The sequence below is a fragment of the Vigna umbellata genome, chromosome 6 (genome assembly GCF_029865625.1).
Source record: "Vigna umbellata cultivar VRB3 chromosome 6, Vumbellata_1.0, whole genome shotgun sequence".
NCBI lineage: Eukaryota > Viridiplantae > Streptophyta > Magnoliopsida > Fabales > Fabaceae > Vigna > Vigna umbellata.
In genome coordinates this window covers 38,335,515-38,398,850 of record NC_142170.1, presented here as the reverse complement: position 1 = coordinate 38,398,850, position 63,336 = coordinate 38,335,515, and the positions used below count along the sequence as shown (strand labels likewise).

The following is a 63,336-nucleotide window of genomic DNA, read 5'->3' as shown; positions in this document are numbered from 1 at the left end:
CATCAGCTCTACTCTACCAATTAAAATTGGTTATGTCATCTAACACTAATTAGAAACTGTTGTTTGTGGCTATCAAAACGTTGAACATACCAAACCACTAGCAGCTAGCAGCAGAATGACATATCTAACTTGACTATTATAAATCTTTTCAAATCAAGACATGAAAGAACAATATTTAGTGGACGTGTGTTGTATGGCTAACAGTCTTGCCAATTTCTCTATATTTCAAAATTTTTAGAGGTTGAAAAACAATTATTTGACCCCTATACAATACCAAAACTGTATGGCTCCTTATCAAAATTAATCTTACTTAACTGGGACATGAGACCCACGCAAGAAAAGGAAACAACGCGAAAAGCTAGAGCCCCACCTAACGACCCTAAAGCCCAGGTTATGCCAGCCACCACCCACCAAACAGGTTACAACTGTCACAGCAAGGCTCGGGCTACTTCTTTATGGCTTAGAGCAACTTGAGCTAATGGGTCCTGCGAACCCGATTGCTAACTAGAGTTGCACACTTGCAAAACAAGCACACGCAAATGAAAACAACAACCACAAACTACTCCATTCGTTGCAGCTACCTCCAGGTAATGACAGAGACAAGCAATGCTTTACTTCTTTTGAAAGGAAAATAATTAGCAACTAACAAGCACGTCAAGTACGGTAAATAACGATAAACGCAATAATCACATATCAAGACAAATAATAATAATAATAACTAAAACATAAAAAGCCCAAGCATATATAGATAGTTAGCACGTGTGTCCTTACAACGGCTTCAGGTGGAGTTGCGGTGGCGCGTGGGCGAGTGGCACCTTTATTGCGAGTTACATTATTATTGGTGGCAAGAGCAGCAGACTGAGCCATCTTCAAGTAGCCATTGGACCTCACAGATATGCTCTTAGGGAGCGAGAATCTCTCAACCTCCACCACGTTATTCTCCATCACGCTCGTTGGACTCTCGTCTGACGCTTCCTGCAGGTCCTTGTTATTATTATTATTCAAAATATTGTTGTGATTATGATTATTGTTGTTATTCCAATCGGCATAATTCTCTTTGCCTTCCCCAATGTGGAGGCTGCGGAAGCCATGCAAGACGTCGAACAGCGTCGGTTGAGTCTGGCCGGAGGATCCACTGCCGGCGGCGGCGTACTGACTCTCCAGCGAAGCCTGGATGACGAGGTGCAGCTGCTTCTGCAGCTCCTTGTTTGCTGCCCGGAGCTGACCGTTCTCCTGCCTCAGAGCATCCACCTCTTTGGAAGTCTCCACCAGGCGATTCAGGCACATGCTTTGACGGTTCACCATGTCCTGGTGCTTCTGAATCACGCACGAGTCATACTGAGTTGTTGAGTCCGAGTATGGGTACAGCGAAACGCCGCCTCCGTTGCTGCAGTTCGCGGAGAGCGAAGGAAGGTTATCGTTCGACAGAGCTGAGTACAGCGAACCGTAGCCTCCGTTTGACGGCAATTGACCAGAGACGGCAGCGGGGCCGAATCCGCCATTGGAGGAGGGAGAGCAAGCGTCCTTATTAAGCATTTTTCTTGATTCTGCAAAATCAGACAAAGATAGTTATAAATGAAAAGAATTGCGGAATCGCAACGCGATGAACGATCATTAACTGAAATGTTTCATCGGCCATCACTTAATTCATATTTATACTCAGATAATAATAATTTGATAACCGATTTGTTAAAGAATCACAGTGCGCGATCGAAGAAAACGTCGAACTAAGTTGTATTCAAGAAATGTCGATGAAATGATCGATAAGTCGACCATGCAAATTACTTAATGTATAATGAAGTTAATACATAGAGGAATTAAAATTGAATTAAAGAAGATACTGTTCATTGAATAAACAGAGAATTTCTTGAAAATCACTGACCTCGCTGTTTGCTTGAGCTTCTGTCGAGGACTGAGGAGATTTTAGAAAGAGAAAGCGATTTGAGAGAGAGAGAGAGAAGTGGAAGAAGAGATTATATAGTAGTAATGGTTGAGGCGAGTGTGTTTGGTGCCATGGAAAGAAAGAAAGAAACCGTCTCTGACACACTTCCTAACAGAACGCTCTTTCGGAGCTTATTCAACTTTTTTCTTTTCCCTAATTACCCCTACTCAATTCGTTAGATCTGCTGCATCCTTTTAGGATTTTTTTGGTATTTTAAATTGGTGTGTTTCTTAAAACTAAATTTCGTGCTTAAGCATTGGCCATTGATATACTTTCTCTTTTGCTCTTATGTAATAGTAATGGCGTGATTTTTTAGTCTTATTGGTAAATTCATTTTTAATTATAAACAATTTAAAAATTAAAATTCAGAGGAGTTATATAAAAAAAAAATTCTAAAGAAGGTTCATTTTAATTTTAATTTTTTTTTCTTACAAAATAGTTATGGAGAAATGCAGTTTCTCGCTGCCGTAACTAATTTTTGCAACCTGGTTAATTTCATCTAATCTCAATTCAGCAATATTTTGTAAAGGATGGTCATAATTTGACATCGATTATATTTTATACTACCATTAATAACTATAAATATTATTATTTTATTTAAATTTTTTGTTTTATATTAGTTAAATATGATATTTTTATTATTAACAGAGATTTTAGAGATTTTGAAGTAGAAATAAGAGAAAAGAAAGGGGTATCAAGGTAATATTTTCCTTTTATAAACTACAATTTTACTCTCAATTATTGCTATATATTAACTAATATCTGCATTTAATGTCAAATCCATATATGCGCTCACATCAATAATTATTACTTAATGCAGAAACTATTGTGCGGAGGTTACTAAACCATTGTATATGTCAAATAGCGTAATAAACATTCTCATTAAAAGTTATACACTGTTAATATGAAATTTTATATTTTAATAAAAAATGTTTTAATTTTTTGTATTATCAACAATAACAGCTAACAAATTCAAAATAATATTAATGATCACCATAGAAATTATTCATATATTTAAAAAACCCTTTGGAGAAGAAAATAAAAAATTACATCCATATAAAGTTGGGAAAATAAAACGTTATAGGTTTTATTTGTGGTAAAAAGTGAATGACATAAAATTGGTAGATGGGGGTCCACGTTGTATGATTTATTGTTGGTTTTGAAGATAGACATAAATAGAAAAAATAAACTTTGGTTCTAACAGAAAGATAATATAAGAGGCGAAGACAGTTTAGAGGGCGTATTCAAGGTGCAGTTGCGGTTAGGGCAGCATTTGATTATATAATGCTTGAATTTGAAGTTAGTTTGAAGGAGGGTACTGGCTGGTGGTCTAGGCTTTGGTTTCCCATTTTCAAGTCATGAAGTGGATTAAGACAGGTTGACATTCATTTAGAAAAGAAAAGAAAAGAAATCATGGTCTTTCTATTTGGTTAGAGGGATTGCTTCTTTATCACATTTACAACAACCTCTTCCTCTAATCGCTACTCCATCAAAATCTGGTATCAAAATGTTTGTTGAATAAAATAACACTTATTCAAAATCCTCACGTTGATTTCTTTCTCAATGGCCAATACATAAACTCTTTCCCACGTGTCATGGTTGTTAAGTTAGCCACACAATTCTTCTCAGATATTGTTTTTTCATAAAACAAACAATGTTCAGATTATCTTTCCCTTTCATTACAGCTTTCGTCACACTGCTAAAAGCTGAATTAGTTGTTCTTAAGTTTTATCAAGGTCCAAAGACCAAATCATAAATGTCCCTTTCTCTACTACTCTCAATGCATAGAGCTGCCACTGAAAATGGCTGCTTCTAGTTGTACAGCATAATCCTTAACTTTGATTGAATTGAAACATAACTGTTGAGTATAGGTACATTATTCTGTAATAGGGCTTAAGAGTTCAAACGTCAAGAAAAAAATGCAATGGGGTTGACTAAACTTAGCTATCAAGAGAAACCAAAACAAGTCCCTAGATCTGCAGGTACAGCAACAAACATATCATTTATCAAGAACCAAAAAGACCTTGCAAACCGGCAGTATTGTGCATGTAGATTACACACTCTCGAAACAGGTCCCCAGGCTCTTTTATTTTATCAATATAATCAAGAGAAATAATAACAATAAACTTGGTCAGACACTCTTTTATACAGTTTTCTTTTTTTCATTAGATGAAATTTATTGATAATCACATATTTAGACATGTCTAACACGAAATTTAGTAAATCTGTCTTAGTTTTATATTTTTCGATAAGTTTTAACTAATAAAGGACTGTATATTGCAAAGAATGAATTCTTAGTAGTTGTTTGTATTATTACTTGTAGATTTGCAATACCTGTTTGTAGAGTTTTTTTCCGCTGTATATAATGTCCATGGTATTGAGTTGTCAAGATTATTAGACTTCTAAGAGGAAGAAAACTCAAATTTGAGAAGAATTTGTTCGTATTTACATACACAGATTAACTATATATTTCTGAATAAGCAGTACATATTATGATGCTATACTTTTACAATATATTATCAACAGAAAAAATGTGAGTGAATCAATTTATCAAGTGAACAAATGCTTCATGATTAGGAACAATCTGGAAGAGAGAGAGATATCTACAGCATGAATATGCAAAAGTCAAATGATTTCTGTCATAGGAATGCCTTTCACTCTCTTTCTTACATTAGCTCCAGGTTTCCTGGATAGAAGTCGAAATTGCTTCTCATGCCTGGAAGCAGAAAGAATATAAATATAATAAAAATTGATAAAATACAAATATCAACTTAATATTTCCAGGGATAAAATGCATTATTGCTGGTAATAGATCAACGTGGTACCAAAAACAAACTCGAATGTTAAAATTGACAATACTGAGATAAAGAACTAACAGGTATGCGATAACTGAATGGCATGCTAAAATGACTCAACTAAACATAGGCTAAAGTGGGACACTTAGCACTCAGAACTCACAATTGAGACCTTTTCTCTTTATATGACATTTCCTTTAGGCTCCACATGTGCAATCTTCAATTCAATTTAACTACCTGAATAAGCCTTCCCTTCACTGTAGGGAGAAAGGATACCGTCCTCATGTGTGAAACTGCTTTCCAGACTGATTCCCAAAACAGATAAGGGTATAGCTGAATCAAATGGTTGAGTTGCATGAGTAGGATCCATGCTTTCTGGACAGTACTGGCCGAGAGGGTTCATATCCTTGTTCTCATGATCAGATTGGGAGAGATTAATGGATGCAGAAGCCGAAGAATCCTTTCATGACAGAAAAAAAAAATAGTACAATTAATAGGTATATTATTTTGGAGACCGGGTATCTCGTTGATGTTACCTTGACTTCGTATACCTTAGCTTGATCCACTATTCATGAATACATTATCAGGTGATTTTGATGAAGATAAACTGGAATTAACCTTAAACTACAAAATGACTTTTTTATTCTAAAGCTTACTATAAAAACATGGGGGCTTCAAAACATGTGCACCATATATAACAAAATTATGGACCTAACTCATTGCATCACATGGGTGGATACAGCAGTCCTCCAATTCTTCTTCTATGGCTTTTCTTTGAACTGTTATGGTTATAAATAGCTTCAGAAATACAATGGTTGCGGAAACTTATATTAACAGTTTTACTGTATCTATGGTACCGTTGCAACTGTATTTGTGTTTGAATGCTTTCCAAAAAAAAAAAAATGTGTGGTATAACCAAAACCATGAATCAGAAAAAAATTAAACTTTGAAAGTTTCACATTTTCCGCTTTTGATGCAAGAAGTGATAAGCCACTGAAAGAAAACAGCTGAAGTGCACTGTTCTGCATAAAATTATTACTCTGCATTAATATTGCCCTTTGTCCTTTAAAATTAGCCTTAAAAAAATAAATGACTGTTCACATTCTGCTCATGTTGATAAATATTATGATGCTCTTCTCTAATCGTTATAGTCTGATGTAGCCCTACGACTATCAACACACTAAGAAGGAATGAAAATATGTTGACTTATAAAGAAGAAATTCAGACCTCCATTGCACTTAGATTGTCAATATCTGACTTGTCGATTGACTTATCCTTCTCTAAAGAAGAGCAGGAGACATCTTGATCATCAAACAATATTCTAATTGGATCCTGATCTCCTCCAAATAATTCATCGAAGTTTTGGAAAGTTAAGTCAACATCAGGGATGTTAAAATCATCTAGACGAACAAGTTCTTCACATATACCGAGGTCTTGAATATTTTGGGACCACAGCTGCAACATTGACAAAAAGAAATTTCCATTTTGACAAGTATAAAGTTGACCAAATGTTTGATACTGAACAATCAATATAATGTCAACCAAATTTAAATGAATCAAATGCGAGAGCAGTCACAAACACACAGCAAAACAAGTGTCTGCCTATGCTACTATATGTCTGACATTCAACTCCTTTTTCTTGTCACTGACAGATTGGGAGGAAGGTCTAAGATTAAAAAGCCAGCATGCTATGTTTGAAACAAAATTTCCAAACTTTCTATGATACCGATTTAAGTTTAGAAACCCTATCAAGAGCATGTTTAATTTGGCATTTTTCCAACCAAACTCCTGTTCAAGACATTCAAAAGCTGGCTGAAATTTGTTTGTATGATTTTCTATTTTTTTCAGCTTGAACCCAATTTTTCTTTAAACTAGGATAGGCCTGGAAGACACAAGTTAAAGCCTTTGCATAGGAGGACCTTCACTGTTAGGAAAATCTTGGAATGATATTAATCTTATATTATGAAACCAATACCGGTTTCAGTAATTATATATGAAAATCACTTCTTTTCTTAGCATAATATATCCTGTTTTATTTCTAGCATAATATGCTTTTCTTATGTACGGTTTTTGTTGGTCCGGTTTGTCCTTTCAGCTTTTCATCAATGTGTAATTCTGTTTGTCCTTGCTGGCTACACAGACATCATCATAAAGCTTTTTATTAATATCTTGTAATAAAGGAAAAGGAGAAATGTATTACAATTATAACTGGTGGAAGCTTATTGCAGTATGGGGAAATTGTATTAGATTAAATTATGATTTGTAATGTAGCAGAAAATGTGAATTGCGGTTTATAATCAGGATTGAGGGAATATCCGTAATATCAGAAGTTAGGATTTAGTTGAATGAGAATTGGGATATCTTATCCCTAGCTAGATTGTGGTTTTCTTTCCCAGTGTAGACAAGATATACTTGAGTTTTAAGCTCGCGTTGCTTGTCTGGTGAGATTTAGTGCCCTTTTGAGTTACCTATACAAGGCATAATATCTGCCTCCTTGATGATAGCTTATCTTTAATAATTTAACATCAAATATGGAATTTTTCGATTGTTTTTATTTTTATTGCTCGGTTCTATGTTCCCAATTATTCATCATATACTAAATATATTATCCAATGATGTACAAAACCTAGTGTTCTCTTTCAAACTGCAAGCGAAAAAAGTTGTGATTTGTCTGAAACATTTTTTGCATATTTGTGTGTACTTGTTCATATTTTCATGTAACCAAAGGGATGCATCTCACCAAAGCAAGGTGCAAAATAGGAGAAGTTAACACTTCATATTTTCATATCAAGAACAGCGGTTAAAACCAGTGGTCTTCAAACAGATAATTCTCTGACCTGATTACTTCGAAGTGGACTTCTGCACGTCCAGAACAATTCTCCATGCAAGGGAAGATCGATAATTGAAGATGAAGATAAATTATCAAGTTGAGAAAAAGTGGAAGGCAAAGTTTCTGTACTCGGCTCCACAATAGGACAGTCTTTTTCCAGAACATCAGTAGCCAAATCCTGGGAATTTTTTGCTTGACCATTGAATTTTTCGTCCAATTTCTTAAGAGTGTGATATAATGAAGGTGATGATTTTTTTTCTTTTAGCCTACTGATCTTCGCAGAATAATCAATCTCCTCATTTTGTTGGAGCCATTTTAGATCAATAATCTGCTGCACAATAGTTTGACGCTCTTGATGATTGTGCAATATCTGCAAAACAATATCAAAAATTGAGATACATCACATTTTAACTTGTATCAAAAGCGGAAAAGATATGGGTTGCATTTATACATATGATAGAAGCTGTTCCTTTTGCTAATTAATTAGACATGTACATCCAAATTATGTTATTTGTTATCTTGATTTGTTGAATTGGGACTAGAAAAAAAAATTACAATTTAAGTAAATACTTAAGGGTAGATTTTAAATTACACCTTCCAGTAATTGTTGTGCTCTGAACAAGTGGTTGTCATAGAAAGAGAAAGGAAGGAAGATTAGCAACTACAAGAGATTTACAAAGTGAGGAACACCAATTTGGCCAAAAACATGTTGCAAATTCCTAAATTTGAGAATGCACAAACCATTCCTTGTATTTGCTCAAGATTTAATAAACCGGTAGTTTCTATCATTTATCCAATACAAGAGGATCCATCAAATCAATTTCCAAAATAAAAATTATTAATTATTTTACTCTCTGGAATTGTTAAAAGAAATTTTAATCCCTGGACTTGTTTTAGTTTCAATGTAAGTCATTTTGGTTTCTGATTGTAAGTGTGTATCAGTCAATTCAGCCTCTCACTTTATTGGTAATAAGTGGTTTCATATGCAGTTTTTGGATTTGAAGATGGATTTAAAGGAAAAATATGGTAAAAGTGGGGTTATTTGGATCAAACGAAAGATGAACAAATCTCCTAAATTTGTTATTTATATATATATTTTAATGAATAAAAATAAAAGATTATCATTTTATCCTTAGATATAAAAGTAATTTAAAATAAATAATTAGTGTTAATTATATTAAAATGAATGTGAGTTATTATTGTTATTATTATTAAATTTAAGTTCTTAATAAAAACTAAATCAAAAGTGGACCCATTTCTCAGAAAATAAAAAACTGTCAATTCTCTAATCGATTCTCATTATAGAGAATCTGTTCTCACCACCAACACCTCACACAGAGAACAACTCCAACACCACAAAACCACCAACGACAGCCTTATAAAACCACCAGGACAACTACACCATCAGTTCCATGCATAACCTTAATTCAAAAATACACAAAGGACACTTCAGTAAAACCACCATGAATCTCTTCAAATCTCTTCACCTATGCAAGAATTCATTCTCTCTCCTAACCTGCAATTCCACTCCCTCTAATCACTGCAAATCTCCTAAAGCACGATACTCATTCGCATCCGTAAACCGTAGATCTACCAAAGCAAACACACCATAAATTTCAAGAACCAAATTGATGGATAGTTGTTAAATTAAATAGCTTACTTGACAGTGGTTGTTAAATTCAGGGATTAAATTATTGATTTTACAATCTAAAAGATCAAATTAACTGTGGGAACCAATTTGAGAGACTAAATTAACTGACATTTTTTTATAAAACCAGTACTAGATTATCAGTTACTTTATAACTTTCGGAACTAAAGTATCAAGTAGTCTATTATTGCATCCATTTAAAGTAAATTGAAAGCAATAACAGTGTACATCCTGTTCTACTCTTAACTCGTTATAATGACTCCTCTAATTCTCTCAAAGTATGGAAAACAAACTCGTAAACTTTAATATACATGTATGTACGTGCTTTTAAAGTCAATCACTTCAGAAGTACCAGATGGTTTGCAATAAAGCCATCTTATATTTATTATAATGGAAAACTAACTTCGGTGACATAAAACTAAATTTTATATCATGAGGGCTTTAGCTATTAAAGTAATGCTCAAATGAGTAAAATCTGAAACTTTCATCAGTACAATAAATGAGATATTAAAACTCTATCTTGCATACCTGACCTTGTTGACCGGTCGATTCCTCATCAAGTTTGGCCCCAGCTAGCAGTGAAGGGACCTCATTTTGAATATCAGGCTTTCCTGAGACTTGTGCTACATTCAATTCCGCAGAAACACAGGAAACTGAATCAAACTGATCCTGACTGGCACAGTTTTCAATCTCATTCAATTCAAACCCCCAGAGTGCTGCAAAGTCTTTAGCAGAAGGGCAACCTATGAAACTCCTGATAGCTCGTTTCTGGTGTGATAAAGAAACATTGTGCAATTTTTTATCACAGTCTCGACAGATTAACATTTTGTGGTTCAAACATACAACATAAGCAACATGATGTCCACATGAGTTACACACAAGGTTCCGGAGGTGCCGGCCGGACAAAGCATTTGCCAAATGCACCTTCGCATCACAGGATAGACAAAGATATGCCGAATCAGCTTTACAGTAAACAAGTGGCCTCAGGGCCGTGCAGAACTCACAAACCTTGTCCATTTCCTTAATCTTCAATTCCAATAATGAAAAAGGTTCTGAGATTACAAAACCTCATACTGCATAGACAGCAATTTAAATAAAGAAGATCCAGATATCAGCTCAGGTGGTCCATGTAGGGTTGCAGAGTCCTTTTATGCAAAAGGCAATATCTCGCCTTACATCAGTTGTTGCCCTGTGAAGGTTTACAAGCTGTAAAAAAATCGCACAGGGTCAATAGAATTTAAAGCTTAAGAAGAAAAAAAGGAAATTGCAGAATAGCTTCACATGAAATGCAGTTATACCTGTGAAACCATGAGAAGACTATTAAGAATGATAAAACAGTCCTTTGACAAGATACAAATGGAAAATAGTTTATCTTCAATAAACCAGAAAATATAAAAAAAAAAATTGTCAGCTATTCAGAAATCATGATGATACAAATAATCCGAAATCATAATAAATATAACATTTAAAGTGATTACTATAAAAAAACAAAATGACAAATGCACTGTATGTAACAATTCATAACAGAATAAAGGTGAACACTGACAGTGGATATACTATTTACTCAATATACTATTATGGAAAGAAAAAAGCGATTCAAATGTCCATGTCTTACCTGTTGGTCCAAATAGATTAGAAATCCAAAAGAATTATTTCAAAAATCCAGAATTTACCCACACGACTAATAAAACTCAAGAACTTGTAATGGTATGATAGTTGAATCATAAAAACACCCAGATCAGAGGACACTGAGTAATCATAGTTCACCACTCTGTCCTCCCAAAAGAGTAGCAAAAACTATAGCAGAAATGAATGAAGATGAGAAAACCACCACAAACAAACAAAAACAAGGCGAATTAAATTAAATATAATTTTCGTGATGAAAAGCAGGGAGGAAAAAAGCAAAGAAAGTAAAAAGCAGGGAAAAGAGTGTTTAGAAACCAGTGAGTGGAAGCAACGATGAACAAGAAATCCGAGAGAAGCATGGAGGGTTGACTTTTGAGAAGGAGGAAAAGTGAAAAGGAAGTAAGAGATTCTACCTACGACTGTTTCCCAATAAAATAAAGTAGAAGAGAGCAAAGAGAAAGCAGCGAAAAGTGCTATTCTCGCTGTGCAGTGAAGAAGAAGAAAGGGAAGGAAGCATGAGTCATGCGTTCTTGCAGGCTTTACCCAATTGGGGGAGGTGACGTGTACAATGGAGAGATGGAACTTTCCAGCATGGAAGAGCGATGTGGTGAAGTGGGGTCCACCAGGACGTTATCCAATGTATAGTGCATGTGAATGTGGTGGTTACGTAATCCCAATGGTTAGCCGCGTTGGGCCAATCCGAACTCGCGTAATGGGATGAGCCGGACCGGATCAGCCACCCCGGGCCCACACCCCTCGTGTCTCACGTTGGGTCACGAGCTTTTCACTCCATTTACATTACAACAAACAAGTACTCTGTAACTCTTTTCAATCTATTTAATCATACTTTTTTTTATATTACATCATTTTTTTTAAGTTAAATTATATTATTCTTTGTAATGATTATTACAAGTGGATGAAGCTATTTATTAGACACAAATGAGAAGATAATGTAGAAAGATAAATAAAAAATAGCATTGAATTGCGTTGTAGGTGATTGACAGTGCATACAATAAATGTTGTTTGGATTGACGTGAAAAGTGTAGGAGGTGTTATATCAGTGTAATATGATTTCAGATAGGAAAATGATACTTGAACAACCATTTTTGACAACATTTAGACACGCGCACACGTGTCAAAATCTGAGTGGTCCAGTTGGAAAAATTAAATGAAAATGGACCACTCAGATTTTGACACGTGTGCGCGTGTCTAAATGTTGTCAAAAATGGTTGTTCAAGTGTCATTTTCCTTTCAGATAACACTGTTAATAATAAAAGCCTCCATCCACTTTTTACTCTGTAACACAAAAAAAAGAAAAGGAAAAGGTTAATTACCGTGAGATATATATATTGTTAATCAAATACTAAGGTTTAAATAATCTTTTTAGCTTTTGTCTTCGTTTTGCATTTGGTTTTGGTAAAAAAGAAATTGTTTGATGTTGGCTTCTTTCTTTGGATGACTTTTTTTTAGTTATGAGGAGAAAATTACAGCAATTAAACTAAAAGATCCTTTGAAAAATTTTAATGTAATATTTTTTATTTTTCATTATATAAAGTAGTCAATTTTTTTATATTTTTTATTTTGAATATTTGTTTGAAATAAAAAATAAAAATACACCGTGAAAACAAAATTAAAAATGAGATAAACAAAAGAAATAAAAAAATTGTGACAGTTTTACATATTTATTGTTTATTTCTCATTATAAGATCAAGTTTGTTTTTTATTTAGTCTTATTTTCTTTGATTTTTATAATATATATTCTTTTAAAATTTTAAATTTTTCGTTTGGTTTGTTCGAATGTGATGGGGTAGTCGGTATGGAAACAAAAAGGAGATGAGTGATTGTCTGAAGAGAAAAAGAAAAACACGATGGTTTTTGTTGTTTTTATAATAAATGCTTTTTTTTTTTATATAGATGGACTATAAAAGGAGTTGATTTTTTGTTATAATAATTATAAATAATTCAAAAATATTATTAAAAATAATAAATGAATATATTAATATATATAAAATTATTTTTATTTCATTTATTTCTTTCGAATTAAAGCATTTTTCCTCCATTTGTTTGTTATCTATTTATGTCCTCTTTCTTCTTTATTTTATCATCTCTAACAAGAACATTAGTTACTTCCTTGGAATGGACTGACAAAATCTAATCAGATCAGACAGCAAAATCATAAATTACTAACCCAAATCATAATTGAAATTTATTTGATTACTTTCAAACATTATATATAAATGTGTACTAAAAATCAAACAACCGTGTGGTATTTTTCCTAAAACTTTAATTGTTTATTATATTAAATTGTATAATGGAATTAACGTGATACTTTTATCACTAGTAAAATATTTTTTAATTCTGAAAAAAAAATTATGGTAATTAGAATAATTTAGAGAGAGTATAAGGTGTGGAAAAAACAATAAAGAAAAAGGGGAAATTTTGAAACTTTGGAGATGCAAAAGCAAGTTGGGTGAGGAAGACAACATTTTACATGTGCGTGACTGACAATAGTGGACTCTGGACCCAAATTGGATTTTGTGGCATTGTTGGGCCTACAAATTTAGGTTTAGATAACCAATTTTTTCGGGAACATAAATATATCCTTGAATATTTTAAAAGAATAAGTTTTTTTATAATCGATATTATATATAAGTCTATTTTGTAAAAAGAAATATACAATTTCTCTAAATTTTATATAAAATAATTTTAATTTATAAAAAAAATTATTTATTTTTCTCTTTTTTAAATTATTTAGGATAAGATTCTACGTTTTTCCAATTATATATTTACTTCTCTCTTTACCAACTAACACACCTTTCGGGATCAGAACATTTTCAATGATGATTACGAGGTTTTAATCTATGTTTTATGAGTCCCTCTATATCGTCTCATTTTTTAGATCCGTGTATATTTTTTCTTTAAATACAATAGTAGTATAAATTTCATTTAAATTTTATATTATTTGCACTTTACCTTAAAATAAATTAATTTTTAGTATTAATTATTGTGAATGATTCTTTTCTACTTATTGATCTAGAATATTTCTTAAGAAAAATTGTTTTTAATGAAAAAAAATATTTTTATTATTTTAGAATATTTCTTTCAGAAAAAAGGTTTTTTTTTTAAAAAGAAAATTTATTTTTATGACCCAATATCATATTTAAGATTCTCATATCTAAATTTAGTCTCATGTCAATTTATCTTTTAAAATTTAGATCTTAAATTTATTAAGTAGGTATGACTCATTAAAAATTGTCTTATTTGCCTCCTCCACATGGCTCAATATCACCCTCCCCGTTTGACATGGCCCTTTAATCAATTCCTTCAAACATGTCTTTGCTCTTAGAAGAAAACATTGAGAGGGAGTAAATGAATAAAGAAATGGATTTCTTTGTTTACTTACACTGAATACAGAGAGATGTTTCAAAAGTGTTAGATATGAAAAAAAAGGAAGGTATTTCCGTAAATTTACGAGTGTTTCTCCTTACATTTCACCTGTCTTGCAACTCCCAATTGACAGTTATGTCCTTCGTTTTATAAAATCTAAAATATTGTAATAATGATCTAATGATTTTTCAACCACCAACAACTTTAATACTATACTTATAATTTCTGCATGCACATCATCTCATTTCTTCATTGTTATGTTAACCTTGTGCTTGTGCATGCACCCCAACCTTATTTCTCCATTGTTTTATTTATTCCTTTCTTGTTTCATTGAGTTATATTTGTGAGAGGTTATATGCTGTTTTTTAAATTTAGTTTTATCTTGTTTTAGTTGAATGCTGTTTTAGTTTTATGCTTTTATTTAGGTGTTTTAGTTTTATGTTGTTTTTCATTTTCTTATATATATTATTATAATAAATATGTTTAAAATAATCAATTAAATATATAATAATTAGTTAATAAATAATACTTAAATAACTACAAATTATAACAACAATATTAAAAATTAAAAAATAAATTAAGAAACAAAATAATAAATCAAAAATTAAAAATTTACGCATAATAATTATTATTTAAATAAATAAATAATTTCAAAAACATTAACAAACAAATATAAATTTCAAATTAATTATATTATAAATAATATTTAAATAAATATCAAATATAATAAAAATTAAAAATTAAAAATAAAAAAAAGTTAACAAATCAATAAAAAAAGTTTTAAAAAACAACATAAACACAATAAATTAAATTTAAATTAATAAACGAATCAAAATCTAAAAAAAGTATACAACAAATAATTAAATAATAATTCATATTGAAAAATAAAATATCAATAAATAATTATAGACTAAAAAATTAACAAACAAATTTAAATTTTAAAATTAAGAAAAATTAATTACATTAAAAATAAAATTTAAATAAATATCAAATATAAAGTAAAATACAAAATTACAAAATATAAACTACAAATTTAATATTTAAATAAACTAATAAAAAATATAAAAAACAAATCAAGTTTAAAAAACAATTAAATGTAATAAAGCAAATAAAAAGAATGAAAAGCAATGCTTGAACGCATTTCAAGTTGTGGCAACAATAAAACCGCACTTCCAAGTGCGGTAGCCGCATTTCTGATTGCAGCGCGATATGAACCGCACAACTGTGGTTAGACTGTACGACGAGCTCTCAACCACACTTCCAACTGTGGAGAGTTCTGCAACCTCTCTTCTAACACTAGCGTGTTCTCAACCAGTGGGTTAAGGCCTCAACTTTCGTCTCATCCATCCCAGAAATGCATCCCAGCACATACAATCCCAGCATACAAATAGCACATACAAATACTACATACAAACAATTCATACAAACAACACATACAAGCACGACAACAAGTAAAGTGACAGAGGATGGGAGGAGCACTGCGATAAGAGAGAAGAAAGGGGTGTAGGATTTCAGATGGGTACAGCTGGAATAATAGAAAAATAGACAGGTTCAGGGTGAGACTGGTGAGGTGTAGGAAGAAACACTTTAAATTTATTAGTAACAAAATAAGGAAATATGTTTAATAATCACGGAAATGTAATACTAAAGAATAGTTGTCTAAATAAAATTATGTAGATGACAAATTTCAAATGGACCATAAAAAAACTGCTTAGTCATTACAAAATAGAAAATATATTATTATTATTCCTATTATTATTTATTGAGAAAATTTAAAGTACTTCTTTTTTTATATTGTTTCAATTAAGTATTCTGTAATTTTTTATTAAGTGGGTGACATAATTGTTCATTCCTGTTGTTATTTTATTTAATTGTCTTGTATTAAGAAAATGACAAATGATGTAATTAATATAAAATTATATTATAATTAGTATAAAATAGTAAGTGATTTCGATTATTTTTATTTAACATAAGTAAAATTTTATGGTTGCTAAATTATTTGGGTGTTACTCCCTCCACCACCACATTTTTTCCCTCCACCTCCTCAATTCTATTACATATTTTTTGAATTACAAAACTAACCTTTTATAATTACAAAAATAACCTTTTTACTTTTTAATCCTAATTATTTACTTTAACCCTAAAATCTATCTTTCTACCCCTTCTCACCCACCTCCCAACCTTCTCAGATTCTCTCCCAAACTCCATCACATCCGTTTCTCATCTTCCATTTTTTCTTCATAGGCCTGATATGCCTCCTCCTCAAAAATACATTATTAAAATACATCAAAATATATTCAAAAATAATATATCAAAAAATATAAATTATATTATTTAAATATCTTCAAAATTAATATAAAAAAAACTGTAAAATATAAACCGTATAATCTTTAAACGGATGTTGACATCCGTTGACGGATGCTCACATCCGTTGACGGATGCTCACATCCGTTGACGGATGCTCACATCCGTTGACGGATGCTCACATCCGTTGACGGATGCTCACATCCGTTTAAAGATTATACGGTTTATATTTTAGGGTTTTATTACGCACCTTCACGCCTCTGAACCTCTCACGCCTCTAAACCAGCACCTTGAAGCACCACCACACTCACGGCTGAAGATGAATTGTTTTCCCTACTTTCAATCTTACTAAACACAAAGTCCACCACACTCTCACGTCACAATTCTATAAAAGAGAAGAAGTGAAACATGAGAGACAACCCAAGGATAGTGGAACGTAAGAGGCAACCTGGAAAAAATAATAAAGAGAAAGAGGAAAAAATGATAAAGAGAATGAATGTCCACATGAGATTTTAAATAATGTTAACCCTAAAATTTTAGTAAGGGTAAAATAGAAATGAAAAAATAAAGAAAAGAGTAATAGGGGAATGAGGTGGTAGAGGGAGTAACACCCAAATTATTTTAATAAGTACTCAAGTATTAGAAAACTTAAATTCCATATAGTCGTTTGAGAAATATAAATTTTATAGTAATTAATATAACAAAACAATCTGCTAAAGTAAATCATTATTATTATTAATTAAAGTATGCTTAATTGAATTTCAAATTATTCATAAATTTTTATATTTTTCACTTAAATGTTCTCTTGCTTAGTTAACATGTCTGGGAAATTTTGTGATCAATATAAATCATGTTGCGGTAAATAAACAAGTTTTCCAGATAAAATAATTGACACATCCAATCAATAAAATAAATTAAAAGGATAACATATTTAAATATGAAATAAAGTAACAAAACTCGATAAAAACTTAGTAATATCCAAAATTTCGAAACCGTGAATTTAAATTCCTATATAAACTAAAATTTGTCACTCCAGGTGTGAAGTGGATTTGTTAATTACACGTAGCCGTTGGTGACGCCCAAATATAACTTACAACTTAAGAAACAGTTCATAAAAAGGAACCAATACCAGTTTCTTGTAGGACTATTTCTTGTAAAAGTATTAAAAGGACTACAAAAACAGTTATGTTTTTAAAAGGACTAATTTATACAAATCTTTACAAGGAATAAAAAAAATGATCTAATATCGAGGAACTAAAACTCATTTAAGCCTTTAATAGATGAAAGTTACCTTTTTCATCTCTATCATAATTCTATTTCTCTCCCATTTAAGCATAAAATGCATTGTTCTAAACCATTTTTCATTTTTTAAGTTGCATGAATATTTTTGCGTAAAATTTTAGCATTTTAACAGTCTTCAAGAGACATGCTTGACTAATAATAACTTGAGAGAATAATAAATTGAAAAAAATAAAATTAATACGTATCCTAGACTACAAATTAAAATCTCTGATTTGAAAATGTGTAACCATAAAATGATGTTTGCATTTGTTTATGTACTCTAGTGTTAAAAATAATCCCTACGTGTGTGTCTATCTGGAGACTGAAGAACAAGTATTATGTCTGTTTCACATCCTTATCAACAATCAACCAAATAACTAAATTTTCGGAATCGACTTTGAGCTACCTCATCGCTTATAGATCTATTGAACGATCAACCAAACAGCAGAAAAAAAAAATGCAATGCACCACAAATACCGGGAGGTTTTCTGGATTTTCACAGACCTATATCACAAATCAAAGAAACATCTATCAAAAGAGTGCCTAAACTATTCTGTCAAAATATTTGCTGTACAAATAAGTATTGCAAATACGAACTAGAATTGTTCTTGTTTTACTAAAGATGCTACAGACACAAAAAACCTTCAAGGGTTCCCAAGCATGGTCCAAAATGTCAGTTTGAGCACCATAATACCTGGGTCAGATGAGTATAGGCGATATTGTAACTATTTCCAGCAAAGAAGCAAATTACGTTTTGAATGAAGTAATCAATCGAACGGCTACTGGAGCAGGAGACAATGACAGAAAGTGAGCAAGCAGGTGACACCCTTCAATTACTTCAAGTCAGAAGTACATTACCAATGCAAGATATCATAATGCTATGAACAAAATCAAAGATTTTTTAAAAACAGAAAGATAGAATATAACTCACCTAGATCAACATGATTTCACGTGAACTTCAATAATATCATCGTCTTCCATCCCAAGGCTAGCAGGGGTTTCGGACGAACTTATTTTATCACCATCAAAGGACAGCACTATCTGTTTCTGGTCACACTTGATTTTATCGGCATATGTCTTGACAATCCTTTCAAACTTGTCATCCTAGAGACAATTAAAAGATGAGCGTAAGGATAGAGGCCAAACTCTGTTTTGAAAATATGTCCAGTGACCTATAATTGAAAAACAGCTTTGAAAAAAAAACAGAAACACAACTCTTGTATCCCAAAAATTACAACTAGATTTTACCTGAAATAAAACTATTAATATCACAAAATATACCAGTAGATCGACGAATGATAGCTGAATCAGATACAAACCCTTAAACAGAAATTGAATCACATCGTTTAATGAATCGAAAGATTCATTATCAACAGTAAAACATAGGTCTAAGAGCAATTTAACAAAATGAAACAGATACTGATAAACACATATATTAGCATGAAGTTAAATAGATAACAAAATAGCATATATAAGTTCCAAAATAATTTTTAGTTCCCAAAATGGCATGATTAGAAAATATCTTAGTTTAATTTTGAAGATAAAACTTTATAATTTGTAAAAATCCTATATTAACTAAAGATAAGGTCAAGTTAATATGCATAAGTAAATGTAAACCTTACAGTAAAAGTCAATTTTGTAAGATTGAACTAGACTTGAAGTTCACTTTTTATTATGATATCAAAGTATATCCTAACTATGTTTGTTAGGCCTATCATGCCATCAATTATCAAGTCACTATCAAAATACCTATAAATATCTAGTCTCACACTCAAGACACCACTCATCTACAGCAAGATGAGGACTAGAGTTAAGACTAAGTTACAATTTTAAGTGTAAAATCCATATTACAAGTTCGTTTTGTGAAATTGATCAGGGTTAAAGTCTATTTTTAACTATGTATAATATATATTTTACTTTTGTTTTATTCTTTTTCTTTATATTTAGATCAAAAGACACTAGAGTGCAGTTTTTCGAAATATGTCAAGGATTTCAAAAGTGCAGTTTTGTCCATCAAATATAATTACAGGGAGCTAGAAGAAAAGTATATAGGGTGTAGGAAGAATTTCCCAGTGATCCAATAAAAACTTATGGCCCATAGTAAAAAATCATAACTGGATGGTGTTTGACCTGTAACAACATAGAAACTCCTAAAGGAAAAAAACATATTTCTGTTTTAACTTAGGGTTGTGGGTCATCTCCCTCCACTAGCAGCAAGAGCAGCTTAAGTGGAACAGAGACTGGATCTGCAGTGCAACACGATTTGCCTGCTCTGGTAGCCTTTTACTTGCAATCTCGCTTGCAAAAATTATTGCTCCAGCCACGATGGCTGGCTAGGTACAACGCGGATGACTCTGGACAGCAAGATGTCACAACCCACTGCAGGAGAATTGCACGAGGGTGATTCATACGATCCTTCGCTATTTGCATGATTCACATGCAATTCAGATACAAAACAACCCACAGATTGTATCGCCAAGCTGAAGAATCGTATTGTGAATGAATTATAGGATAACTATTTGCATGATTCACATGCAATTCAGACACAATTAATACAACCCACAGATTGTATCGCCAAGCTGAAGAATCATCCATTGACAACAAAAAGTATATCAGCTGAAGGAATTATATACCATGAACATTCGAATCTGCTTTGTTCCATCTTTGTCTTGAACAGAAATGACGATTTTTGGTCTTTCAGAATGCTGTAGACTTTTCTCATCTACACCATCCACCGGAGACTGCAACGAATCATTAACTTCGAATTTAGAAGACTCTTCAACATCTTTTAACAATTGTTTTGCTGATTCAGCAAATGAGGCAAGTTCCAGCTTCTTTAATCTGCACCCATAAGTAACACCCTGTTAGAAACTGTAGATAAAAGCGGGTAGGGATTGGGAGTAATTATATGGAACATTAAAACCATTTTATTCACCCATGCATATCTTTTTCTGTGTAATGTTCACATGTGGAGCAACGAAAAAGGCAGTCCAGCTCCAGAAGAAACCACAGATGATTAACACACAAAAATTATAGGTATACAGAAAGAAAATGAAAAACTGTGTCAATGATTCCATTTTATCATTGCTTCATGTGGTTAGGGTTGAATGGCCAATTTTTTTCTTTTCAAAAACATAAAAAAGGCTAGCACCCATCTTATGATATCACTGTTGGAGCAACCAATTCCAGCGCAGAACAATGACAATATAATTTCACGGGGGAGTAAAAGGATTGGCAATAGCAAACACTTAAGATTTGGCATTTAAAAATTCCTAAGGAGAGTGAAATACACAACCTCAATTTTTTCAAAGTTGAATCCTCTTCAATCGTCCTCTGGGAATTACTTGCACTCTTTGGTGGAGGGGGTAACCAATCATCATCTTGATCTTCAATGTTCACCACTGTGACTCTTTCCCCAGTAGTCTTCTTCTCATCCTCAACCTAAAACCCAACAGTTTCAACAGTTACAAAACCGAAACCAATAATCAGAGCAAAAATACGTAAAAATCAGAGCCTAAAATAAGACTTACAGTATCCGTAGTCTTTCTCTTCTTACCATCAGGGCAAATCACATCCTCGTCATCATCAAAATCATCTGCGACCATCACAAGACATTCAAATTCAAGCGGAAACTCCCATAGGATAGTAATAAAAAGGATAAACAGTAATCTTGTAAAAATAAGGGTTTGGAATCGCCTAAATTTTTCAAGAAAAGAAACGCACCATCGATGGAAATGGGGTTCACAGGCTGAACCCGGCTGTAATCAAACAATGGTTCCAACTCTTCGATTTCATCCTGCAAACAAATTAAGAATATGAGATGGCGATTACAAGAGAAACCCTAATTTCAAATTGAGTGAGAGATAGAGAGTTTCACCATCTTCGTCGACCTGTGTCTCTCGGTGTCTCTGGATGTTGGCATTTTGTATTGTGTTCTATTTCACCGAACCGAATCCTCTACACAACTGCACATGGTGCACGCTCTAGATCATGTTTTGTGATGAAAAAAATGAAATTTAAAGGTAGGGATTGTTTGGAGTGTCTGTGGAATCTGTAGGGGATCTCGTCTCCTGTCTCACCCTCCCGCTTCAAACTTTAAATTCGTTTATTTCAAAACAATACTTATCTACATACTTTACAAACTTTTCCAATAAAATAAATTAAAAATCATTTGAATATTTTCCTTCAATTAATCTAAAAATAAAAGAAATACGTTTAGTTTAATTTAAATTTACAATAGTAATTCATTACAACACTATCTTGAAAATACAGACGCGTTATAATAGAATCAAAGTGTATTAAATTAGAAATATCAGTGGACTTGTATAGTGCAGAATCATATATTTAACTCTATCTGAAGAATGTTGTTCCCCTCTGTAGTATGTTTTATAGATGAAAAATATTTATGGACACAATAAAAGTATATCAACACTTAATTTAGAAAGAGCAAGAAAATTATAAGTTTATAAATTATATGAAATAATAAGAATAAAAAGATAAAAGAAAATATATAAATTTCAATATTTAATTTGAAAAAACAAATTATGTTAAGTTGGAGAAAAATAAAATAAGTTAATAATAATTTATGAGTTGATTACCGGAATCCAATTTTTTGTTCTTATTACTTAGAATATCATGAAACTCATAAATATGTAATTTTTCAAAAGAATTATTATATATATATATATATATATATATATATATATATATATATATATTACAAGTAAACCTTTATAGAAGTTTAATTTAGATGTCAATATTGACAACTATAATAATGTACACTAAAGTTAGTAGCTTTTTTTTTTTTTACAGAGTAATCGTCCATGTTCATAAATAATTAACTCCGGGCATGTTTATGCTGGTTAGAAATTAACTTAACTTTTACTTGTATTTATTTTAATCTTCATTTTATTAATTCATGTTATAAGATTAATTATTTTTCATTTTTTGAGAATATATATTCTGATGGTCATTATTGTGCAAATTTAATTATCTTAATCTAAAAAAAACAAAAACAAAAATTTAAAAAGAAAAACACTACACTAGATTAATCCCTTCTAAACTATATAATTTCCTCGTGTTTTAAGTGCATTGATTTTTGAATGTAAGGAATACAATTACTAAAAGAGTAATGAAGATTAAGTCAATAACAAGATTGAAAATACATTATTTTATTAGTCTTTTTTTGTTAAAATATTAACTTAAGTTTAACCTAATTCAATAAAATCAGTTTTTAAAATAAGATTTGTATTTATCTAATATATATATATATATATATATATATATATAATATTAGATACTAATAGGTTATATGACAATAACTTGATTGGGTGATATAATAAATTCAATAAATAATAAATATTTTTAGAATATATTCGAATTTAGGATTCTAATAATAAACTTTAAAAATAATTTAGTTTTACATACAGGGTAATTTTTGTTTCACTTAATAAATAATAAATTTTATTAGTATAAACTTTAATTATAACTTTGTTATACGTTAAAAAAATAACTTTTAAATTTAACTCAATTTTATAAAAAAAAAATTTAAAATAAAATTTACACTTATTTATATATTTAATTGATGTGAAATATTAAATAACTTTCTATTTAAGAATTTGAATTTTAATAGGAGATAATAAGAAGTTGTTGAGATAACTTCTAAATCTTCCTAACCGAATGAAAATTATTATTATTACATTTATATGTTACAGTTTTATAGTTCATATAATTTTCAAATAATATATAATAAAATATTAGTTATTATTTAAATTTACATGATATTGTTTTTAATTTAATCTGCAAAAAAGAAATCAGAAGTAACCTATAAATACTAAAATTAACTTAATAATTAATTATTCATAAAATTTAAATATGTAGTAAAAGATAAAATAAAAATAAATAAAGTGTTAAAATATAAAAAAATAATTAAAATTCATTTCAATAAATTTTAAATTAAAAGAATATAACTAAAATAACTTATGGCTTATAAAATACAAACTTTTAGAATTAACTATTTTAATATATCCATTAAACATTTATGTGTTTGTGGAAACAACCTATAAATAGTTAATTGCCTATTGCCTACCAACTATACTCCTAATGCAGTCATTATAATCACCTAAAGTATTTACATGAATTATATAAATATGCTAAATGTATGAGATGATGTAAGAAAAAAAAATACTTATAATGAGAAAACTACTATATAGGCTTATTTTATTTCTACTTTTTCTTATTTTCACATCATTTTATTTAAGGAGAATAAAAATATTATATAATGTATAGCATACAAATTCTTTTAAATTTCAATAAATGTTTTTTTAGAATTATTAAAATAAAGAAGAAAACAAATAAATAATAAGTTTCTTGAAAATAAATAACAAAAATAGCATCAGCTATGTTTAGAAAACAAAATTTACAGAGAGAGAACAGTAATATGTATGTACAGTCATTTAATAGTAATGTTTGATCTTCAACAATTTTTTTTAGGTTTAAAATTATATTACATATATTTCTTATAAACAATGTGTTAAGATATAATCTTTACATGTGAACAACTAAATTTAATAAAATTAATTTTAAGTAATGTTTATATTTAATTATATAAGATTTATAATTTTAAGTCTAAGTTAACCTAACAAAATAATAAAAAATTGAATTCATATCATTTTAGTAGGTTATCAAGATAAATCAATATGTTCTTTCTCTTTAATTTTTCTTTAAACACATAAATATAATTATTAAAAAAACACATTGGGATAGATTTGAAACAAAAGAATGAAATATGAATATCATGCAAGGGATAAATACAACTTTGAATCCAAAATAACACAAAATTAAGGTCATACCCTACCTTATTTAAGTTTGCTACCAAAATAAATCATTAACTATATAAAAAAATGAATTTCTTTTAAAAAATTTATTAAGAAGACTTAACACCAATAAAACATAAACTTAACTCAAATAAAAATTCACACCATTTAAATTAAAAACCTTAAAACAATAATTATACGAGTCTTTTACTGTACACGTTCCTCAACTTTTTTATTTTTGTTTAACTTGATACTTAGACTTACATTTCAATTTTTAACACAGTTTTATATTGAAATTATATTTTGAATTCATTTTTCTAAAAACAATTATGGGAAATTAATAATATTTTTCAAATTAACAACATTTTTATACTCTGCACATTTCATTAACTTAATGAACTTTTCATAATATAGAAACTACTTTTTTCAATCGACTTCTAATATATATTGTTAGACTCGTCTAATTATATAAACATAGTTGTGTAGTGCTAGACTTGTCTAATTAGTGTATAAAAAATTTATTTAATTATATTACAAGAATTGTCTCGTCTAATCAGTACATGAACACAATTGTGTAGTACTAGACTTGTCTAATCAGTGTATGAACAAACTTATTTAATGTAATATAAGACTTGTCTCGTCTAATCAGTACATTATCACAATTGTGTGGTACTAGACTTGTATAATCAGTGTATGAACAAACTTATTTAATGTATACTACAAGACTTGTCTAATTAGAAAATGGACAGAGTCATCTAATATGTATTAATAAATTTATAATATGTGTATTAATAAATTTATAATATGTGTATGAATAAACTTATCTAATATATATTGTTAAATTCATCTAATTAGAGTATGGATAAACTCATGTAATATTGTTTTTGAAAGGTTCGTCTAATTGGTGTATAGATAGACTTGTATAATGAATGGATGAAATGATTCATCTAATTTTTTGTTGTTGTACCTATTAATTAGTGTATGGATAGACTTATTTAATGCATATTACTTGTTTAATATTTTTTGTTATATTTGTTTAATTAATTTATGAACCAACTTATGTAATATATATATATATATATATATATATATATATATGACAATATTCATGGACAATTTCGTCTAATATGTATTAATAAATTTATTTAATATGTGTTTCAACAAACTTCTTAACCATGAAACTAAACTTCTTAATAAAGTTTAGATGAAGTATTAATTAATACTTTTTCATAGACATTAAATTTCTCACAACGCAAATAGGGAAAAGTATTGTTATTAAATAGAACTATTAATTATTTCACCAAAAAAAAAAAAGTACTACCAAAACTATAAAAGAAGAACATTAACCACGTTTCTTTATGGAAATGTGAAAATGATTCTTAAAATTGATGCACTCTTAAATGTATTCGGTGCCACATTACGTGTAGTAAGAAGTTTACTAATTTATGTAGAAAATGTGAACTACGCTTTTTATTTATTTATTTTTATGTAACGTCTATGAATAAATACCATTTGCTAGTAATTAAGGTCATACATTGTGATATAATTATTAATACAAAAGTGTTAGCTTAACCTGTATTAAATTTCGTATGCACAATTAAGTTTAGTAAAAAAAATAGGATTAATTAAATTTAAACTTTTATAAATTAAGTATTTCTAATTGAATTTTATTAAAAAAATTAATCTAGCCAGTATCTAATTATTATTATTATTTTTAATTAATTTTTTTATCACTTTGTTTTTCTGTTAATTTTCACATCATCATTATTTACGTGTCTTTATATAAAAAAATAAAATGCAGTTTAATTAAATTTTAAGTATTTCATTAAATTTGAGTATTATTAATTGAATTTTTATCAAAATTTTGGCCAGTGTTTAATTTTTTTATATTTTTGAACTAATTTATTGGATGACTTGATTATTTAATTTTACACTCTCAAGTATAACACTACGAACTTGTTAATAAAAAAGTTAATGTCTTGAAATGCTAATTATCTCTGCTAAATGACATTGTCTGGTATTTCGAAATTTCAATTGATGTAGAGACTCAATCGAAAAAATATAAATTTTAAACATTCAATATATAAATTTTTTAATAAAAATTTAATTGAAAATACTCATTTTTTAAACAATTAAGCTAGTTTTTAATTTTTGTTATAAAAACATATAAGTAATGACAATGTAAAGATAAACCCTCATCACTCCACCTGTAAAGATAAATTTTGTATATCTAATTGGAAAATAGAAAAAATTTAACTAAATGGATGACAATTGAAACGATTTAAATTGAAGAGTTAATTAAGTTAAAAAGTATATTGTTTCCAGAAAATGGTACAAGACGTTGTTGGTAATTAAATAAATGCCTTTTATGATATGGTCACATTTATTAGACACTTGTCCTCCTACTTTATATAATGTACTCTTTATAATGCACAAACACTTCAAACTTCTTCTTCCTATGATTCATTCGATTCGTCAATTCAGTTTCACTCATTGTGAAAAATGGTAGATGAGTCAATTTCACTGATAAAACATGTTCCTAGCTTTGCAAGAGGTTTTAGCATTCTGCTAGTGCATGATGACAAAATTTCACGTTCTTATCTCTCAACAATTCTTCAGCTATATTCTTTCAAAGGTATACTTTCAATTTTCTCTCAAATCTCTTTGCCACTTTCATTTCCCTCTCTCTGTACTCTAAATTCTGCAAAATGATGAAAAATTGAATTTAAAAATGGTTTTCAAATGATCACACAGTAACACTTTAACCAGTGTTTTTCATATCCAATTTTGAATTCAAATAACATATTTTTATACTTGAATTTCACATCTGTGCCCTCACCTGTGAAATTCGTCAAAACCCTTGACGATTACTGTTAGAGTTGATAAGAATTGAATCTGGTGTTGTTTATTTTGAAGATAGCTCTCATAATTGTTTGGTTAATCAGTTACTGCTACAAATAAGGCATCCGCTGCTGCATCCATGATTTGCCATCAAGAAGGCACGTTCAAACTGATAATGGCTAAAGCTGATATGGCTGACATGGATATCCCTTCTTTTCTGGATGTAGTAGTTCAAAAGGATCTTCCTGTCATCTGTAAGTTCCAGTGCTCTAAATTTTCTACTCTCATTTGACTAATATATATATATAATAATGCATCGTTTTGTGTCATGTACAGTCATCTATTCTGGAGTGTTTGATGATGTAAATAAGAAAGCTTTAGCTACAGGATTGTGTTATTTCCTTAAGGAGCCAATCACTCCGAATGATCTTCAATATCTCTGGCAACATGTGTATCACTCAAGAGCCTATTCACCCAAAAACACTCGAAATGCAGACTTCCATGCAAAGGGATTACAGAATACCCAGATGAAACAGGTACATATATAGTTGAAGGGTTATCTCAATAACACTCATACCATCTTCAATTCCTTGGGATGAAGATAAAAGAATTAAAATGGAAATAAATAAAAAATAAAATTGAAGAACTTTCGTGAAAGAAAAATAAAAGTTAATGAAAAATTAAGTGAAAAATATAACAGTTTTTTTTTTTTTAAAATAAGTCTCTATTCATTTTCACCTTATTTCCATATTCAACCATGTAACTAACGTTATTTCACACTTTCGTATGTTAAAGATTTATATTAATAATACAGTAGTAACTAATGGTGTATTAAAATTGGTGTACTTTATATATATATAAAACTATTATGACTATAAGAATAGTGGGTGTTTAGTTCTATGTTTTGAGTTTTGAATTTACGATAAACAATTGAAGAAAATCTATAATTATTTTGATTTATTGCGAAATTAAACCTACACTAAACAATTGAAGAAAATCTACCTCGAAATTTTAGGATGTGTGATGATTTTATAACATTTATATTTATATACACACACACACATCGATCCTAGCACATTGATATCTTCTCAATTTTCTCTGTGGGTGTTGTATATGGTGTTGATTATCATGAATTAGTTTCCTTCAAAAGCACTCAACTTTTGAACAGGTGACAAACGCCCAATGTCAGGTTCTTGGAGCAAAAAGCGGAAGAAGCGATGCTGATACATTCGGCAAAGAAAAAGGAAAGAAAACCCTCAACAACACAATGCCAACCACAAAGTGCAAAGGTCACAAAGAATATGGAAAAAGAAAGCATGATGACTATGCAGGCAAGAAAAAAGAAAAGAGAGATGTTGTGCAGGAAAAGCCAGATTCGTTGGGATCAGCCAAGATGAACATTAACAACCTCAATGAATATTTCAGAATGTCTGAGCACAAAAAACGTTTGAGCGTTTGGACTCCTGAGTTGCATCAAAAGTTTTTAGAAGCAGTGAAAGAATTGGGAGACAACTGTACTGTTTCTTTTCCCTCTCACTAGATATTGAATTCATTCCCCCTTTTCTTTTCTTGATTACATATCAGTAATGGATTCAAGCTTCATTCGTGATAATTAAGATAGTTAAAATGCCTGTGTTTCACAGTTGCTCGTCCAAAACAGATATTAGTTCGGATGAATGCCAGTGAGCCTTACCTCACTGTTCGCCAAGTTGCAAGTCATTTGCAGGTTCTTTTCTGCCACTTCAACTTAGACAAACAATAGTTTATCATCATTTATGTTGCCCAGATTAACGTTTATATGCTTAAAAGTTATTAGGGCTAGAGTTATCTGGAATTTACTGGTTAACCTGCTATAAATAGAATTGAAATTTCTTTGCTTTCATCCAAGAATATGTAAGTTTATGTATGTTTATCAATGCAATAACTATATATCCTGATGTCATTACTTTGTTCTCTTTTTCCATAACTATATATAGTTGCATTCATGAATGACCATTCATGTTTTCTCGTCTGCTTCGTTTGTTTAGGTTTTTTCTTAACCAACATTTTTCTTACACAGAAATACAGATTGCGTTTGAAAGGTGAAGAGAGCTCTCTCAATTCTGATTTGCCTAGAGTATCGTCCTCAAGACACAAAGCCAACTCTTCTTCGTCTGAAGGATCCACCTTGGAAACAAAAGGTAATTACTATAATTTCTCTCTTTGTTTTTCATTGGTCGTAGATCGCTAGCCAGCATTTTTGTCTGTAATTGATTCGATAATTTAATTAGAGCATAAAAAGAGCATTTGATCCAGGTCTCCCAGCACCAAAAGTTTTCTTGAATGTGAACCATAATCAAGATCAGATTCCAGTGAACAGCTTGGGAATGGAATTCACAGATTCTTGGGATTCACAACCAATGTCAGGTGCTTCAATGGATTCGAATATACCTGGAACTGATTTATGTGAATTCGTAGAAACGTTTCTGGAAGATTCTGATTGTTTCAATTTGCATAAATATGAATCCAATCCTGCTGCTGTTGATCAATGTGCTGAGATGCTAAGAAATGTTCTAGAAGGGGTTCCCCTTAATTAATGGTAATTTGATATGGACAACACCATCAGATCAAAAAAGGTTGTCACTTTATCATGTACACATATATTCAAATAATATAATAACTATGTCATACTTCGGAGACTAAAGATACACACAATTTCTCATTCTTTTCTTTTTGTTGTATGTATGTGCTTGCAGATTGACTGAACTTTCAAATGGAAGCATATACTTGGAGCAAAATGGGAAACTTTCTGTTCTATAGATGGTTAACTTCAAGTTTGAACATACATGGAAACCTATATTCCTTTCCTTTTCAAGTAGTAGACATTATCCTATATGATTCATATATAGTATATATATTATAAGCATATGTAGAGGTTCAAGATATTGGAAGATGATAAATACAGTGTTTGTCTTTCTCCTTCTTGTGAGAAAGCATGAACAAGTAATCTTTGTGACCGAATATGCAAACATGATGTGAATTATTAAGTTGACATTAATTCTATTTATTTTTAATATTTATTTAAATTAATATTGATCTAATTCACGTTATTATAATTATTTAAGATTTTATTTAAGTTTGTGTCAAGTAAATCAATTATAATTTTAGAATAATGTGTCTTCATATCTTTATACACAGATCATAGATAAGTTTGAATCGAAGGTTGGAAAGCACGCGTTGGGCATGCTTGTTGACACAATTATAAAACCATATTTCATGCTTCAAAATTTTCCACCATTAATTGTCAATTTCTTCTTGTTACTTCAATGGCAACATCTTAAAGCATGAGTGGATCCTTTGATAAGTAAGAGCATGAAGCATGAATAGATTCTAGTACCGGTAGCAGACCTTCTAATGAAATAGGTGAAACTTTGAATGAAAGTATTTTTTCATCAAAATTAAAACTTTTTCATCACATTATAAATGCTTTTTTAAATAGTAAATAATTTTTTCTATATAAAATAGTAAGTTTACTACTCAAATTCTATTTTTATAAGTAAATTTTCCCTATAATTACAGTATGTTTTAATGTAGCAATTTAATCACTTATCTGAATTATAATTGATTAAAGTTATTTTTTTACAACAACCAATATTATGTATTATTAAAGTGTTGATTATAATCTGATATAATAAGTGCAACTATTATTATTACATGTATTTATAGACATGACATAATAAATCTAAACCTACGATCAATAATTATAAACCTGACATAATAATTCACTTATTATATGATAAATATTCGTAAACCTAAGACAATAAGTTTAACAAATATTCCTAGACTTAACATATAAAAAATGTAATTTATTATAATAGTTAGAATCACGACCGTTATAAAAAAAAAACTAAATCTATCAAATTATAAATATAAAAAAAAAAAAACTGATCAGTTTTTATATAGTGGTTATAGGGCCTTTAAACCAATGGCGACCACTGATTAGCCAGAAAGAAACTACAAGAATAAGCAAACATCCAACAGCCACAGGGGTGTAGTTAAGTGTCTCCATGGTTATTGGGTACGAAACAGGTAACGAGAAGAGTATGGAGATGATGAGCACCCAAAGAACAGCCACCCAACCCACAATGACTCCATAGCGGCCTAAGTTGAAAGGCCCTGGGACAAAATCCTTCTGTGCCAAGGTTACCCTAAAGAATATAGGTAAGGCATAAGCAATATAGAGGCCAATCGTTGCAATGGATACCATGGCCTCAAATGCCACTATGCTTCCAAGAGACTGCAATACAGTTACATTCCACTTTTCAACAAATCAGAGAAACCTAAATATTCAGATTATTATAAAATCAAAGTTTATAATATATCAAATATACCGTTAATGCCATGCAAAATGATATAGAAACGGAAAGCCAAACTGCATAGATGGGAACCTCCTGCTTGTTAACTTTACGCCACGATGATGAAAATGGCAGGGCCCCGTCTCTAGAGAAAGCAAAAACCATCCTGAACAAGTTTTAAGCATCATATTATATATTATGTAGAGAAATTAAGTCTCGGTCGTATAGAAAGCGTGCTAATTTGGTGCTGGCACGTTTTACCTTGAATTGCTTGTGACGGAACTCATGCCACAGAAAAATATGGCAACAGCAATAATGACTAAGCAAATAATACCCCCAGCTCCATTGCCATATCTATTCTTGAATACTAGATAAAACACTTCAGCAATAGCATACCCACCGGCGTCATTATCTTCGCTCAAAAGATAATGAATGTCGGTGACTGCAAAGGTAATGCCTAGTATGTAACCCCACCCAACTATAACAGATATCCCAACAGCACTGATAATTCCTTTTGGTCCATTTATGTCAGCCTCCCTCGTTTCCTCTGTCTGCATATACAATATTTTTTCTTAACACACAATGTTTTTTTGTCTCAAAGCGGACAATACTGAATATTACGAATGATTTGTATATTGGAGAACAAAACTACGACAGAAACATCAAATCTAAAAGAAATAATACCTCGAATCCAATAATCGATTCTAATAATGATGTTTTAACGGACTTAATGTCATGTCGAAATAATACGATTTACCAGACAAGAAACTTTGTAAAAGCTTTTCAGGGCAATAAATTTTGAAAAAAGAAGAAGAAAAAGAGTGGAAAAGATATACCATATAAGCTGATGCATCATAGCCAGTTAGGGTATACTGACTCATAAGAAGTCCCAAGAGAAATATGTAGGGCTTGCTGCTGATTCCGTCCGCATTTTCAGTATTAAAATTAGTAAAAACAAACTTGGCACTAGCCCTTTCCGTTGCAACAGATGGGATGCCAATCATAAGCACAAAAACACCTAAAATTTTCAATGTCAATTAAAAATTAAGAAAGGTTTCCACGGAGAACTGAATGCAGAAAACAATTAAACAGGAAATTTCTTCATACCTACAACATTCCAAATAGCAGCAAGCCGTCCCAAGAATGATAACAATGATATAGGAAGGCTGTTTATCATACCATGTAGGAGCAAAATCACCCCATGCAAAGCAATAACTACGTATTTAGAAGCCTCATATCCGCCACCATTTTTCCCACCAGTACTAAGGAGAATAATAACTTTAATCAGTTGTGCGAGTGAAAAATCTACACTTGTTGTCACTGCCCACTGCAAACGAAAAAAAGAAACCAAAGTTGGAGCATCAGATGGATTAATGGAAATCTACATCCCGCACAAGTCCTTGCAGTGAAAAGTGAAGGATGTTTAATTTGTGCCTTCTTAAGAATACCTGACCAACAATATTGAACCTGCAAAAACAGATAAACCATCCAACATGCATCAGAGAAACAACCGTGGTAAGGCAAATAAGGCAGAGTCTCTTGTTATTATACTTCAAAAACTGATTAAGCAATAAACTTTAATTTCAAGCTACACGACGCTAAGGAGAGCTAACAAATTAGGCAATTGTAGTCAATTTTATCCGATTAAGAGCACTAAATTTTCAAAAACCTGGTTGACCAATATACATCATAAACTAGACAAGTAAGTAAAAAAACGAACAAATTATGCATTATATCTATGAAATTTCGGGACTGGATTTAACATAATTACCATTTTCTTGTTGATTATGATTTATCTATGAAATACAGTCTAAATTTCTGTTCAGATTTTCAGTGAAGAGTATCTTTGTTCTGAAAGATCAAATTGGTAGGCTACGGATAAACAACTAGAACCAATCTATTTCCACTCCTACAAACCTCCAAAACCTCACAATTAAATTAAAAAACATTAATTTGGTCCAAGTTCAGAAATTTTAGTTTGTATGTGTAACAGAAGTAGTGGCAGAAGAGACAAATAAAGAGGGTGCGAAAATTCATGAGACCGTAACCCACGATCCAAATGTTGAGGGTATGTGAGGAAAAGTACACGGCCCAAAATAATCAACCGATTGCTCAACGAATTTTGATTGGTCCATAACTTATGTTTTAGATATGGTTTTGTAGAGAGAGAGAGAGAGAGAGAGAGAGGCAAGGAATATTTTGTTAGAATTGTCTCCTCTCTCTCCTATGGAAATTCTCATGTGTTCCCATTTACGTGTCTGCATTTCTTTTTCCTGTTTCTAAGTGCTGTTAAATTCAACTCAGTCCCTAACAAGATCCTCATTCAAACTGCAAATTTGCATTCTCACGGTCTTACATAATTAGAAGTCGCTAGTAACGAAACTAAAGACACTCTCAACTGGGTATGGACAAATTTACGAGGCAGTAATTGGGGAAAAGAAGTTAGGTAGGGTACCAGCCAGTAATCCAGGAAGCAAAGGGAGCCCAGGTGGGCCCAGAAAGCTTCGCGCTCCAATAGTAAAGCCCACCAGAAGTGGGGAAGGATGAGCAGATCTCAGCCATTGAAAGCGCCACAATCATTGTGAAAGCAGAGGCAATGAACCACCCATAGACGAAGGAAACAGTGCCACCGTAGTTTAACCCAGTGTTGTAAAGAGTAGTGACTCCGGTGAGCACCGAAATAATAGAAAACGAAAACGCAAAATTCGAAATCACCCTGTCACAGTTCAAAGAAAGATTCTTTAAAAAAAAGAAAAAAGAATGCAGTGAAAAAATGGAAAGAAGAGAAACATACGATAGGTCACGCTTGAGTTCTTGCTTGTAACCGAGTTCTTGAAGACGAGCATGGCCAGAATCAAGTGGAACGTATCCTTCTGCCATCGCATCGGCGTGAGATGGGACTGTTTCGTTGTCTCTGCCCATTATGATCATTCACCAAACATACCGATGCAGGGAGAATGCTACTATATATAACATCATTTCCTTAAACATTGTTTTTTTTTTTTATTTCTCTTCTTATTCACGACAACACGTTTAGCTTTATTTTTGTTATTATCAAAAAGTAAAGGCTGTGTTGATGATAGGCGTAGTGTTAGACGGCTGTGACAATAACAATAATAGGCAGAAGTACAAGGAGAAAAGAATCCAAAAAAAATACTATAATTGTGCCTAGTCATAACTAATTTTGTGTGCATGATATACAGATGTTAAGGAACATGTAAGTGTGGATTTGGTATTTTGATTTTTCGGTGAATGAGTGAGTGAATTAATGAATGGTAGATTCAAAAGGTATGGTTGTTGAATGGATTTTATAGCGAGCTGCTGTTCAACAGTACACATCTTTCAAAATGGCTGTTGAGTTACTGCATCCCCTTTAGGACTTCTTTATACAAAAGCTTTTTAAATCGTCGTGACATAACCTTTTGGTTGTAATAAATCTTAGGTTTAATACATTATCTACTCCTTATTTGTTTGGAATGTTGTGTTCAAAGTCCTTTTACCTTTAAAAAAAATTTATTATTATTTTATATTTTGTTAAAAACGGTTTAAGTTAGTCCTTTTAACTTAGAGTGTTAAAAATATAATAGTGCAATGATGTGACAACAGTGACTTGTCCAATTTTTTATGACGCGTCAACTGTGACCCAATTGACGTGACCAAAAACCCTAATTTTCCTAAGGCCAAGAACCCTTGTGCCACCACTGTGAAACCCTAGCCGCCGCGCTGTCGCAGAACGAAACGCACCACCACCAAACCTCAGGCCACCATGCCGACGTCACCACCATCAACACAGACCTACAATTCGAAGTAGAGAAACTATGACCTGTGCAATGTTTATGCGAGAGAGCCTTCGTGATTTTGCACCTTGACTTGCGGCAGCCCATGGTGGCGCAACGCATTTGATCAACGATGAACAAAGAAGAAGCTCTCGTTCTGGGTTTTTGCTCTTTGCAAAGAAGACAAAGATGGAGGACGCATGAAGAGACTTCTTGCACGATGCATGGAGGCACATTGTTTCTGGGTTTCTGGCTTGTGCAATTTGCAGGTTGGTGTCCATGGATGCTGCTTGCGAACTAGGACTTCTGCAATTTGGGTAGCGATTATGTATGTTTATGGTTTATTGCAGGTGTGAATTGGGTTTCTAGGTGTCACGATTGCGATTTTTTTGTTCATATTTGGGTTGGAATTTCTAGTTTGCAGGTTAGTGATTTCGATTCAGTTTTTGCTTAATGGTGGTGAGGTGCGACGCATGGTGGAGATTTTGCCTTGATTACTGGCGACGCGGTTTAGGGTTTCACGGTGCATAGGGTTTGGTTGGAATTAGGCGATTTGGGTTTGATTTCTGGGTTTTCTGTTGCTTTTTTTTGCTTCGAATTGTAGGTTTGTGTTGATGGTGGTGACGGCAGCATGGTAGCCAGAGGGTTTGGTGGTGGAGCGTTTCGTTCTACGACAGCGACGACGACTAGGGTTTCAAGTGGTGGCACAAGGGTTTCTGGCCTTAGGAAAATTAGGGTTTCTGGCCACGTCAATTGGGTCACAGTTGCCGCGTTATAAAAATTGAACAGGTCACAATTGTCACATCATTGCAGCGTTATATTTTCAACGCCATAAGCCAAAAAAACCACTTAGAACCCTTTTTAATGAAATATGGGATAATAGTGAATTTTTTTAAAAAATAGAACGACTTTAAACACAAGGTCTCAAACTATGAACCAAATGATATATTAAACCTAGATTTTATTTAAAAATTGTTTAACACTACCTTCTAATTGGTGATTTTATTATGAAAAATATTGTTATTTACAATAAACTTTTGTTTAATTCTATTTGATAATGGATGATCTTATTATAAAATAAATGTTTCTAATAAGAAACCTTTTTTAAGTTGGAAAAGAAAGACCATTAAACACAAATTTCTTTGATTTAGTTTCAACTCAAGAAAATACATTAAAAATATTTATGTTTTTAGTATATAAATATATAGATAGATAAATAGATAAATCAATCCACCAATTCCCTCGCAGTATTCCAGTGTAACGTGCCATTATTTCAATATTAAATTAGAAAAAACAGAAAAGAAAAAGTAATACGACAAAGAGGAAAAAAGGCATGAAAAAAATAGAATGAAAAGGTATAAAAGACAAAAAAATTATGCATATAATTAAAAAACAAAAGAGATACTGGGACTGAATGAAACGAAAATAGCTAAAATCATTTATCATATATAAAAAATTGTTTAATAGTGCATAATATAAGTTGAACCGATAAATAAATCCTTTTCTGCCTAAAATGTTTATCAACAAACTTATCAAAATTTTGGGTTACTCAACATTGAAAATTTTCTTCAGACATAATAGGTCATTCTAGCGGGGTTGCTACAGTTGCAACAATGACGAAAAATTAAAGAAAATACAATTGCAAATTGATTTCCAAAGGATTGACTCATCTCAACACCAACCCATCTTTGGATATATGGTGTTTAGAATAAAGCACCTGACATTCATTTAACACGGTACTTTTAAAAAAATTTACTTATTTTCTTTTAAAATTATCATATTACTTTAATGAATATTTTAAAAAATAGAACCCACCTTGTCATTTAAATGTAAAAGGAAATGAACGTGTCAAAAAATATTATTTTTGTTTAGAATATTCAATTTACATAAACCAAGAACAATATTATAGAGACTAATAACATAAGAAAAATAAATATCAATCTAGGATTCTAAAAAGAATCATATTGCAAAGGAAACTTCATTTTTTTTATATATTAGTAATTGGGCCTTTAAACCAACGGCGACCACTGATAATCCAGTAAGAAACTACAAAAATAAGCAAACATGCAACAGCAACAGGGGTGTAGTTAAGGTTCTTTACTTTTATTGGGTAGGAAACAGGCAATGAGAAGAGTATGGAAATGGTCAGCACCCAAAGAACAGCAACCCAGCCCACGATAACTCCGTAACGGCCCAAGTTGAAAGGCCCAGGAACGAAATGCTTTCGTGCCAATGTCACCCTTAAGAATATGGGAAAGGCATAGGCAATATAGAGACCAATGGTTGCTATGGACACCATGGCCTGAAAAGCGACTATGCTTCCAAGAGACTGCAATGTTTTTAAAGTTCAGATTATAATGGTTAATCTTATTTTTCCACTTTCAACAAATCAGAGAAACCAAAGTTTACACATACCGTTAATGCCATGCAAAATGATATTGAAACGGAAAGCCAAACTGCATAGATAGGGACCTCCTGTTTGTTAACCTGGTGCCACAATGATGACAATGGCATGGCACCATCTCTGGAGAAAGCATAAGCCATTCTGGAAAATGTTTAAGCATATCATAGCATATTCACACGTAAGTGTAACCGAGATATTTAATCCATATCACGGAAAGCAAACTAAGGGTTGCCACATTTACCTTGAGTTGCTGGTAACTGAACTCATGCCACAGAAAAAAATCGCAACACCAACGATTACTAAGCAAACAATACCCCCACTTCCATTGCCATATCTTTTCTTGAATGCTTGATAAAATACTTCAGCAATGGCATACCCACCAGCATCATTATCTTCACTCAAAAGGCTAGGGATGTCGGTGACTGCAAAGGTAATGCCCAGAATGTAAAACCACCCAACAACAATGGATATCCCAACGGCGCTGATAATTCCTTTCGGTCCATTTCTATCAGCATCCTTGGTTTCCTCCGTCTGCATATACAAGTTACAGTAAACAGAAGGTCTTAGTCTAGATCATTTAGGAACACTTTGGTCCATCACTCGAAATGAAGAGCATAAAATTTTCAATATGAAATTGAATTGTGAGAGAAACCTTGTACCTCCGAATACTTAAACTGAGGTTATTAATAGAGCTCATACGAAACAATTCATGAAAAAAATCAATTCTAACACACAATTTCATGCTACTAATTTTAGACCCAGTCATCAGACTGATCCTTCCAGCTTGGACAAACGGTAATATTGAAAAAGAAAAACGCAAAGCCCGCGTTGACTAGTGTCAGAATCTAAAACGAATACATAAGAGATGATTATCTCCTTACCTAGTTAGACTAAAATCTAATTTATAAGATGATTTCAGATTCTATTTTAGATTTTTTTTGTATATTACAAAACAATTCGTTATACTATAAACCTACAACAATGTCAGCTCATCTGAAATGATCTAATCCTGGAATGGCAGGTTAACACTGGCCTGCAAATTATTTTTGTTAAATTTTGAGTTTAGCTCATCGCTACAAAAGTCCATTTAGATTTGAAAAATCTTATCTAGCTTTGTCTTACCATTTAGATTTTGAGCCCAATTCATGATTTAAAAACCATATTATAAAGTGAGAGAACATAAGTTAAATAACATAAGCTGTCAAGCATTGTCTTTACTTAATGTAGTGCATGCTTTTTCCCAAAAGGAAGACAGAGAGTAGAAAAAGTTCACCATATGAGCTGATGCATCAAACCCAGTCAAGGTATACTGACTCATTAGAAGTCCCAAAAGAAATATGTAAGGTCTGCTTCTGATTCCCTCCCCATTTTCAGTATTGAAATTAGTGAAAACAAACTTGGCACTTGCTCTTTCCGTTGCAACGGATGGAATCAGAATCGTAAGTACAAAAACACCTAAAAGTTTGCAATTCCAATAAGAGATTCAGAAAGGGTTGCCAATGAAAACCGAATGCAGAAAATACTAAATCAAACAGGAATTTTCTTCATACCTAAAACATTCCAAATAGCTGCCATTTGTCCCAAGAATGACAACAATGAGATCGGAAGGCTGTTTATTATACCGTGTGCGAGCAAGATTCCCCCATGGAGAGCAATAACTACATATTTAGATGCCTCATATCCACCGCCATTTTTCCCACCAGTACTAAGCAGAATAATGACCTGAATCAGTTGTGCAAGTGAAAAATCTACGCTTGTTGTCACTGCCCACTGAAAACGAAAAGAAACCAAAAGTTTAAGCTTGAAATGAATTAACATAGGTCTATATCGACAAGTTTAGACCTTGCAGTGAAATTGAAGGATGTTTAAATTATAGAATGTGACTTCTTAAGAATACCTGGCCCACAATATTGAACCTGTAAAAGAGATAAACCATCCAACAACCATCAGACAAACATATTGCAGAGTATCTTATTATAAAACTTTACACGTTGATTAGGCAATAAACTTTCTTTTAAAACTATACGGCATATTAAGGCACAACATTAGGCATCTTGGTGAATTATGTCTTAAATTATCGAAACCATGGTTGAACATTTTACGTCATAAAATTGAGAAGTAAATGAAAAATTTATGCGCCACTAATACACCCTAAAATCTCTATTGGAAATATTAAAACAGAGATCGGAATGAATAAAAATTTTGTGACTAGCTTAAATGATAGATTTACTATCTACGATACCAATTTTTAGTAAGTAGAATGGCATGTAGTTTTTCAAACAAGTCAATACTACTGTTACAATAATATATATATAAAGAAGCTATTATTACTATCCTTAAAAGTCTTTTGTGTGACCTTTAACGATTAAATGAGAATTATTCTTCTGTATCTCTTTATGTTAAATTATATCTCTTTATGTTAAATTACATAAATCTTACATGTTAGAAAGTTAAGAAATAGACTTTTAAACTTAACTAAATCTTATAAAATTAATTTATAAGATAAAGTTTGTACATACTTAGATATTATAAATTAATTTTACCAATATTCAATATGAAATATTTAACACATCTCTTAAATCAAAGTATATACATTTCGAACATAAGATTAAATATTAATAGATGAATTGCTAGTGGATGAAATAATAAGTTTAACATATAACAAATTTTTTTATAACAGGTGACAAAATAGACTAAAAGAAAATAAATTTCACTAAGATAGATTATAAACCATGATTATGATATTAATTATAATTCGATAATAGCTTAATAGAAAGTGAAATAATAAATCTAATTAACAACATTTCTCCCTGATAATAGGTATAGATAGAACAAACAATAAATTTTACAAAAAAGATAAACTTTAAATCATAACTTTAAACTTAATTCAATATTACATAATTGATTTTAGTATGAAATTTACACGAACTTATAAATTACTTGTCACAATGAGATTTCCAAAAAAAAACTAACAAAATTTTAGATAAATAAATTTTATGCATAAGAAAGAAAATAAATAAATAAATAATTTTTTAAAATAAAAAATTAATATATATATATATATATATAACTTTATCATTTTTAAAAAATATTGCTGGAATTAAATTTACTTTATAAAAGTTATTTGAATTTGTTTACATCTATCGTAGATCCACTGAGAAAATTATTAAAAAAGGATTTAAATTTCGGATTTATATCAACTTATCGCGATGCGCACAGACCCATCTCTCAGGTCCCCAGGAGAATCGAAATCTAATGGGTACTACCACCAACCAGTCAACGCGTCATAAAAAAATTCTCATTAAAAAATGGAAAATGTTATTTGGACAACAAAAGTTTGACAACGGCGACGTGGCAGCTGTGCATTGGCTCAGTGAACCGGGGTGAGGGGTATTTTGGGTTTTTTCTGGTTTGTTTTCAATTCACTGAGCCAATGCACAGCTGCCACGTCGCCGTTGTCAAAATTGTGTCAAACTTTTGTTGTCCAAATAACATTTTCCTTAAAAAATAGTGACGGTAACTTCTCCATGTGCGAGTGTCAGGCATCATCAATTACATTTACTTCAGGCATATATTGAATTTATGCATACAACATACAACAAACTTTTAGATGTATCAACAAAAGACCACGACTAAGTATTAAAAATTACCCTGAAATAGTGTTTTTACAAATCTTTGTTAAAAGAGAGTGTAAAATAGTTTCTTTAAACTGAAGAACATCTTAAATACTTATAACTCATTTTTCTTGTTATCTATCTTCTTAGTCATACTAAATATAGATGAATAGAAAAAGAACAAAAAGTCATACTAAATAAAGAAAATTAAATTACTATTCATGTTTCCGTATAATACATACTTACTACTTTTCAACCACTACCTTTTCAAATATCACATCAAAATTAACATATACTTTTATTTTATCCACTTTTTTACAACTACAAATTTATCTTAAAAAGCATCTTAAGAAGTGCTAATATTGTTTTAGACCCTAAAAGTTTCAGCCTATAGACATTTTCTGGAAAAGCAGAAAATTGGTATATTAACTTTAGAGGAACAATTTTTTTGACAGACAACTTTACTTGTAATGAAAAAAACTTTTAAAGATTAAAGCACCTTTTATTTCGAGCATCAAATATGTCTTCATTCGTATTTATAATATAATTAAGAGATTTGTCAATTTTTGTAAATAACAAGGTGCGTAAAATAATTCACGAAAATAATCTTTTGAATTTTTCAATTATTTACACACTGTATAGCAACTATATGATATTATATCTCTTAAATTAACTCGTATTTAATAGATAATGAAGACTGGGCGACCCGTGCCAAATACGGAACGACAACTGGAAACGAATCCAGAATCATTCATGTCGATGAGAAGGACGAAATCAACCGAAAAGAAAGTGAGAGGTAGGTATGGGTGATTTTGAGGAAACAAATTTAAAAAACAGAATGATACTAGTTATAGTGGTGATGTGGCTTTGTCATTCATGCATTCATTGATTCATTCATGTTAGCATAGTGATATCATGCGGTTAGGAGAAAAACTATTTATTTTTGCATTGAGAATCAGAAAATAAAATCATTGAATTGAAGATGTTCAAGTTAAATTGGGGAAAATAAGTTAAAGGAATTGGATATGATACCAGCCGGTGATCCACGAAGCGAAGGGAGCCCATCTGGGTCCAGCAAGCTTGGCGCTCCAATAGTAAAGCCCACCGGAAGTGGGATAGGACGAGCAAATCTCGGCCATTGGAAGCGCCACAATCATGGTGAAAGCAGAGACAATGAACCAACCGTAGACTAAGGAAACAGGGCCACCATAGTTCAATCCAGTGTTGTAAAGAGTAGTAACTCCGGTGAGCACCGAAATAATAGAAAACGAAAAGGCAAAATTCGAAATCACCCTGCCACAGTTGCAAGCAAGATTTAAGAGAAAAAAAAAAGTGTAGTGAAAACATGGAAAGAAGAGAAAACAGAGAAGAGAAATATACGAAAGGTCACGCTTGAGTTCTTGTTTGTAACCGAGTTCTCTGAGACGGGCATGGCCAGAATCAAGTGGAGCGTGTCCACTTTCGACCACATGAGAAGGGATCACTTTTTCAGAGACCATTATGATTGATGAAGGAATCACAGAGACTCCCCGTGGTCAATGGAGGCTGCTCCAGACAGAAGAAGATGTGAGAATGTGTTTCTTTCTGTTTCTCTTTCACTTCTCTCCGCAACGTTTTCTTCCTTTTTTTTTTTTTTCTTTCCATTTGATGTCTCTCTCATCTCATTATTTTCTAGTGTTATTGTTCATTTTTTTCTTTCTCCGTAATTTTATTTCTACTACTAAATAATACCATTGATGACTGATGCAGATAGTATTGGCAATATAATTACGCATTGTATCATGCAGAAATTTAATAATAAATTTAAATGAATGATTTACCATTCTACTTTTTGTAGATTGAAAAAAAATAGAATAAAATAGAAATGTGTGCAACGATTTTTTTAGAATAAATGAAATTAATTGCATTTCCTGATTTCTTCAAAGCAGCCTTAAATAAAATTATTGAAGGGAATAGTAAATAAGTCATTCAAAATATAATTTATTAAAATAAATATAATTATCCTAAAAACAAGGTAATGTAACATACTTGACTTTAAAAAAGTAAAGAAATGACTTAGAACGCCAAAAACTTAATTAGATACTAAATACAAAAATATAAAATAGTTTAGAGAAAAAAAAAATAGTAAACTATTTCTTGATCTAGCTGACTAACTCGATGTCGATGCCTTATTTTAATTTGATCAGTAATTAACCTTTCACAGAACCAGGGTTTATCAATGACAGTTAGAAATATATATTAATTTATCGACTCTGGATTCGTGATGAGTTTGAACAAGGATTCGTTTTTATCGGAAAATCAAATTTCTATTTTGTTTTTGTCTTTTAAAATCTATTTAAATATATAAAGAGACAATTTAATGGAAATTAAAAGTCTATTGACTATTGTATTCACCACACGCGTAATATTCTTAACGTGAAACAAAGGGACACACATAGAGGTGCATGTGTTGTTTCTATTTGATTTCTTTCTAGTTTCAGCTATATATACGGATCTTTATGTTATAAAATAAATATATGGTTCCAATTATTAAATGTAATGGTCAAATAGTAATATACCTCTTTATGTTTACGTACGTAGATGTAAATAATAATAAGAAATATTGCATTTAATAGAAAAATAATATGATGCTTACAACAATTAGTTAATTGATACTTGACATTTTATAAAAAAATTACTAATAATTCGCATGGCTTTCAATCCACTGGTTATTTTAATATACTATACAATTTTTCATACATAATTTAAATCAAATACGATCTATATATTATATAGACCATACTTATAATGTTTATTTTTAGGATATATAACTACCGTGCTGATAAAGTTTTATATTGTTATCTTTGAAGCAACGTACATGGGTAGAAAATTAAATAAATAAATAACAGTATCCACAAAATCAAACAACAGAATTAAAAAGAAAACAAAAATAATCACATTTAAATAAAAATGTTGAGAGTAATCAATTTACACCGATTTATTCTGACACTCTTTTCACTCAGAAGTATATTTCATAAAATATTCAATAAAAATGTTGCGTTAAGGAAAATAAAAAATATTCCACAAAATTATCTGTGGCTCATATTTGTCCACCAGCTACCTGCATGGTTGGAGAAAACGAAAAATTCGTCTAAAGTATGTACTTTTTTTTTTCTATTAATCGAAAACATTACAGACATATTTAAACCAAATATTTATACGTTTACTTGACTGTTATAAAATCTTATTTACTTTAACAAAAATATATAATATTAAATATATATGAGCTAAATTCTTATCAGAAAATCACAAATTTGTTTCCAGAAACTGGACTACACAATTTTGCATTGGGCGAGAGCTTACAAAATATTATATTTTTTAAATGAACTGATTTTGGTTAGATAATCATATTATGTTTAAATGGTTTTATGCTGCAAAAACTAGTTTTACCTAACAATGATCTAACTTTATAATTTTAGAAATAGAAGAAAAATCTAAGCTAATATTAATTATTGTTATTTCTACGTAGAACTAAAGAATTTTCTTGGGTCCTTGTCTTTTCCCCACTTCATTCAAAATTTCAAACATGTGGTGATCAACAAACACCATTTCCTCCCTCACAACGCAAAAACTCAATCTAAATTCACTTTTCTTATATTTTATTATTTAAATCATATTCATATTTTGTATGTTTTTAATCAATTTTATCAATATTTTTTTAACTTAAAAAAATAAATATTTTTTACGTATAACACTGAAAAGAGGACTTTTTTTTTTTTTTACATTCTATCAACTACTTTACAACTCACTTTTAAATTTAATATAGTAAAAAAAAGTGAATTATAGTATTTATTATGTATAAACAAAATAATATATAAAATAGTGGATATAAAAATTTATTAATGTGTATCATAATCCAACAAAGTTGCCGTTCTTATATAGGTAAATTTTAAATCCATATAAAGATGAAAATACAATCTTGTAATGATTGGATGATGTTAAACCAATCAAGAGTTGTGGCTCAATTCTTCCATTTTTATTTCTGTTTTTCTTTTCTTTATTTTCTCAACGTGATGAAAGTTTTTTTTTTCCTCTTAACTTCTAATTTTTAATTTTAACTTTTTGACAAACAAATTCTGTTATGTAGAAGTTAACCAGTTATTAAAACAATTTTATAAATTTATAATTGAGAAGGTTCATTATTTTAACTAATTTAACTTGTTACATGAGTTTTACGGTGTCTTTATTATGTTTTACGCCTCCAAACTATTTATAACCATACAATTAGTTATAAGGAATTATCAAGTAAAAGAGAAATATTTTAAACTCCAATTAATATAGTAACTTGTATATGACGGTAATTATTGATAAATTGATAAATTGGTGAATTGTAGATTGAAATTAGATGGATTTTGATATGATACGGATTTTTGCACATGAAAATGGGTTAGATGGATAAAATTAAATTTTGATAGTTAAAATAAAAAATTGTACATCGTTAATATAATTTTTAATTCAAAATCTCAAAGCATTGAATATGTGGATTTTTTTCTTATATAATATTTATGAACATTATTTCTGTTTCATAGTTTTTTCATTGTTATTTAAACTCTTTGATGGTTATATTAAGTATATGACTAAATAAAATTACAAATTTAAAAACAACCTTATTTTAAAATTGTAAATTTCTCAATTTAAGTAGCCTATTTATGCTATGAGAATTATAGCGATACTATTTTCATATAAGAAAATTATGAATGATATTCTTCCTTCAAAGCTTTGACTATCATTTTATTTCACTATTAATTTTGCATTGACATTAGGCCAATGATGGCGAATCATACCGGTGTCAACACCAAAAGGTTAGGCATGTTCTCCACCAGCCTCAATAAATTTAAGCAACATTTGTTGACTTTGTAGTTTTCGTTTTCAAATATCAAACTTCACTTGTTTTTTTGAATTATATTTACATAAATAATAAACTATTATTTTAAAGAACTGTGATTAAAACTCATTGTTAATAAATTTGTTGAAAATAATTAATTATATTTAAATACAATAAAAATAAGAAAAATCATGTTTAAAATTGAAAGAAATAAAATTGATTAAAGATATCATATTACAAAGATAGAGAGATTAGTACAAGCATAACACAGACAAACACACACATTTGTATTTACATAAAGATATATATATATATATATATATATATATATATATATATATATATATATATATATATATATTTTCAGAGAGAGGTTTATTAGCGTGTCAAAACGGGTCATTCCGTCCAACCCAGCCCGATCATCCATGGGTTGATCACTTAGTGAGTCAATTTAACCCGACTTATTTATTAGTGAGCCGAAAAAATTCGAATTTGGTCTGGCCTAGCCCACCACGCACGAATTGATGGGTTAAACGGGTTGACTTACTAGCTCACTTAATTACAAGTTTTTTTTTAATCTAAAAAAATTACAATTTTTTTGTAATTGTTTTTTTTTAATCTAAAAAAATTACAATTTTTTTGTAATTTAAATTTAAATAATTTGACTCTAAAATAATGTTAAACTCTAAAGACAATTCAAAATAAAAAATTAACATATAACTCAAATATAATCCAAAAGCAAACCCTAAAAATAAATAAATAAGTTTATAATATTGATAATTTTTGTGTCACTTATCATTTATAATATTAGAGTATTGAATTGATCATTTTATAATATTTTCTTTATTCTCATTTAGAATACAATAAAAAAAATTAACTAATAATATTAAAACACAAAATAATAAATAATTAAATAAAACTAGGTGGGTTGGTGAGCCAATCCGACTCACCATGAGTTCAACCTGGATGAACCGGATTCTAAGTAAACCGAATTGAAAATTAAACCGTATAAAAAAAATTTCAAATCTAACCTGACTCGAACCTGTAGTGGGTCAGGTTGATCTGCAAGTTCTAACCATTTTAACAACACTAAGATTTGTTCAAAGAAGAGTTATGTTTAAGATACGGTTAAAATTATTCATAATTTCACTTAAGTTTCTAAAGTTCAAATTTTCATTTTCTTATTTTGTGTTCTACTATATAGACAAACGATAATAATGATATATATTTAGGAACCAAAATAAAAATATAAGTTTCGGAAGCTAAATTAGTCATTTACTTATAAGGTTTGATAAATGAGGTTTTACAAAGACATCATAACAACGAAAAAGTTGAGTTTTTAATGTCGGTTAAAGGGTCTTTGAACCAACGGTGACCGGTGAGTTTCCAGAAGACGACTACGAGAGCAAGCACAGATCCAACGGCAATAGGAGCGAAGTTAAATGTTTGGATGGCTATTGAGTACAAAACAGGGAACGAGAACAGTACGGAGCAAAATGCTTTTGGGCCAAGGTTACCCTAAAAAAAATAGGCAGCCATTGCTTCAAATGCCACAATGATGCCAAGAGACTGCAACACATTTTCATTTCGCTCTTTGTTCAACCAATAAGAGATGCACCTTATAAAAAATGAAAGCATATATCGAGTAAAAATTTTCTGTTGAATTTTTTTTTTTTATGTTTTCCTTTGATTATGTATATACTTAAAAAACAAAAAGAGATACTAGGACTGAATGAAACGAAAATAGCTAAAATCATTTATCATATCTAAAAAATTGTTTAATAGTGCATAATATAAGTTGAATTTATGAAATAATTATTTTTCTTCCAAAAATGTTTATCAACAAACTTAAGAAAATTTTGAGTTACTCAACATAGAAAAATTTCTTCAGACATTGCGGTAGTTGCAACAATGAAGAAAAATTAAAGAACGACCGCACAGTCAAAGGACAAAATAATTGCAAATTGATTTCCAATGAATCGACTCATTTTAAAACCAAATATGGAGTTTAAAATATTCAATTTACATGTCCCGAGAATAATATTATAGAGACTAAAAGAAAAATAAATATAGGATTCTAAAAAGAATTATTGTAAACGAAACTTCATTTTTTTATATAGGTTTAATATATCCCTACTTTTATATGTTTGGTAAAAAATATCATATCTTTTAAAAACATTCAACAAGGTCTCATAATTTGTTAAAAAATATTCAATCCGATCCTTTTCGTTCACGCCGTTAAAAATTTAACGGTGCAAATGCCACCGTGGCCAATACGTGACATGTTACACTGTTAAATATTTTAAAAAATTAAAAATGACGTATTAGTTTCTTATAAAACTTCTCTTTGTTGAGAAGGAGCTTGTATGCGGACTACGTAGTGGAAAGCTTGAGGCGGTAGCTGTTGATGAACGATTCACGTCAAGGATTTTGAATGGCGGAACAATTGATAATATTTGCGTAGTTAGGGTTTGGCGCTGGTGATGTGGAAGATTTGGGATCGAAATCCATGACAATCGATTTGGGGGTTGTGGAAAGTGTTGTCGCCGATTCAGAAGAAATAGATGGTGGCGGTGGCCGCAGCAGTGACAGTGGCGGTGGTCGTGCTGCAACTTCAAGTGCCTCCTTTGTGATCAGAACAAGGAACAAAAAGTAACGTGTCACCTACATTACGTCATTTTTAATTTTTTAAAATATTTAACAGTGCCACATATTCATCAAATTTCACAGCTCAGTCAGGTTTGGCCACGGTGGCATTTGCACCGTTAGATTTTTAACGACGTGAGCGAAAATGATCGGATTAAACATTTTTTAATAAATTATGGGAACTTGTTGAATTTTTTTAAAAGGTAGAATCATTTTAAACCAAACTCTCAAAAGTAGGGATCAAGTATTAAACCTTTTATATATTAGTAATTGGGCCTTTAAACCAACGGCGACCACTGATAATCCAGTAAGAAACTACGAAAACAAGCAAGGGTATTGCTCCCTCCACCACCACACCCTTCTTCCTCCACCTCCCCTTTACTATTTTGCCCTTAAATAAAATTTTATTTTTAGGGTTAATTTTTTTAATTTTACCCATTCACAACTTATTCCACTAATAACCTATTTTAGTTCCTCCTACATGAGTAAAATATTTTTCTTTTATTTTAACATTATTTTTCTTCATCTCTTTCTTTTGTCGCGGTGAGATACTACAAGTTGTAAAGGTTGGTGGTAGTGGAAAGAATTATCAAGTAGTCTCCCTCTCGTGGTGCAGTGTCGCTCTCGTGATGCAGTGTCGCTCTCGTGGTGCAGTGTGTGGAGTGGTGCAGTGCGTGTGTTGCTTCCTTAAGGTGTGTTTTCGAATAAACCTTCAAATAAAACCCTAAAATAAAAAACGTAACTTTTAAACGGTGACATCCTTCAACGGATGTCAACATCCGTTTAAGGAAAGAACGGATGTCAACATCCGTTTAAGGAAAAAAACGAATGTCAACATCCGTTTAAGGAAAAAACGGATGTCGACATCCGTTTTTTCCTTAAACGGATGTTGACATCCGTTTTTTTCCTTAAACGGATGTTGACATCCGTTCTTTCCTTAAACGGATGTTGACATCCGTTCTTTCCATAAACGGATGTTGACATCAGTTCTTTCCTTAAACGGACTCCGAGTTACGTTTTTAATTTTAGGATTTATTTTATTAGTTTATTCTTTATTTTGGAAATATTTTAATAATTTAATTTAAATGTTTTGATTTATTATTTTTTAATATATTTTTAATGTATTTTAATAATGTAAGGAAAATGAAGAAGAAAGAATCGTATGAGGAGAAGTGAAACGGAGAAGACAAATGCAGTTGTAAAGTAAAACAGAAGACAAATTGTTAAACGAAATTGAGAGATGGAAAGATTGAGTGGAGGGAGTAAAGTAGGAGAACTAGGTTTGGAATAAATTAAAATAATAAAAATAAAAAATTTTAATTTGAGGATATAATTGGAATTAAAAAAAATTGGGGAGGTGGAGGGAGAAAGGTGTGGTGGTGGAGGGAGCAACACCCAACAAGCAAACATGCAACAACAACAGGGGTGTAGTTAAGCTTCTCTACGGTTATTGGGTAGGAAACAGGCAATGAGAACAGTATGGAAATGGTCAGGGAGCTACTCCCTCTACCACCCCAACTGCTCCCTTCACCTCCCCAAAAAAATTTGTAATTACAAAACTATCCTTTTTACTTTAATCTTTTACTTTTTTTACTCTTTTAAGAAAACTCTAAATCTCTTTCTCTCATTTTCACAGCAGCCCCACTCCCAACTCTCATTTTCACTCTTTCTCTCCATATCCATTTGTTCCCAACCAATTCTTTATGTTTGTTTCCACTTCTTTAATTTTTTCTTCAGATCCTCTTTAATTATCGAGCACGCCAAGAGACGGCTGTGTGTATGAAGGTAGAGAAAGTGAAGAAAGGTAGAGAGTATTATGCGGATAGCACGTGTGTGTTTGTTTGGTTATAGAGAAGAAAGAAGAAGTGTAGTGTGGGTTAAGCATGAGATTGACGAGAGTGAGAGTTTGTGAAATAATATATATGTGTATGTGGAGGATCTTATGAGAGAGGGAGAAACAGTGAGTAATAGGTCTTTGCATGAAGGTAGATTCTCTGTAATGGAAAGTGAGAGATTGGGTATTTAATTGGAAGATATTTGAACTTAGTGAAGATAAGACGAGTTTGGGGTTCAACGTTTATATGAAAAAGTAATAGAAAGAGAGAGGGGTACGTGAGAAAGAAAGAAAGAGTTGCATTGGAAGGAGAGGTTTCAATGGAAGAAGAGAAGAAATATAGAAGGAAATGAAGAATTTAAACCATGAAGTAAATACACGAAGGAGGTTGCAGGAGTGTTGGTGTGTTATATCATGAGAATGTTTGTAGGAGTTTGAGTGGTTGATGAGTTGCAAGGGGAAGTTTCTACGTGAAAAGTAAGAGGGAGAAAGGTAGGCCCTTAATAGTTTTTGGGCAGAGGAAGATAGCTTTTAGTTTCATTTTACAGTGAAACGGATCTCAGACATCCGTTTGCCCTTCAACGGAAGTCGACATCCGTTTTTTCTTTAACGGATGTCAATATCCGTTTAAATATTATTGAAGGGTAAAAGAGGAATGGGAAGGTGCAGGAAGCAATGCGTGGGGGTGGAGGGAGTAACTCCCAAATGGTCAGCACCCAAAGAACGGCAACCCAGCCCACGATAAGTCCGTAACGGCCCAAGTTAAAAGGCCCAGGAACAAAATGCTTTCGTGCCAATGTCACCCTAAAGAATATGGGAAAGGCATACGCAATATAGAGACCAATGGTTGCTATGGACACCATGGCGTGAAAAGCAACTATGCTTCCAAGAGACTGCAATGTTTTTACATTTCAGATTATAATGGTTAATCATATCATTCCACTTTCAACAAATCAGAGAAACCAAAGTTTACACATACCGTTAATGCCATGCAAAATGATATTGAAACGGAAAGCCAAACTGCATAGATAGGGACCTCCTGTTTGTTAACCTGGTGCCACAATGATGACAATGGCATGGCACCATCTCTAGAGAAAGCATAAGCCATTCTGGAAAATGTTTAAGCATATCATAGCATATTCACACGTAAGTGTAACCGAGATATTTAATCCATATCACGGAAAGCAAACTAAGGGTTGCCACATTTACCTTGAGTTGCTGGTAACTGAACTCATGCCACAGAAAAAAATCGCAACACCAACGATTACTAAGCAAACAATACCCCCACTTCCATTGCCATATCTTTTCTTGAATGCTTGATAAAATACTTCAGCAATGGCATACCCACCAGCATCATTATCTTCACTCAAAAGGCTAGGGATGTCGGTGACTGCAAAGGTAATGCCCAGAATGTAAAACCATCCAACAACAATGGATATCCCAACGGCGCTGATAATTCCTTTCGGTCCATTTCTGTCAGCATCCTTGGTTTCCTCCGTCTGCATATACAAGTTACAGTAAACAGAAGGTCTTAGTCTAGATCATTTAGGAACACTTTGGTCCATCACTCGAAATGAAGAGCATAAAATTTTCAATATGAAATTGAATTGTAAGAGAAACCTTCTTCCTCCGAATACTTAAACTGAAGTTATTAATAGAGCTCATACGAAACAATTCATGAAAAAAATCAATTCTAAGACACAATTTCATGCTACTAATTTTAGACCCAGTCATCAGACTGATCCTTCGAGCTTGGACAAACGGTAATATTGAAAAAGAAAAACGCAAAGCCCACGTTGACCAGTGTCAGAATCTAAAACGAATACATAAGAGATGATTATCTCGTTACTAGTTAGACTAAAATCTAATTTATAAGATGATTTCAAATTCTATTTTAGATTTTTTTTTTGTATATTACAAACAACTCGTTATACTTACATGATATGCTATAAACCTACAACAATCTCAGTTCATCTGGAATTATCTAATCCTGGAAGAAGAGGTTGAAACAGATGTGCAAATAACTTCTGCTCAACACAAAGCTCAGATAAAAAAAATGAATAATTATTTTTGTTAAATTTTGAGTTTAGTTTATCCCTACAAAAATCCATTTAGATTTGTAAAATCTTATCTAGCTTTGTCTTACCATTTAGATTTTGAGCCCAATTCATGATTTAAAAACCATATTATAAAGTGAGAGAACATAAGTTAAATAACATAAGCTGTCAAGCATTGTCTTTAGTTAATGTAGTGCATGGTTTTTCCCAAAAGGAAGACAGAGAGTAGAAAAGGTTCACCATATGAGCTGATGCATCAAACCCAGTCAAGGTATACTGACTCATTAGAAGTCCCAAAAGAAATATGTAAGGTCTGCTGCTGATTCCCTCCCCATTTTCAGTATTTAAAGTAGTGAAAACAAACTTGGCGCTTGCTCTTTCCGTTGCAACAGATGGAATCAGAATCGTAAGTACAAAAACACCTAAAAGTTTACAATTCAGAAAGGGCTTCCAATGAAAGCCGAATGCAGAAAATACTAAATTTAACAAGAATTTTCTTCGTACCTAAAACATTCCAAATAGCTGCCATTTGTCCCAAGAATGACAAGAATGAGATCGGAAGGGTGTTTATCATACCGTGTACGGTCAAGATTCCCCCATGGAGAGCAATAACTACATATTTAGATGCCTCATATCCACCGCCCTTTTTCCCACCAGTACTAAGCAGAATAATGACCTGAATCAATTGTGCAAGTGAAAAATCTACGCTTGTTGTCACTGCCCACTGAAAACGAAAAGAAACCAAAAGTTTAAGCTTGAAATGAATTAACATAGTTCTATATCCCATACAAGTTTAGACCTTGCAGTGAAATTGAAGGATGTTTAAATTATAGAATGTGTCTTCTTAAGAATACCTGGCCCACAATATTGAACCTGTAAAACAGATAAACCATGCAATAACCATCAGACAAACATATTGCAGAGTATCTTGTTATAAAACTTTACACGTTGATTGGGCAGTAAACTTTAATTTCAAGCTATACGGCATATTAAGGCAGAACATTAGGCATCTGTGGTGAATTATGTCTTAAATTATCGAAAACATGATTGAACATTTTACATCATAAAATTGAGAAGTAAATGAAAAATTTATGCGCCACTAATACAACCGTAAAATCTCTATTGGAAAATATTAAAACAGTCCGAGATCGGAACGAATAAGAAATCTGTAACTAGCTTAAATGATATATTTACTATCTACGTTACTCATTTGTAGTAAATAGAATGGTATTAAATTGGAAGTCTCACATCGAATAGAGATTAAACCAAATTATAATATATAAATGAGGTACAAACCTCATCTTATAAGTTGGTTTTCCGAAAATGAGTCAAGTTTAAATCCATTTTCTAATATGATGTTAGAGCCATGATAAGAGTCTATCTAATGAATTGCGACTAATTCTTATTTTATAAATAAACATTTAAACCTTAAAAAAACAAAAAAGTGCTCAGCCAATTCTTACTTTATAACTAAACATTTAAGCCTTAAAAAAAGTGCTCATAAAAATGTGGGATGGTAACCTTCTCCATGTGCGAAGTGTCAGGCATCATAAATTACATTTACTTCATACATATATTGAATTATGCATAAAACATACAATAAACTTTTAGATGTATCAACAAAAGACCACAACTAAGTATTAAAAATTACCCTGAAATAGTATTTTTACAAATCTTTGTTAAAAGAGAGTGTAATACAGTTTCTTTAAACAGAAGAACATCTTAAATACTTATAACTCATTTTTCTTGTTATCTATCTTCTTAGTCATACTAAATATAGACGAATAGAAGAAGAATAAAAAGTCGTACTAAATGAAGAAAATTAAATTACTATTTATGTTTCCGTATAATACATACTTACTACTTTTCAACCACTACCTTTTCAAATATCACATTAACATTAACATATACTTTTATTTTATCCACTCGTTTACAACTATAAATTTATCTTTAAAAGTGACTTCTATTGTTGTTTTAGACCCTAAAAGTTTCATCCTATACACATTTGTCTGGAAAAACAGAAAATTGGTATATTAACTTTAGAGGAACAATTGTTTGACAGACAACTTTACTCGTAATGAAAAAACTTTTAAAGATTAAAGCAATTTTTATTTCGAACATCAAATAAGCCTTCATTCGTATTTATAATATAATTGAGAGATGTGCCAAATTTTTTAAATGACAAGGTGCGTAAAATAATTCACGAAAATAATCTTTTGAATTTTTACACACTGTATAACAACTATATGATATTATATCTCTTAAATTAACTCGTATTTAATAGATAATGAAGACTGGGCGACCCGTGCCAAATACGGAACGACAACTGGAAACGAATCCAGAATCATTCATATCGATGAGAAGGACGAAATCAACCGAAAAGAAAGTGAGAGGTAGGTATGGGTGATTTTGAGGAAACAAATTTAAAAAACAGAATGATACTCATTATAGTGGTGCATATATGATGTGGCTTTGTCATGCATGCATTCATTGATTCATTCGTGTTAGCATAGTAATATCATGCGGTTAGGAGAAAAGCTATTTATTTTTGCATTGAGAATCAGAAAATAAAATTATTGAATTGAAGATGTTATAGTTAAATTGGAGAAAATAAGTTAAAGGAATTGGGTATGATACCAGCCGGTGATCCATGAAGCGAAGGGAGCCCATCTGGGCCCAGCAAGCTTGGCGCTCCAATAGTAAAGCCCACCGGAAGTGGGATAGGACGAGCAAATCTCGGCCATTGGAAGCGCCACAATCATGGTGAAAGCAGAGACAATGAACCAACCATAGACGAAGGAAACAGGGCCACCATAGTTCAATCCAGTGTTGTAAACAGTAGTGACTCCGGTGAGCACCGACATAATAGAAAACGAAAAGGCAAAATTCGAAACCACCCTGTCACAGTTGAAAGCAAGATTTAAAAAAAAAAAGTGTAGTGAAAACATGGAAAGAAGAGAAAACAGAGAAGAGAAATATACGAAAGGTCACGCTTGAGTTCTTGTTTGTAACCGAGTTCTCTGAGATGGGCATGGCCGGAATCAAGTGGAGCGTGTCCACTTTCGACCACATGGAAAGGGAGCACTTTTTCAGAAACCATTACGATTGATGAAGCAATCACAGAGACTCCCCGTGGTATTGGCAATATAATTACGTATTGTATCATGCAGAAATTTACACGAATGATTTACCATTCTACTTTTTGTAGATAGAGAAATAATTGAATAAAATATAAATGTGTGGAACAGTTTGATTAGAATAAATTAAATTCATTGTATTTCTTGTTTTCTTCAAAGCAGCCTTAAATAAAATTATTGAAGGGAATAGTAAATAAGTCATTCAAAATATAATTTATTATAATAAATATAATTATCTTATTAACTTTTAAACAAGGTAATAACACACTATTAGTTTTTTTTTGTTATTCCATTGAGGGTTGGCTTCCCCTGTCATTCACAAGAAAAATTTAATAATACTATACTTGACTTTTAAAAAAGTAAAGAAATTACTTAGAACGCCAAAAATTTAATGAGATGCTAAATACAAAAATATAAAATAGTTTAGAGAAAAAACAATAGTAAACTCTTTCTTAAACTAACTCGATGTCGATGCCTTATTTTAATTTGATCAGTAATTAACCTTTTACAGAACCAGGGTTTATTAATGACAGTTAGAAATATATATTAATTTATCGACTCTGGATTCGTGATGAGTTTGAACAAGGATTCGTTTTTATCGGAAAATCAATTTTCTATTTTGTTTTTGTCTTTTAAAATCTATTTAAATATATAAAGAGACAATTTAATGGAAATTAAAAGTCTATTGACTATTGTATTCACCACACGCGTAATATTCTTAACGTGAAACAAAGGGACACACATAGAGGTGCATGTGTTGTTTCTATTTGATTTCTTTCTAGTTTCAGCTATATATACGGATCTTTATGTTATAAAATAAATATATGGTTCCAATTATTAAATGTAATGGTCAATAGTAATATACCTCTTTATGTTTACGTATGTAGATGTAAATAATAATAAGAAATATTGCATTTAAACACGTCCCAACTAATATTAGTTGTCGAATGTGAACATATAAAAGCTAAAACAATTTAAGGAACACTTTTTGACTTTGTAGTCTTTTTTTTTTCAAATATCAAACTTCAATACTTTTCTTGGAGTCATATTTACATAAATAATAAACTATTATTTTAATGAACTACGATTAAAACATATTATTAATAAATTTGTTGAAAATAATTAATTATACTTAAATACAGTAAAAATAAGAAAAATTAAGTTTAAAACTGAAAGAAATAAAATTGATTAAAGATATAATATTACAAAGATAGAGAGATTAGTACAAGCATAACACACACGGTTGAAATTATTCAGAATTTCACTTAAGTTTCTAAAATTCAAATTCTCATTTTCTTATTTTGGTTTCTAATACATAGACAAAAGATAATGATGATATATATTTAGGAACCATAATAAAAATATAAGTTTCAGAAGCTAAATTAGTGATTTACTTGTAAGTTTTGATAAATAAGGTCTTACAAAGGCATCATAACAATGAAAAAGTTTGAGTTTTTGACGTCGGTTAAAGGACCTTTGAACCAACGGTGACCAGTGAGTACCCAGAAGGCGACTACAAGAGCAAGCATAGATCCAACGGCAACAGGAGCGTAGTTAAATGTTTCGATGGCTATTGGATACGAAACAGGCAACGAGAACAGTACGGAGATTATCACAACCCAAATTATTACAGCCCAGCCCACAATGATTCCATAACGGCCCAAATTGAAAGGCCCTGGAGCAAAATGCTTTTGGGCCAAGGTCACCCTAAAAAAATAGGCAGAGCATAGGTAATATTGAGGGCAATCACTGCTATCGACACCATTGCTTCAAATGCCACAATGTGTGTAGTAAACTCAAAGGCTTGGTCTAAAAACAGGAAGCATATTTGACTTTAATAATTATATTGAAATTAAGGAAAATGTATTTTAGTAATTAAGAAAGTTAATTTTTGTATTTGTAAAGGAACGGAGAAATTGAAAGATAAAATAGTAGATATAAAGTGAGTATACAAATTTGTTAGGTGTCAAATAGTAGTACAATTTTAGGCATGAAACTTGTGATTTGATAACTTCTCTTTCAATGGAAACAAGCAGAACAAAATTTAAGGAGTGGAAGCAATAGTGCAAGGTTATACTGCAAAGGAAATTTTCTTAAAGCTTTCCATCTGCATTATATAGAAAGGAAGAAAAAGAGTAGAAAAGATGTAGCATATGAGCTGATGAATCGTACCCACAAAGGGTATACTGACTCATTAGAAGTCCCAAGAGAAATATGTAGGGTTTGCTGTTAATTCCATTGTCATTTTCAGCATTGAAATGAGTGAAAACAAAGCTGACACTAGCCCTTTCGGTTGTAACAGATGGAATGAGAACCATCAGCACAAAAACGCCTAAAAGTTTCAGTTCAAATTAGATATTAAACATGGCCTACCTAGAGAACATGCAACATGCGTCAGAGAATGCCATTGTATTTTGTAATTAGACTTTCATCAAGCTACAAAATTGCGTTTCAAGCCACAGGCTATTAGGGAGAGCTGCATAATGTAGATATTTCAACCAAGGTGTTCATAAGAAATATTACATGAGTTGTGATGAGCATTTTCATAACCTGCTTGAACATTGTTCATCGTATAATTGACTTGTAAAGAAAAGGGGAACAGATCCTTTGAAGTTAGGTGGTGTGACACTAACTACCACCATAAATTTAAGTGAGAGTATAATAAATTCAACATTTTACCTTATTTTTTCGATTATACTGCTGAATAACGAAATCTGTCAGATATTTCCCAAATATTTTACTCAAAGGAACTGATACTTAACTTTCTTTGACAGATTCTAGTATTGCAATTAATCTAAAAAATTCTATATCGAATAACATAATACATAATAATATGAAATTGAATATTTATAGCACAATATAATTTTCATTATTATTATCTTCTAAAAAAAAGTATGAGATAACATTTATATTATAAAATAATATAAGTATAACCATTATGTTCTTAATATTTATGTTAAAACTTCCATGAATGAAATCTTAAACGTTTAAACTCATACTAGTTAGCAGCTATTCTTATAGTTGGGATTTACAACCGTTATATTTGCTATCGTAGTGATGTCAAATTAAATTGAAAGCAATTTCTTTCCATCAAATAAAGAGAGACTAAATTAATAATTAACGGTTTATATATATATATATATATATATATATATATATATATATATATATATATATATATATATATACTTTCTTCGATTTTGTCTGTATTTGTTAGTAATTTTTTCTGTTTCCTTTTACGGTGGTGTGAAGTAGTGAGATTTTTATAGTAACGAATATTTTTATGCACTTATTTTTTTTTATACAGGTGAAGGGCGAAGTTCTAAATATCTTTAGACTTTGAAATTATCGATAGGTAATAGTTGTCCTTTTAGTCCATTTATTTTTCAAAATTCTGACACTTACATTTTGTTTTTAAAATTATAAAAAAAGATAATTCACGACAAATAATTAAGAAATCATGTGAAGGCTTTTGATGAATTCAAGTGATGAATCGTCAAACTGATTTTTTTGGATAGTAAATCATAATTTACATAAAATGGTAAGATTCATAATCAATAAAAAATACTACAAGTATTAATCAAGTAAATAAAAAGTGGTGGAAGGAGAAGATATCCAAAACGCGTATCTAACTATTTTAGTGATTTAACTCTAGTTAATCGTTTGTAGAAATCCCTATTATTTTTTATTAAAATTATATATTAAATAATAGCAATACAAGTATGAAACATCTTTTACGTACTTATCTTTACAGAGAATTAACTCACTATATTAAGACTTAAAATATTGTTGAACAGTAATTTTATACTAACCAATGGAGAAGCAGACAGTAATTTCATTGTTTTTAATTTATAGCTACTGTTAAAAAAGGATCAGAACTATATAGGTGACGATATAATAAAGCAAAAGACAATCACATAATGCTATAATACAAGAAAATAAAGTATGTTTATGCCAAACGATACAAAACTAAAGTATAATCTGTCCTAACTGAGTAATGTAAGCAAAAATTGAGTTACAAAAAGTAAGATAACTTCCTCAAAAAATATATTAAAATTTCTCGACCATTTTGAGTAGAGGAGTTCTAGAAGTTCTATTATTTTTCTCCCTTTCGTCATATTGCAAAGCAGCGTATAGTGTATACTTCAATCTTGGGAAAATAAAAGAGAACTAACATGACATCCCAAATTTTCAATCTAACAACCATGTTATCTTAAAAGCAAAGTAAAGGAATGGATTAATATCATTTAAAGGGACAAGGATCCTAAAATGGTTTATCTGCAACTGAAACTCACGAAGCCTATAATTTTTACAGATTATGGACATGTTGGTGATGTTTCCTATGTCTTTACGGCAGTCAATGTGTTCTTACATTTTGGGATGCTCCTAACATGGGGCTTGAATCCCAGCTGTTGACTCGTGTATCAGCATCATGTTGAGGTGGAATATACACAGATACAGCTTGAAGCTCAGAAGATTGCACATGATGAATCTCATTATTCACGGTAGAGGGCTGAGAACCATTACGAGTTTCAGCCAACATCTGGAAGTATGCGTGAGGTCCCCAACCTACACATACAATTATGTAAATACGCACACAATTGTGATCCAAACATTTTTCTTCAATATCTGAAGTAGAACCCATAAAAATCATCTCAGCCTGGCCATTTTGTTGAAAATTTAACAGAAACAAGATTGTCCAGCCCAAATTTTTATTGGATTGAGGCCTATGTTTGAAACTACGGCAAAAGCAATAAACTAAACTAAATTTTAAAATTATAACTATTTGGCATAAAAAAGTATGTTTCTATAAAACAAATTTAGACACAAACATGGAGAAGCGTATAATCATATTGAACGCTTCGGTAAATTATGAGTATTTACAAGTAACATATACGTCTTTTCTCAATTTAGATCAGACCCACATATTTTGATCAAGCCTGATTTGGCCTTGAAATTTCAGAAGCCGTATATTAACACATACTATGTCCCAAATGAGTGTAGCCTGAAATTTCAGAAGTGGCTAGACTGATTTGGGCTTGAAAAGGATTCAAATCAAATTACCACAACAACAATATTAACACATACTATGACGAGATGATGAAAGGAACAATTCATGGTCTTACCATCTAGATCGTAAGGAGGTGGATAGAATTGTAAGTAACAAAAGGAAGCAATTGTCGTCCCTGGTAAAAGAAAATCGTATCAGAAACTTTGCAAAAGGGTTTACTGAAATATGTAATAATATGGCAGCGATATACTAACCTATAAGACCTCCAGCAAACACATCTTGCCAATGATGCCAGTAATCATCAACACGAGAGACAGCAATCATAGCTGCCACGAGGACCGGTAAGAAAACGAGACAGAGCTTTGCAACATGGCCCCTGCGGTCAAATACCCTAATTTTACCAGATAGATACCAAGAAAGATAAACAAGACCAGCAAAGGACCCTGCATACAAAAGAAACATGTCATTTCTAAGATACTGACGACACAAAAGGTTGAGAAACTGAGGCATTTGATATATTTTTACCAATGATTTTATTTCCTGTTTACATTAAGATGGAAGGAAATGTTCAAGAAAACCTGAAAAAAATTAAAAATCTTTTGTTCACTATTTCCTTTCCAAGTTCGAACATCTTGGAAACGTAAACTACGAGAAAACAAAGTAGTATGTTTTGCAATTACAAATTAAAACAAAATATGTAATCAATCAATACCACGGTAGAATCCTTGGCTTATATTTTTTAACAAAGTAATATTTTTGTAGCCATTGAAAATGACTACAAAAATAGAACCGAACGCCACCTGAATATTTCAAAACATATCAAATGCCTTAACCTTTTGAAAGTAATATTGTTAATCAAGGCTGTACAAGAATTCCTAACAAATACTTTCCTTAATTTGAAACTAACTAATCTAAAACAATTTATACGCTTGTAGTGCTATTAGAATAGACGAATTTCATCGTGAACATACTGTGACATTGTAACTTGTATAGATATCTGGAGTCAATAAGTTCACCGAAATAAAAGCTTTTTCTGTCTGAAATATTACCTTTCGAAAAAAAGTTTAAGATTGTAAAGAGTACTTACAGGAAGTATGTCCGCTGGGGAAACTTTTGTGCCCTTCCTTAATAACACCCTTATCTCCAGTACAGCGAACATCACTTGTTACTGGATCAAACACCTGATCATGTCATGCACCAATGGGGCGTTTATTGAGTAGTTAACTACATAAAAGCTGTACATGTGACATTAAGTAGACTATCTAGGAGGTCAATAAAATTGAAAACCCACCCCTTTTCCATCAGGGAAACAACGCCAGAAGAAATCTGGCCTCGGCCGTCCTACACCATCCTTGATAGCATCAGTTATCACCGCAGTAATGAGTACAGAAAATAGAAGGCCTGAGATGCATCCGGTAAAAGGTTTAAGTATATCAAAGTGACGTGCAAATATGGACGAAAAAGGACTTGTAAGGTCCAGAAATTTACCCAATATAGCGTGGTGGAAGTCATAGACATCCTTTCGAATGAAATAATAAACGAGAAAAACGGCCAGTGGTAACAATATGGCTACTATCTGTTCAGGAATTATAATTCAAAATCTTATATCTTGAGTATCAACCAAGTCAAGGCTAAACAAAACATATAATATCAGTAATGAATAAATTTCTTTGAATTGAAGAAGCAATCCAAGGAAGCTAAATATACCGGAACGGCCCAAAAGGGAATAGTATTGCCTTTCAATGGGTATCTAAGGTCAGTCATCATCCCCTCCCCAACGAAACGGTGAAATGGCTCTATTATATTCAAGACAGCATCGATGATCACAAGAAGCAAAAGAATCAACCAGTCATGCATATGTATCCTTGCCACTCTAGTTCCATGTGATCTGATAGTATGCATACCCAACTGAATTTCTGGCATTATTTTTCTGCAATTGACAGGAAGTTTAGCAGGACTTGTGTTAAAAATTAAAGTGCCAAAAGAAGAACAGCAAGCACAGAAACAGAAGAGAGTACAGTACTAAAGAACAGGTCACAGTGATAAATATGTGTATACACACACTCATATATATATATGAAAACTTCTATTTATACATATATATCATGTTATAAAGTGACCGAATGCTTGTAGCATTGGTGGGATTAGATCCTAACAAAAAACAGCAGCCAAGCCTTTTAAGATCAAACA

The 63,336-nt window shown here is 31.2% G+C and overlaps 7 protein-coding genes across 22 annotated transcripts in view; all 7 read right to left on the bottom strand.

Annotated features, from left to right (window-relative positions):
• The window catches only part of LOC124828244 (zinc finger CCCH domain-containing protein 15), a 3,251-nt gene extending 1,236 nt beyond the window's left edge, over positions 1-2,015 (bottom strand). For both annotated transcript variants that reach the window (XM_047301497.2, XM_047301498.2), the window contains exons 1-2: positions 1,883-2,015; positions 772-1,547 (exon numbers count right to left, since the gene is read on the bottom strand). In XM_047301497.2, the coding sequence (XP_047157453.1) occupies positions 772-1,536 (765 nt within the window). In that variant the 5' untranslated portion in view covers positions 1,537-1,547; positions 1,883-2,015. The remainder of the gene's footprint in view (positions 1-771; positions 1,548-1,882) is intronic.
• A 2,361-nt stretch (positions 2,016-4,376) lies between these two features.
• Positions 4,377-11,404, bottom strand: LOC148197408 (putative zinc finger protein At1g68190). Of its 8 annotated transcripts, none has more exons than XM_088092703.1 (7): positions 11,255-11,334; positions 10,514-10,587; positions 9,744-10,421; positions 7,575-7,937; positions 5,965-6,192; positions 4,975-5,197; positions 4,377-4,658 (listed from the first exon to the last, which is right to left on the bottom strand). In XM_088092703.1, exons 3-7 carry the CDS (start codon positions 10,230-10,232, stop codon positions 4,609-4,611), a joined length of 1,353 nt encoding a protein of 450 aa, XP_087948829.1. In that variant the 5' UTR covers positions 10,233-10,421; positions 10,514-10,587; positions 11,255-11,334; the 3' UTR covers positions 4,377-4,608. The 8 variants fall into 8 exon arrangements, with proteins under 8 accessions (XP_087948829.1, XP_087948826.1, XP_087948830.1 ...); XM_088092700.1 differs by lacking the exon at positions 11,255-11,334 and adding an exon at positions 10,831-11,237; XM_088092704.1 differs by lacking the exon at positions 11,255-11,334 and adding an exon at positions 11,157-11,209.
• A 6,856-nt stretch (positions 11,405-18,260) lies between these two features.
• Positions 18,261-21,887, bottom strand: LOC148197407 (uncharacterized). 8 transcript variants are annotated; one of them, XR_015780118.1, is made up of 8 exons: positions 21,691-21,886; positions 21,537-21,609; positions 21,344-21,408; positions 21,109-21,254; positions 20,447-20,654; positions 18,745-18,917; positions 18,508-18,649; positions 18,261-18,317 (listed from the first exon to the last, which is right to left on the bottom strand). XR_015780118.1 is itself a non-coding variant. In XM_088092466.1 (7 exons), exons 1-6 carry the CDS (start codon positions 21,733-21,735, stop codon positions 18,750-18,752), a joined length of 705 nt encoding a protein of 234 aa, XP_087948592.1. In that variant the 5' UTR covers positions 21,736-21,887; the 3' UTR covers positions 18,261-18,507; positions 18,745-18,749. The 8 variants fall into 8 exon arrangements, 5 of the variants coding, with proteins under 5 accessions (XP_087948592.1, XP_087948588.1, XP_087948589.1 ...); XR_015780119.1 differs by having other exon boundaries at positions 18,508-18,595; XR_015780120.1 differs by having other exon boundaries at positions 18,508-18,592.
• A 9,401-nt stretch (positions 21,888-31,288) lies between these two features.
• On the bottom strand, positions 31,289-34,939 carry LOC124828241 (amino-acid permease BAT1 homolog). Its single transcript, XM_047301491.2, has 8 exons — positions 34,598-34,939; positions 34,259-34,519; positions 33,252-33,270; positions 32,911-33,130; positions 32,640-32,821; positions 32,065-32,354; positions 31,840-31,969; positions 31,289-31,745 (listed from the first exon to the last, which is right to left on the bottom strand). Exons 1-8 carry the CDS (start codon positions 34,732-34,734, stop codon positions 31,404-31,406), a joined length of 1,581 nt encoding a protein of 526 aa, XP_047157447.1. The 5' UTR covers positions 34,735-34,939; the 3' UTR covers positions 31,289-31,403.
• Positions 34,940-37,543: 2,604 nt separating this feature from the next.
• Positions 37,544-43,279, bottom strand: LOC124828238 (amino-acid permease BAT1 homolog). Its single transcript, XM_088092254.1, has 8 exons — positions 42,978-43,279; positions 42,630-42,890; positions 39,881-39,899; positions 39,534-39,753; positions 39,257-39,438; positions 38,225-38,514; positions 37,995-38,124; positions 37,544-37,908 (listed from the first exon to the last, which is right to left on the bottom strand). The coding sequence occupies exons 1-8, from the start codon at positions 43,094-43,096 to the stop codon at positions 37,567-37,569; spliced, it is 1,563 nt and encodes a 520-aa protein (XP_087948380.1). The 5' UTR covers positions 43,097-43,279; the 3' UTR covers positions 37,544-37,566.
• Positions 43,280-51,857: 8,578 nt separating this feature from the next.
• On the bottom strand, positions 51,858-56,136 carry LOC148197406 (amino-acid permease BAT1 homolog). Its single transcript, XM_088092531.1, has 7 exons — positions 55,980-56,136; positions 55,636-55,896; positions 53,853-53,871; positions 53,503-53,722; positions 53,239-53,420; positions 52,151-52,440; positions 51,858-52,050 (listed from the first exon to the last, which is right to left on the bottom strand). The coding sequence occupies exons 1-7, from the start codon at positions 56,096-56,098 to the stop codon at positions 51,876-51,878; spliced, it is 1,266 nt and encodes a 421-aa protein (XP_087948657.1). The 5' UTR covers positions 56,099-56,136; the 3' UTR covers positions 51,858-51,875.
• Positions 56,137-60,018: 3,882 nt separating this feature from the next.
• LOC124828236 (lipid phosphate phosphatase 2-like) overlaps positions 60,019-63,336 on the bottom strand; it is a 5,045-nt gene continuing 1,727 nt past the window's right edge. The window contains exons 2-8 of the mRNA XM_047301486.2: positions 62,854-63,076; positions 62,635-62,722; positions 62,438-62,547; positions 62,234-62,327; positions 61,401-61,589; positions 61,262-61,321; positions 60,019-60,704 (exon numbers count right to left, since the gene is read on the bottom strand). Coding sequence (XP_047157442.1) covers positions 60,493-60,704; positions 61,262-61,321; positions 61,401-61,589; positions 62,234-62,327; positions 62,438-62,547; positions 62,635-62,722; positions 62,854-63,069 — 969 coding nt within the window. The 5' untranslated portion in view covers positions 63,070-63,076 and the 3' untranslated portion in view covers positions 60,019-60,492. The remainder of the gene's footprint in view (positions 60,705-61,261; positions 61,322-61,400; positions 61,590-62,233; positions 62,328-62,437; positions 62,548-62,634; positions 62,723-62,853; positions 63,077-63,336) is intronic.

Excerpts from the sequence above, each read along its gene's own strand:
- LOC148197408 (XM_088092705.1), bottom strand. The coding sequence starts at position 10,232 with ATGGACAAGGTTTGTGAGTTCTGCACGGCCCTGAGGCCACTTGTTTAC. Across the intron at positions 5,198-5,964 it reads ACAATCTAAGTGCAATGGAG|GATTCTTCGGCTTCTGCATC; the intron begins GTCTGAATTTCT and ends CTGTCATGAAAG. Across the intron at positions 4,659-4,974 it reads TGAAGGGAAGGCTTATTCAG|GCATGAGAAGCAATTTCGAC; the intron begins GTAGTTAAATTG and ends TTCTGCTTCCAG.
- LOC148197407 (XM_088092466.1), bottom strand. The coding sequence starts at position 21,735 with ATGCCAACATCCAGAGACACCGAGAGACACAGGTCGACGAAGATG. Across the intron at positions 21,255-21,343 it reads AGAGAAAGACTACGGATACT|GTTGAGGATGAGAAGAAGAC; the intron begins GTAAGTCTTATT and ends GTTGGGTTTTAG. Across the intron at positions 20,655-21,108 it reads TCAACTTTGAAAAAATTGAG|ATTAAAGAAGCTGGAACTTG; the intron begins GTTGTGTATTTC and ends TTATGGGTGCAG.
- LOC124828241 (XM_047301491.2), bottom strand. The coding sequence starts at position 34,734 with ATGATCATAATGGGCAGAGACAACGAAACAGTCCCATCTCACGCCGAT. Across the intron at positions 31,970-32,064 it reads TCCGTCACAAGCAATTCAAG|GATGGTTTTTGCTTTCTCTA; the intron begins GTAAAACGTGCC and ends AAACTTGTTCAG. Across the intron at positions 31,746-31,839 it reads CATTTTGCATGGCATTAACG|TCTCTTGGAAGCATAGTGGC; the intron begins GTATATTTGATA and ends ACTGTATTGCAG.
- LOC124828238 (XM_088092254.1), bottom strand. The coding sequence starts at position 43,096 with ATGGTCTCTGAAAAAGTGATCCCTTCTCATGTGGTCGAAAGTGGACAC. Across the intron at positions 39,439-39,533 it reads AGCTATTTGGAATGTTTTAG|GTGTTTTTGTACTTACGATT; the intron begins GTATGAAGAAAA and ends GCAAACTTTTAG. Across the intron at positions 37,909-37,994 it reads CATTTTGCATGGCATTAACG|TCTCTTGGAAGCATAGTCGC; the intron begins GTATGTGTAAAC and ends AAAACATTGCAG.
- LOC148197406 (XM_088092531.1), bottom strand. The coding sequence starts at position 56,098 with ATGGTTTCTGAAAAAGTGCTCCCTTTCCATGTGGTCGAAAGTGGACAC. Across the intron at positions 53,421-53,502 it reads AGCTATTTGGAATGTTTTAG|GTGTTTTTGTACTTACGATT; the intron begins GTACGAAGAAAA and ends GTAAACTTTTAG. Across the intron at positions 52,441-53,238 it reads TTGATGCATCAGCTCATATG|ACGGAGGAAACCAAGGATGC; the intron begins GTGAACCTTTTC and ends TTGTATATGCAG.